This window comes from Eubalaena glacialis, chromosome 9 (genome assembly GCF_028564815.1).
Source record: "Eubalaena glacialis isolate mEubGla1 chromosome 9, mEubGla1.1.hap2.+ XY, whole genome shotgun sequence".
Taxonomy (NCBI): domain Eukaryota; kingdom Metazoa; phylum Chordata; class Mammalia; order Artiodactyla; family Balaenidae; genus Eubalaena; species Eubalaena glacialis.
In genome coordinates, this window is record NC_083724.1 from 111,543,211 (window position 1) to 111,615,299 (window position 72,089).

The window sequence follows — 72,089 nt, forward strand, 5'->3', positions numbered from 1 at the left end:
AAGTAGAAGTTTCTGAGAACCAAGTCTTAGGAGTACAAATGAAACCAGAAACCCAAAAGCAGAAGGCTATCATTGATGTGGGATCTTCAATAAACACCTAAAGGCTTGATCACGACATGCACATGTCCCTTGTTCAAGAAGGCGCACGTGTCACTCTTAGGAGTTTCCAAGAAGGTGATAGATTGCCAAGGTATATTGACCTGACAGGAGGGAAGGACCACATAGACTAACAGGAAGCATAGCAAATTGTATTAAATGAGTCACAGTGGCTAAGGAAGAATTTCATCACTAGGCATTCAGTTCCTAATAATTTTATGTAATCCAAATCCAGAAGCTCATTGCTATCATAACTAATACAAGATACATGTTGTTTCTTTTCAAGGTCAACTTTTGTTCAGGAAAAATGGGAAAGAGTTCTCTTCCTTGACCGTATCTGATAAAGCAGAAGCCAAAGCAGATTTATACAAATGAAAATAAGGGTGAGTCAGAGCACTTTATCCCATAAATAACAAAAATGGATTAAGGCTGACTTGTCTCTAGGCAACCTATATAAACACAGTCACATAACCCTGATTTTAATATATAAGATAGATGATCAAGAGATTCACTTAGAATTATTCATGGCTGTCTCTTCACTGTTTTAATAGATTTATAAAGCTGCTTCCTTGCCAGCCATTCATTGTAAGCCTTCCCTGATGAAGACTGGGGGACCAAGCTATTTCTTCTGCCGAGATTCAAATGCGTATTATTAGATCTCTCAAAGTAGATTTAGTTTCAAGAGTTTCACATCTACAAAAAATTGTGAACACCTATGATTAAAAGATTTTCTTTTTAATTTAAGTGAGTATAAATATATAGATATATTAGCAAATGAATGATATGATAAATCAATGTATAGTACAAATTAAAGCCTCCTAAAAACTAAACCAAAAGTGCATGTAAACTTGAATGATAGATACCAGTTAAATTAATGGATAAATGATTAAGGATACTATCTATATTAAGGAACTGGAATGAATGAGTTAGATGTCCTTCAAATTACATAGAAAATTAATTTAGGATAAAGAAAAAAAAACAAAGACAAGCAATTCAAAGTTTTCATTTTTAATATTTTTAATAGTCACAAACCAAGAAATAATGTTACCTGAAAAAATATTAAAATGTTTCATATTTATATAAATGCAGAAAAAAGGCAGCAAAAGAATTCACAGCATATGTCCTGGATTTTTTTAAATATGATCTAACAGTTAAACAATTAGCTTTTAAATGAAATTTTTAAGACGGACTGCATGGCCTTCGAAGCAGTGTTACACCACAGTGAGGGTCATCTTCCCTCCAGAGTTGGACATTCAGAGATTCACATCTCATCCCCACCATGTCCTAGCTGTGTGTGGTACTTAGCCTCTCTGTGCCTGCATGCTCAATTGCATTTTCCTACAAAATGGGGATAATAATGGTGCCACCTCAAAGGGTTTTTGTGATGGTTAAAAAATTCAGTAAAATCTTGGCACAGTGCTGGGCACCTAGTAAGCACTTAATTAATACCAGTTATTGTTACTAATATTACTAATATCTGCCTACCTTTATTTTTTTTTTCATGCTGGTGGAGACAGGATTTGATGCCCTACTAAAGGAATTTTTTTTATGTTAGCAGTACTATCAGAAGATCTGAGTTCTGGTATTGGCTCCACCACTTACCAGATACGTGGCCTTGGACAAATCTCTTCATCAATTTTACCAACTCTAAAATGGAAATAATAATTTGTGTTCTACCCGCTCTACCCCTGGTACTCAGGCCAGATGAGATAACAGAGTTATGTTTTGCTTCTTTGATGTAACGTGTTATTCACACGTAAAACCTCATGATGGTGATGATGATGGCTTTGGGATTCAGGGTACCATTAAGTGTAAAGGAATACAGTATTCAGGCCTGACGAGGCCAGATTACAGTTCACCACTTCTGACTGTCACATCACCGCCTTCAACTTCACAATGACACACCTCTCAACAAACAAGAGAGAGAGAGGCAGTCAGAGAGAGAAAGAAATTAATACTCAGACCTAATTAGACTTTCCTGATCTATTATTATTACTCTTATATTATTGTTATTATTATGTTATCATTCTTGATCTAAAGGGCCCTTAAAAATCCTTTTTTAAAGAGGAAAATGAAAGTCAGTCTTTGGCTGGAACCCAGGTCTCATGGCGTACAGAACCACATTCCTTCCTCTAAAATAGCAAATTACATATTCAGATACATTTATTTTATAAAACGGGGTATGGAATTACATAAACAGAAAGATTCCCCTCTATTTTTAAAGTACAGAGGAAAAGCTAGAAGAAAATACTTCGATTATTGTTTCTCTGAATTTTGTAAATTTCTACAAGTATATGTGAATTGTAATCAAAAAGAAGTGAGTAAAAATATTCTAAAATATACGATGTTCTTGGCAATCTGAGTGAAAAGAGGTGGCTATGACAGGGAGCCCAATTTCTGAGGATAATGAAAGAATACTACTTTTCAGAATCACTGAGATTGTGGAGAAAGAATCCAGTCCTGGGACAATAAGACTTGTTAGGTAGGGCTTCTTTTTTGACTTTGTTTTATGTCCTGGGCTTAGCTAATCTCAGAAATTTGTTCCAAAGATAATAGATCATTGATCTGCTCTAGTTTCACAAGGCTCATTTTAATTAAGAGTTTCTAATGAAAGAATTATGCCTCTTGCTAAGTCAAGCCTTGGTAAGCTAGGGATTAAAATATGCCATAAATATTACACGGCTGCACTGGTGCAAAGTGATGTGCAATGCAGGGTTTTAAAAATTCAAGTGCATATTATCAAGATCTGCCGCTTTATAGGTAAAGCCAACATGTCCAATTAAAAACATGCTAAAAATCAATACGACAGTGCTATTTTATTAGGCATCTACCTAACTTCATTTTTAGACTCACTTTTAGCAAGGCTATCTCAAATACTTTTTAAGAATTCTAAGTCCTTCTCCTCTGGCTTTCACAGAACTGATTCCCGGCAGTGAGGTGAAGGCATTACACAGCAAAAAAAAAAAAAAAAATCAGCAAGCTATGTTAAAGCTGAAAAATAAGTCTTTCCCCCCATAAAACATGACATTTTCTGGTATAGAATTTCAAAACTGATTAAGCTTATGTTTGGAACAATATAAAGCCATAAAATGTTCTTAATTTCATAAATACTTCAATTAACTTTTCATAAAAAACAGTCACAGAACTATAAGGCAGTGTTCAACAACAACAAAAAATATTTGGCAAGGGAAACAAAGACCATTTCAGTGCTTAATATTAGAAAAAGGATCCTGTGTTTCAGAAGGACTTGTTTTAATTGAAGACAATAGGGATATATACATCCCAATTTCCTGGCAAGAAACAGCCTCTTCCTGTGAGGATATTTTTATTTTGCTTTCAACATCTCAAATCAAAAAAGACCAAAAGCCACGGCTGCTTTTAAACTTTGACATCCCGAAGCTCAAGTAGAAATAAGTATTACAGTTTTCATTTTCTTATGTTCCCATTCCAGGAGGCTCAGTCCCGAGCTTCCTACATCGACAATCCCTTAAAAAATCAGCAAAGGACAATTTATTTAAAAATTACTTATCATGAGTTCTAGAATATCTGATCCCAGGCAAAAGGATCAGGTTCGAGACATCACAGCAGATTGGGACAATGTACAGATCATCAAATCTGGGAGAGATTCAGCCCACCAATTTGACAGTGGTGTCTTCCATATGGAGCAGTTTGCTTGCTGCCCAATTCTCACATCCTCCTTGCATTTTTGTGTATCAAAAAAGTATTCTTTAAAATGGAAGGAAATATGGAAAGGAGGAAGGAAATGCCCAGCTCATTTTTCTAAACTTACTTTGACGCAAAGAATAAACCCCTTACGCAAAGAATACTTTCCCATTATCATTAGATAAGACCTCACAATAGCTATCTCTTAACTACAAAGTTCATGTTTGCACTTCACCTACTGAAGGAACACACAGTATGCTGTGTATTTCCCTATGGAAATAAATCGATTCAAACCACACTGTAGCTTATGGTACAACACCCAGGGATAATTTCATTTAAAATGTCTTTCATTTAAATCATGTGTAACTTCCTTATTTAGAATAAATTATAAAAGTATCATAGTCAGACTCAACAGTGTTGCAAATTCAGATAAATCCTCATACTTATTTTCTCTCTTGGTAATATTGTTGGAAGATTCCGTAGCCTTAGTGTCATTAAGGTAAAAAATGCAAAAGCTTACATTTCTTTCTATGTAAAATATTAGGGTAGTAAGTGTTCTTCAAAAATATGAGACAAAGAGGGAAAAAAAGAATGTTATAACTTTTTTAAAAAGTTTGTATACTAAATTCACTGACCAGCATAACCTTCAAGTCACCTTCAGAAAGAGTGATTAAAGTGAAAAGTCTAATGTAAAATAAAATATTTTACTAAATGTGGAGCTGGATCAGTCTTTTTTTTATTTTTAATTAATTTATTTTTTATTGAAGTATGGTTGATTTACAATGTTGTGTTAGTTTCAGGTGTACAGCAAAGTGATTCAGTTATACATACATATAGATCTATTTTTTTTCAGATTCTTTTCCCTTACAGGTTATTACAAAATATTGAGTATAGTTTCCTGTGCTACACAGTAGGTCCTTGGAGCAATCATTTTTTAAGCCATGAGAACTTTTTTCCTTGATAAGGTGACAGTTATAATTCTCTGCATTATCTTGTTGTGGCCGGAATGAACAATACTTCATGCGACATTGAAGTTATAATTTTAAGCTGTAGGCAACTAACTGGATTTAGCCTGAGAAGTTAGCCATTATTTCATTTGTCCGCAATGCTTTCTTCCTTCTGTAACCAGTTGAAAGCTGAACAATTTCTAAACCAGCTTAGATACAAGGCAAAACTGATTGTGAAGTTGGACATGTGATTCCTTGTAAATGTCTCTCTGCAGAGTCATCTCATTTTCAAAGCCCTGAAAAAAGCGAACAGCAGCAGCCTTCTCCTTAGCCATTTGCTCTCACTGGCAGAAAGTGCTTCCAGCGCACGTGCAACAGGAAACTGACAAGGGTTTGTATATTTTTTAATAAAAGCAGAAAGTACTAAGTAACTAAGGCATAATTACTGCATAATTAGCACTGGGCCTTATCTGATGATATCTTTCACAGTCCAACCTGGAGACCGGTAGTACTTAACAGAAGAACAGGGGATTTTCTTCTTTTCTTTTTTTTTAAATTTATCCCTCTGAAACCAGAAAATCCCATTTTTGCAATATTCACAAGTTAATCCCCTCACTCTGTCTGTCACCTGTCTCTCCCAACAGCTTGAGACATGGACTCTCCTTGCCTGAAATATAACCTGTCTCTTAGCAAACTGGAACTTCCTTTCCCCACAGAGCCTGCAATGCTGCATTTTCACATTAATAAGCCAAAAGGAACTCCCTAAATTAACCCGTTTTGTTTTAAAGTACAAAAGGGCCAAGAGATTTTATAAAAATAAAAATAAATACCTCTAGAAACCAAGCCTTTTCTGATTACTTACTGATTGATAGGACCTCGTCATTTAATAAAACAAGGAGAAAGCTGTGAAGAAAAAAAGTCTGAGGTCTCTACTTTTCACAAGCAATCGTTTGTTCTCAGCCATAACAAGCATTTTGCATGCAATCACTTGTGCCTGTGGTCCTAGCAAACATGGTCATTAGTTGGCATTCTACTCTTCACTTTTGTCTTGCAGTATTCTGAACTTTTTTACCCTGAATTACCCCCAAAGCACAATGCAAAATAAAGGGACATTTTAACAGTTAGCAGTGCACCAGACAGCAGGAAGTCTGTGTAGGTTCCTTATTTAAATAAACATGTTTACATATATAGAAAATCTATTCCAAATCAGTCATTAAAATCTAAGTGGAAGAAAAAAAAATCTGGTTTTATTCAAAGTTATGGTGAATAACTTGGCAACTTTTAAATTAATTTGAAATTCATTCAGGTGCTTTTCAGTCATCGCAGTCACAAACAGGGAGTACTGAACAGAAAGATGACAAGGCAATTGTTTTTGTTCAGACTTATCATAAACTATATTTCCCTGGACTTTTCATCTCTGCAGATTTCGAATTCCCCTTTCCAAGGAATATTTGACCTTCAGATTTCAGGCCCTGTATCTCTTGATTTCCTGCATCCATCATATGTTAGAAAACTGAAACTGGGCTACAAGTATATTATCTCTGTTACCTGACTTTAATTAATTTTATTTGTTTTCAAAATCTGCATCGTGCCAACCCTGCATTGCAGAGGAATCTTAGCATGAGATCCCAGCTTGGCTCCTTCAGAGTCACTACAAACTGGCTTTAATTGTATTTACTCGGGTAGAAGGGGGGAAGGAAACCCCCCGCCAACCTAACCAGACAAGCAATGCTGGGCGACAAGCCCCCAGGGCGGCTGAATCTTCCAGCAAACCAGCCTGGGCGCTGTCCTTGGTGCTGCCGGCGCCATAGCGAGCACAAGCGCCTTACCTTCTGCCCCTGCGGAAACTGCGGACGTCCCCCAAACGTTAAGCAGAAAGCAGCGACATATCCCACTTTTAATACAAATAAATACCCCGGCCCAGCCTCTCTGTCCCCTTCTCGAAGACTTCAGGCTGACCGTTCTTCAAAGTCTTTTTGTTTTTTTCTTCTAGGCCCAACTCGGGGCCTGCGCTCATCTCGGGCTGCTTTAAGCCCGGGAGTGGGGGGAGGGGAGGAAGGCAAGGGGAGATGAGGATGGGGGAGGGGCGGGAGGAAGGGGGAGGGGAGGAAGGAGAAAGAGAAAAGACAAGACTGGGAAGAAAAAGGTCCAGGAGAAAGGGGCTCAGAGAGAAGGGAGGAGTGAGTGGGACTGGAGAAGTTTTAAAGTGGGAAGGCGAAGAGATGCCAAATAGAGGGGGAAGTGATTAAGCACAGAAGATGGGTAAAGAAAAAAGTAATGGAGAAAGGGCAAAAGAAGAGAAAAACGTGAAGATAAGAGTGCAGAGGGTTTACAAACACACACACACACACACACAAAAATAATTAGAAAACAAAACAAAAGAACAAGAACAAAGTGGCTAGGGGGTCGCTAGAAAAGCGGCCCGAACGGTGGGAGAGTGACTGAACAAAGAAAGGGCGTTGGGTGAATACTCCCACTGGGGGTGTAAAATGCAATCCGAAGGTGAAGAGAAATGGAGAGGGGGGGCTTGGGAGGGGACAGGTGGTCTGGCACCGAAAGAAGAGCTGGGGGGGAGGGCTCGGGGCCAAGGTAGCAAAGTCCGGGGTCCGATGCGGCGCGGGCCCACGTGGAGCGGGCGCTGAATCACTGCTGGGCTGTCTTCACCCCCCCCCCCCATCCCCACGGCCCGGTACCCGCAGTCCCCGCCTCCTCGGCCGCCGCCTCCACTGGGCGGGGCCCTGGCCCAGGACCAGCCGCCGCGGCTATAAAGGGGCTGCGGCGAGGGCAGCAGAACGCTGTGCCAGCCACACGCCCCGAAGCCTCCAAGATGAGCTACACGCTGGACTCGCTGGGCAACCCGTCCGCCTACCGGCGGGTAACCGACACCCGCTCGAGCTTCAGCCGCGTCAGCGGCTCCCCGTCCAGCGGCTTCCGCTCGCAGTCATGGTCCCGCGGCTCGCCCAGCACCGTGTCCTCCTCCTACAAGCGCAGCGCGCTCGCCCCGCGCCTCGCCTACAGCTCGGCCATGCTCAGCTCCGCCGAGAGCAGCCTCGACTTCAGCCAGTCCTCGTCCCTGCTTAACGGCGGCTCTGGGCCGGGCGGCGACTACAAGCTGTCCCGCTCCAATGAGAAGGAGCAGCTGCAGGGGCTGAACGACCGCTTCGCGGGCTACATCGAGAAAGTGCACTACCTAGAACAGCAGAACAAGGAGATCGAGGTGGAGATCCAGGCGCTACGGCAGAAGCAGGCCTCGCACGCCCAGCTGGGCGACGCGTACCACCAGGAGATCCGCGAGCTGCGCGCCACGCTGGAGCTGGTGAACCACGAGAAGGCTCAGGTGCAGCTGGACTCGGACCACCTGGAAGAGGACATCCACAGGCTCAAGGAGCGCTTCGAGGAGGAGGCACGGCTGCGCGACGACACCGAGGCGGCCATCCGCGCGCTGCGCAAAGACATCGAAGAGTCGTCGCTGGTCAAGGTGGAGCTGGACAAAAAGGTGCAGTCGCTGCAGGATGAGGTGGCCTTCCTGCGGAGCAATCACGAGGAGGAGGTGGCCGACCTGCTGGGCCAGATCCAGGCGTCCCACGTCACCGTGGAGCGCAAAGACTACCTGAAGACAGACATCTCGTCGGCGCTGAAGGAGATCCGCTCCCAGCTCGAATGCCACTCGGACCAGAACATGCACCAGGCCGAAGAATGGTTTAAGTGCCGCTACGCCAAGCTCACCGAGGCAGCCGAGCAGAACAAGGAGGCCATCCGTTCCGCCAAGGAAGAGATCGCCGAGTACCGGCGCCAACTGCAGTCCAAGAGCATCGAGCTCGAGTCGGTGCGCGGCACCAAGGAATCCCTGGAGCGGCAGCTCAGCGACATCGAGGAGCGGCACAACCACGACCTGAGCAGCTACCAGGTAGGAACAGCGGCTGCGCGGCCAGCCTGCGCCAGCGCCAGCGCCGCGCGCCCCCGGCACTCAGGCCCGCGCCCCGCCGCGCTCTCAGCCGCGCTCCCTAGCGGCCGCTGGCCAGTGCGCGCGCGCGCGCGACGCAGACCCAAGTTGGAGGCTCAAAGCGTCCTCGTCCTTCCCCATCCCCTCCACACGCCTCCCCCACGCACCATCCCCCGCTCGAAGACCCCTGACCGTTTTCAAAACGTGCTTCTTTTCCTTAGGAGTTCTAGTTTTGCACGCTTGCGCGTTTAAAGTAGGAGGTATACATTCGGGTAGTTGGTAAAGCAGCAACTTGAGGATAGCTGTGCAGAAACTCATGTATTCTCAACTTTTCCAGCCGTGATCGGAAGAACTCCCAAAACTGGCTTCAGCCCAAAGGGCTCAGATGGGAAGGGCCAGGTCAGCCGTGGGGTTTCCCCATGCATGTGTGTTTCCTGCTGAGACCTGTGCTAGATCCGCTGGTCCCAGTGCGTGGTGTGCCCAGGAAATGTCTACTTGTCTTATTGATTCTGTTTGTTCGTTTGTTTGTGAATTCCTTAGATTTTTACTTTAAGGGGGCAGGGGGTCTGGGAGCGGTACCCGAGGTTTGCAAAGCTGGAGGGAGTCGAAGGAGAGGAGGAAGAAGGAGGAGGTAGCAAGTGCTTCGCGAAAGAAGTGGCTGTTTGGAAGGATAAGTCTGTGGCTGTGTCTCTTTCAGGACACCATCCAGCAGTTGGAAAATGAGCTTCGGGGCACAAAGTGGGAAATGGCTCGTCATCTGAGAGAATACCAGGATCTCCTCAACGTCAAGATGGCTCTAGATATCGAGATTGCTGCATACAGGTACCGTGCTCGCGGCGGACGTGGCCGAAATAGCCGCACTGTAGAGGCCGTTTAGGCAGGAACCTTCACCACTTAAGTTAAAGCAAGCAGGTTGCAGGAGTCTTAAATCAGTGCCTGGTTTTCTTTCTTAATTAAAAAGTAATTAAAGAATTGCAACTTTTTATGCAGCTTTAAAAGAGTAAACAGTAGTTTAAAATGTTTGAATAAAGTGTTTAGAGGAAGAGGGCCGATTAATTTCAGTGCTTATGCTTAAACTTTTTTATTTTAGCGAAACAATTGTTTTCAAATATTTGAAACAAAAACAGAATTTTAGTTTTTAATATTTCATCTAGTGCTTTCAGCTTTTCAACTGTATAATGTCAAGGACAAACACCAGGACGGTCCATTTCTCGCTCAGTTACAGCTTACTATTGCCATCATCTGGCTGAGAATAAATATGATTGATAGAATATATATTTTTTTATTTAGATTTATGTTTATAGATCTAGGTATATATCCAGAGAAAGAGAAGAGATTATAAATATATTAACTGATGTCACCTTGCTCTTGACTAAGTTCATAGGTGAAAATCCTTGACTAATAGTTTTTTGGGGGGGGGAGGGGTTGTTTTTCTTTTTGTTTTTTTACCAGTAAGATCATTCATATTACAAGAATAAATTGCACTCAGCTCAGAGCCATCTGTCTTTTCAGGAAAGCTGAATAGTTATATAAAATAGACACTTTATGATTAAAATCGCAGACCAGTTTATAACTTGATACGCACATATTAGCACCTAGCTATGATATATATAGCTTGAATTCTAATATATTCTAAATAGTTTTGTAGAATTTTTGAATGTTTGCTAAAAGACATTTAGTATACATCTTGAAAGTCCAAATGCTCAAGAACGTCACTTAAGGCCTTTTTGGCCTCTAGGGAGCTTTTCAGCGTATTCATGTTGCACCAAATGGATTGCAGCAGAGCTGAGATTTGGTAGCTGGGTGTAGTGAGTGGACTGTTGGGCGTGGTTAGTTACTGCATCGGGTGACTGGCTGATTGTCCCTGAGAATCTGTTTCTGTCATTGAATATGACACAATATACTAGTGAAATGATAGCAAGCATTACTTCAAGTGATTCTATTTATTCACAGGTATCTACCACGTTACACATACTGTAATGAAGTTCAGAAGGCCCAATGAGATTTTAATTACGTCTTGCCTTCTTTGATTCTCTCCTTAGGAAACTCCTGGAGGGTGAAGAGACCAGATTTAGCACATTTGCAGGAAGCATCACTGGGCCGCTGTATACACACCGACAGCCCTCCATCACAATATCCAGTAAGTTTCAGAAAACCAAGGTAGAGGCTCCCAAGCTTAAGGTCCAACACAAATTTGTCGAGGAGATCATAGAGGAGACCAAGGTGGAAGATGAGAAATCAGAAATGGAAGAAGCCCTGACGGCCATTGCAGAGGAATTGACAGTTTCCATGAAAGAAGAGGGCAAGGAAGAAGAGGCTGAAGAAAAGAAAGAGAAAAAAGAAGCCGAAGAAGAAGTTGTAGCTGCCAAAAAGTCTCCAGTGAAAGCTATTGCACCTGAACTTAAAGGAGAGGAGGAAGAGGGCAGAGAGGAAGAGGAGGAAGAGGAGGGCGCTAAATCAGACCAAGCTGAGGAAGGAGGCTCTGAGAAGGAAGTTTCTAGTGGAAAAGAGGAAGGTGAGCAGGAAGAGGAAGGAGAAACAGAGCCTGAGGGTGAAGGAGAGGAAGCCGCCGAAGCTAAGGAGGAAAAGAAAATGGAGGAAAAGGGTGAAGAAGTGGCTCCCAAGGAGGAGCTGGTGGCAGAAGCCAAGGTGGAGAAGCCAGAGCAAGCCAAGTCCCCGGTGCCAAAGTCACCCGTGGAAGAGGTGAAGCCCAAAGCAGAAGCTGGAGCCGAGAAAGGAGAACAGAAAGAGGAGGAAGGGAAAGTGGAGGAAGAAAAGAAGGAAGAAGCAAAGGAAGCTCCCAAGGAAGAGAAGGGAGAGAAAAAGGAGGAGAAGCCAAAGGATGTGCCAGAGAAGAAGAAGGCTGAATCCCCAGTGAAGGAGGAAGTCGTGGAGGAGGCGGTCGCCAAATCAGTAAAGGTGAGCTTGGAGAAGGATGCCAAAGAGGAGGAAAAGCCACAGCAGCAGGAGAAGGAGAAAGAGAAGGAGAAGGAGAAAGAGAAGGAGAAGGAGAAAGAGAAGGAGAAGGAGAAAGAGAAGGAGAAGGAGAAAGCGGAAGAGGTGGGGAAGAAGGAGGAGGGAGGTTTGAAGGATTCCAGGAAGGAAGACATAGCCATCAATGGGGAGGTGGAAGGAAAAGAGGAGCACGTGCAGGAAGCTAAGGAGAAGGGCAGTGGGGGAGAAGAGAAGAAAGGGGTTGTCACCAACGGGCTAGACTTTAGCCCAGCAGATGAAAAGAAGGGTGGTGATAGAGGTGAGGAGAAAGTGGTGGTCACCAAAATGGTAGACAAAACCACCAGTGAGGGGGGAGATGGTGCTACCAAGTATATCACCAAATCTGTAACCGTCACTCAAAAGGTCGAAGAGCATGAAGAGACCTTTGAGGAGAAATTAGTGTCTACCAAAAAGGTTGAGAAGGTCACTTCACACGCCGTAGTAAAGGAAGTCACCCAGAGTGACTAATAGATGAGTCCATCGCAAAAGGTTAAGCCATATGACAATTTCAAAATGCATGTGATTGACAGCTTCAAAACAGAACGGGTTCTCCCATGGGGGCTCCAGGCATTGTATTTTACTTTGTGCAATATGAGGGACCTGCATGCAAGCCCAGGGTGCTCCCTCCCCAGTGTTTGGGCGATTCGAATGCATGATACTGTATGTACCTGGGGAAGTGGCCAATTTCCTAAGCTGTTGGAAGGGGGCGCTTGGGGGGATGTCTTGAGGTATATTATGCAAAGAACCAACTGAGCCAAAAATAATAAATGAAACACAGAACTCTCTTAGCCTTACGAAAGCTATATTATGAATAATTATGTTTACCTCACTGGTGCATTTAAAAAGGACTTTTGTTCATGGGAGAACCTCGTTGACATGCAGTTTGCAACTTTTCGTTGATTGATGTTAAACGTCACAGCAGTAGTTGCTCAATAAAGGTCATATTGGAAACATAGTCAGTTGCTTGGTGTCATGTCATTTCAAAGTGAATTCTCCACCTCTTGACCCTTTCTTTCCCCAGAGCAGATTATTTGGGGGATTATAAGCAACTTGCATTTCTTATCACTATTTCCCTGAGAGCGGTTACTGGGAAAACATAATTGACAAAAACATTTTCAGGTGTCAAAATCTTTACTTAGCCCAACCTTCATCCCCAAATTTTTAAATTATATTTTTGAAATAAAAATAAAAGCATCTGATAAAAAGGTAACATTTGGGGGGGGGGTGTGGAAGTCTTCAACCTCCAGGTGTTTAGATCCCAAACCGGAACTCAGAGAACCTCAAGGTGAGAGGGGCCTTAACTTGCTCCTCTGGGGTTGGGACACAAAGGACCTCGTGGCATTTATATCAATGTGTCCAGAAGAAGCAGGACTGGAATCTCTAACATTCTTAACAAGAAACCTCCAGCCTCAGATGCATGGTTCTGGTATACACACACACATACACACACACACACATGCACACAGGCTTATCTGCAGCACTGGAATCTTGATTTGGTTGATGGAGGTTTATACTTTCAGTGTTTTACTAATTGGGGGAAATAATGTTAAAAATAAACAAAATATTCCACTTAGAAAAAGAAAAACAGGATTCTGTGATATAAGCAGTAAGTGTTTTTAGATTTTTTTTTTAAAGGCCTGGAAAAAAATTTTTTAATTTTTTTAAATTTTTAAATTTTTTTTTAAATTTAAAATTAAAAAAAAATTTTAAAGGCCTGATCTTGACCAAGGAAATAATACAATGCCCTTTTCAAAATGTATCTGTTCTAAACCTTTAAAACCACTAATAGTATATTTGTTCCAAGTCTGTATTTCTTTTATCAATAAGGATCATCCCAATAATACAATCCTGGATTCTCTTTTTAATGGCTTTTCAAGATATTCCAATTTTAATCCCTAAATATGTCCAGGAAGCTTGGTGCTAATGTCAATAATTGTAATGATGTTTCCCTATCATTAGCCCTTTGCTAATCCTCACAATTTTTGCTAGATCTGCATAACAAACTCTTGGTTACATTTTTTTCTTTAAAACAACCATGTTTTATGTTACTACAATGATTTTTCTGAAGCAATAATATCCATAACATCCAAAGTGAAACAAAATTTTTAAATATAATCAGCAAAAACTTACTCTAGTTATGTAGGATTTAAAAATCTGAAAAGAGCATATTGGAAAGATACAGCATAAATTCTAGGATGGAGGGATCAGCCAAAGAGGCACTGGTGGGAAAGACAGTCCCGGGATCAAAGAAAACAGAAATCCTCATGCAGTCACAGGGCTGATTGAATTTGAAACTTTGTATCACTTCACTGAAAGTTCAGAAAAAGAGCATACATTTGCCTCACCCCTTAGCCCTCAGACGAAGAAGCACTTTGATTGACAGTCCCACCAAGACTGATAACCACTGATACAGCAGCATTTCCCCAAAGAAAAGTCTGGGAGCTATTGCCTGAAGTAGGAATAGAGGCTGGATCTATAGGATAGGCTACTTGAATTTTAAAATACCTACTAAATATATAGCCATTACTATAAAAATACTCACCTGTCTATACCTAAAACTCATGATCAGTGCTGGCTCCTGAGTGTAGAAACCCCTTTTTTGTAGCATACAGTGTCTAAAAATGACAGGATCTATCAGCAACCACCCCGACCCCCAAAGGCCAGCACTAGAGACTCATCCCTTCAGCTCCTAACTTTATTTTCAATCATCTCATTTTCTTTCCTGAGAAGGAAAGAATTTAATAATATTTCTAAATATTCCAAAAGACAGACCATTGTTTTGCCCTCTGTAAAAATAATAGAACAACATGCCTTTGATAAGCCAAGCAGACATTTCTAAATATCAAATTGCTTGATTAGTTCATAAACTTAAGAAATATTTACTGTGAACTATGGCTTGGGTATACAAGGATCTTCCCTTCCAGAATTCACTAATTCTATTGTCAAGGCCAATTATTGCACTACTATTTAAAGAGAGAGCAATTTGAAGTTCATGTTCCCAAATATGTTGACAGGGAGAGACTAGGCACAAACCTCCAGTGTTTAGGAAATTAGAATACCTTTTCTCTGCCTACAGTCAGCCACAGGCTGCCGTGACGTTAAGCCATTGAAAAATAGTATTTCTACTTTTCCAGTAAATTGTCTTAAAGATACTATTTTGTTTTAAATCTTGTAAGAAGTACTAAAGCTAATTAGTTCTCACTCTTCAAACATAAGGAAACTGAGGCACAGAATTTTTTTTTTAACTTTCTCTAGGTCACACAGCTAGTAGATAAAACCCACATAGTCCAGCTCCAGAGCACATATTCTTAACCCCCTGCGCTACATTGCCCCTCAAATCCATCCGTCATTGGCACCTCAATTTATAAGGAGGTTCTGCTGCATTCACCTTTTTTCTTTCCAGATTGAAAGAAAGAAAATAGATCTATGCCATGCATCTTTCATTTAATATGCTTACAAATCTCCTCACATTAAAAAAAAAAAAAAATGATGCAATGGCAGTTTGCATCATGAGAAGAATAAAACATCCAGATACAACATAAGTGGTGGTTCCTTCTACCACGACAGCTTGCAGTGTACAAAAATGTGGCAACCACTTTCCCGTGGTAACTTTAATATTCAATGGAAAAGGAAAGTGTTATTTCTAGCACCGCCTTCTATTGCCAGTCAGTGCAGAGACAGTATTCAAACATTGGGATATTCATTTCCACAACAAATAGGTTGGTCGTTCCAGTTTGGAGCAAGTTATTTTTTCTTGGTGGTTTATGTAATTTGCCCAAAGGAAAAGAGGAGCTATTTTTAAGTGAATTATTTTACCGAGTCTACACAACATTCATCTACTTCCAGGGCTCCTCTGCCCTTAGAAGTGTAAAGCTTTGGCAAAAGCACTGAATCTGAGTTCAAATCCCAGGTCTATAGACAGTAAAATTGTGTTGTGGGTTCATTATATGTAGCTTCTGCTACAGACTGAAGTTTGTATCCTTTAACTTTGTATGTTGAATCTTAATGCCCAATGTGATGTTATTTGGATGTGGGGCCTTTATGAGATGATTAGATCATGAGAGTGGGGCCCTCATGAATGGGATTAGTGCCCTTGTAAAAGAGACCCCAGAGAGCTCCCTTGCCCCTTCCACCACATGGGAACATCGAGAAGACAGCCATCTATGAACCAGGATGCGGGCTTTCACCAGACACAGAATCATGGTACATTGATCTTGGACTTCCCAGCCTCCAGAGCTGTGAGAAATAAATTTCTGTTGTTTGTAAGCCACCCAGTCTATGACATTTTGTTACAGCAGCCCAAACTGACTAAGACAGCCTCCACTTCCTTATCTGTAAAATACAGGTGCTAACATATTCTTCAAAAGGCTGCTAAGGTCATTAAATGAGATAACATCTGTGGAAAGTGCCTAGCACTGTAACATGTATGTAGTAGCTGATCAAAATCATTTGCTGAATGAATTGAAAAAGGTACAGAATTTACTTAATTTGAAGATATTAATTAGGACATTAGTTTCCTTATACATTATTTCAATACAGAATGCATTGCAATGAGTTTACAAAAATAAGTATACAATATAAATAGATATGTATACATATCTATAATATGTGTATACATTGTACAATACTCTGTAATATATTCATTGTTCATATAGAGAATTTGGGTGGAAAATAATTGCATTTTGCACTGAAATAAGCTATTGAAATTACTTAGACATCCACTAATACACCTACATAATCATGGGGCTTAAATTTTTCTTAATGCAAATTATTTAAAACAATATTGAGAATAGGAGAGAGAAGAAGTTTTGCACTAGGCCTAGGAAGACAACTTTCTTTTTTTTTTGGCTGCACATCATGTGGGATCTTAGTTCCCCAACCAGGGATCGAACCCACACCCCCTGCACTGGAATTGTGGAGACTTAACCACTGGACCGCCAGGGAAGTCCCTAGGAAGACAACTTTAAATCCCCAAATCCATATTGATTGTGGTCAACACCATCATGCAAGGCTCCCAGAGTTGTCTTCAATTTCTTATCTCAGGTAGTTTGAACACCATCACATCATACCTTCAATAAGTTATTGAGGACTTCCCTGGTGGCACAGTGGTTAAGAATCTGCCTGCCAATGCAAGGGACATGGGTTTGAGCCCAGGTCCAGGAAGATCCCACATGATGAGGAGCAACTAAGCCTGTGCGCCACAACTACTGAGCCTGCGCTCTAGAGCCTGCGAGCCACAACTACTGAGCCCTCGTGCCACAACTACTGAAGCCTGCGCGCCTAGAGCCCATGCTCTGCAACAAGAGAAGCCACCGCAGTGAGAAGCCTGCGCACCACAATGAAGAGTAGCCCCCGCTCGCCGCAACTGGAGAAAGCCTGTGTGCAGCAATGGAGACCCAACACAGCCAAAAATAAATAAATAAATCTTTTTTTTTTTTTTAAGTTACTGAGTCATTTCTGTAAGTCTAGTTAGCTTTCTTGTCTTAGAAGAAAGCATAGTTTTCAAAAATTAACAGGTGACTTGATCAAAAGCCTTTTTTGGGGGGCTTAAGGGTAGGGTAATTGTTCTAATGACCTAAATAGGAAGTTAGACAACTTATATAGGTCTCCACGCCTATAGCCTGGTTTGGGGGTGTGTTGTGGGGAGATCGGGAAGGGGGGCGGGCGGGTGGAATGGACAAGAGCACAGAATCAGGGTCCAAGAACTTGAGTGACAATATTATCTCCAGAAGGCAGACACAGGAGATTCCTGATTCTAAATTAAGATCATAGGATCACAAGTCAAAGGCCAAATGCAAATATCCTAGGTGCTATCTTCTGGCATTCTCACATTCATAAGAGAGCAGGCCGTGACAGCTAAAAGAAATGAAATTATCCGCTTAGTCTAGTTGTTTCTCATTTCGTAAAGGAATTTTGGTGAGAAGAGTGAAATACCAGTTCACATTAGGGCTTCTGAATATTCTTTTTTTTTTTGGCCACGCAACTTGTGGGATCTTAGTTCCCCTGACCAGGACTGAACCCAGGCCACAGCAGTGAAAGCTCCAGAGGCCTCACCACTGGACCACTAGGGAACTCCCTGAATATTCTTTTTTTTTTTTTTTTTTTTAATTTTATTTATTTATTTATTTATGGCTGTGTTGGGTTTTCGTTTCTGTGCGAGGGCTTTCCCCAGTTGCGGCAAGCGGGGGCCACTCTTCATCGCGGGGCGCGGGCCTCTCGCTATCGCGGCCTCTCTTGTTGCGGAGCACAGGCTCCAGACGCGCAGGCTCAGTAGTTGTGGCTCACGGGCCCAGCCGCTCCACGGCATGTGGGATCTTCCCAGACCAGGGCTCGAACCCGTGTCCCCTGCATTGGCAGGCAGACTCCCAACCACTGCGCCACCAGGGAAGCCCCCCTGAATATTCTTAATTTTAATTATTTATAATCACGGCCAGAAAACCACAGATGGGTTGGAAACAGAGTAGTATAGCAGGAAGAGGTTTCTTTGCCCTTAGACTTGGGACGCTTGGACCTCAGTGTAAGTCACAATACCCCATACACCTCCCATTTTAACATGGAAAACTCGAGAATGGTTTGAATCCTAAGACAATGCTTTTAAATATTTCTCAATTTAGACATCCAAAATTTACCTGTAACCAGAAAGAATATTTCAGCTAAATGAAACTTTGCACTTGAAATATCATGTGCTAATAATTAGAAGAATAAAAACTTACAAGTTAGTAAGTTACATCCACGTAAATATGTGAATATTCAAAAGAAAAAGAGGCAGCTGTCCTCCCTTTTCTCCAGATTTCATTCTGATCAAGGCTGCCTAGTTGTTTCTGGACTGGCTTTCTGAATGGCCTAAATAAAATTACAAATGTAAGATGGTATAACAATGTCTGGCAAATATTAGGTGCCTAGTGAATGATTAGTTCTCCTTGCCATTATTATTATTATTAAATAATAATTATAAATAAATATCTTAAAATATATTAATTTAAATGCAGTGTATATCAAATTATTGTGTCTATAAGAGAAACACACAAAATTCAATCTATAGCAAAACTTCAAGAGGTAGAAGAGTTAGATACACTTATACAACTTTACTTAATATTTGTTATTTAGAATCATAGAATCTTGAAGTTTGCATTAGCTTCTGATATTGAACTCCCCTTTTTCATGCCTGAAAAGTAGTTGCCTATCCTAGAACTGAACATCTACAGTGACAGGAAAGTTACTTTGTTTTGACGCATCTATCAGGAAACTTTGACTGTTGGCAAAGCCTTCTTTTCACTGTTCCAATATCTGACCCCCTACAATTTTACCCACTGGTGCAAATTCTGAGAAGTTTTAGGAATCACTATTCCCTTTTCCCCAGAACAGACATTTAGAGAGGTGAAGGCCCGTGTCCGAATCCAAATAGTTCATCACAGTAATAACAATTGTTGAGTTTATTACATATCAGGCCCTTTGCCTATAATAAATCATTGAATCCTTGTAACAAACATATATGCAGGAATTATTTTTATTGCCATTTCTTGCAGAAGTTTGGGCATAAAGATTAGAACTCAGGCCTTTCTCTTATCAGACCCACATTTTTTCCACTTCATACTTTTATAGAAAAGATAGCAAATACTATATATTCTATATTTACTTATCCCTGGAATGAGCCTTCTACCTATGAGGACTCGCCTGCCCTAAGCAGTACCTGTTATCAATAGTTTAGCTTATGGGGAAATTAACTAACCTCTGGGAGTGTTACCTGAAAACTCACTGGTAATTGGTAGGGACATCACATTCATCATCACTTCCCTTGGGTTATAATCTGGGTTCCATTAGTCTGTGCCTGATTATGTAACTTTATTTTGTGGAATCATCTTCACTAAATAAAATATGTTAATATTTTATTGATGCGTGGGGCACTTCATCTCTCTAGTTTTCCATTTCTCAGACTTTTAAGGAGGCAATGAACAAACAAAATGAATGTTTCTTCTATGAGTTAATCACCTACAGCATAGAACTGGTTCTGCAGGGTACAGCAACGTGTATCTGCCTATCATCTTTGACCAACAATTTGTTCCTCAGTGATAGCAACAAGGAAAATATTTCAATTGGATTAAAGTGATTAAATACCAAGTGAAATTATTTCTGTGCATCAGCAGTTAGTTCTGTACATTTTTAATAAAGCATGCCTTGTACATAACATGTTAGAAATTTGGACAAATTTGGACATATCACTTCCACATCCCACCCACTATAATCTGTTACTATCATAGCTTGAGATGAAATTTCCTTTGCTGGGCATTATTGCCCAGCTTAATAATCACCATGCCCCTGTGAAAGCAGTTAATCATGTCCACCCACTGAGTTCGTTCCCTTGGCCTGTTAGAATGAGCATTATAACTAGAAGCAAATCATGTGTCCATGACATTTGGAGAGCTGATGCCCATCTTTATTCTTTATCAGCCACCCATGAAATAGCCACCAGTGTTTCTAAAGTTATCACTTTCTCATTAGCAATTAGCAATTAGGTCATATTCTTAGTGAGAGATTTGCTTACAGTTCTCAGGGAGAAACGTGGCTCTTAATATCCTCATTAAGAGATGCAACATACAAGGCCCATGGAGGAAAAGTGAAAGAGCTTCCAAAGTATCTATCTACTCCTCCAATTTAGTAGAAAAAAGTAAACTCTTAAGAGGAAAAGGAGGGGGCTTCCCTGGTGGCGCAGTGGTTGAGAATCTGCCTGCTAGTGCAGGGGACACGGGTTCGAGCCCTGGTCTGGGAGGATCCCACATGCCGCGGAGCAACTAGGCCCGTGAGCCACAACTGCTGAGCCTGCGCGTCTGGAGCCTGTGCTCCGCAACGGGAGAGGCCCGCGCACCGCGATGAAGAGTGGCCCCCGCTCGCCGCAACTGGAGAAAGCCCTCGCACAGAAACGAAGACCCAACACAGCCAAAAATAAATAAATTAATTAATTAATTAAAAAATATATATATATTAAAAAAAACTCACATTTAGGCTCCAAAAACTTGAAGCTTTTTCCCATTTCCATTGTTTTTGGAGACACTGGCTCACAGAACCTTGGCTTCATGTTATTTATTTGGCTTTTCCCCCAGATCTCTGCAGACAACCAAAACAATATATGAAGTACAACACAACTTTTGAGAACACAGTTTTTGGTGTCTGTTCGGACCTTAGCTGGAATCTCAGTTCTGAACTTCTAGCTGAGTGAGTCAGGGGCCAGCCAGAACAAAAGTACAAAAATATACGAAGGGTTTCAAACAGAATGGAATTTAATGCAGGAAATGGCACCACAAAGTTAAAGAAAAGTTGAGGAGCCAGAATGTGATATATTAGTCAGCTTGTTTATTAGATATAACAAAATAGCATAGACTGGTAGCTTCAAAAACAGAAATTTATTTTCTCACAGTTCTAGAGGCTAGAAATCCAAGATCAGGGTGCCAGCGTGGTCAGGTTCTGGTAAGAGCTCCCTTGCTGGCTTCCTTACAGACAGACACTTTCTCACTGTGTCCTTACATGGCAGGGAGAGAGAGAGCTAGTTCTTTCCAGTCTCTTCTTTTTTTTTTTTTTTTTTTAACAGCTTTATTGGGGTATAATTGCTTTACAGTGGTGTGTTAGTTTCTGCTTCATAACAAAGTGAATCAGCTATACATATACATATATCCCCATATCCCCTCCCTCTTGCGTTTCCCTCCCATCCTCCCTATCCCACCCCTCTAGATGGTCACAAAGCACCGAGCTGATCTCCCTGTGCTATGCGGCTGCTTCCCACTAGCTATCTATTTTACATTTGGTAGAGTATATACGTCCATGCCACTCTCTCACTTCGTCCCAGCTTACCCTTCCCCCTCCCTGTGTCCTCAAGTCCATTCTCTACATCTGTGTCTTTATTCCTGTCCTCCCCCTAGGTTCTTCAGAACCTTTTTTTTTTTTTTGATTCCATATATATGTGTTATAAGGACTCTAATTCTACCAGATCAGGGCCCCACTCTTACAGCCTTAATTACTTACATAAACCCCTCTCTCCAAATGCAATCACATTGAGGGGTTAGGGCCTCAACATATGAATTTGGAGGTGACACAATTTGGTCCACAGTGGAGACAACGAGGCAACCCAGAAATTAGCAACAGAAAGAAACCATTATCACCTCTGGGATTGGAGGGACACCAGAAGCAAATATTGTTACAGGAGTCCAGAAGGCAGGGCCATCCAGTAGGAGCTAGAACCATGGCAGCAGAGGCAGCCTGGTAAGAACTGAGACCCTGGAGGGAGGAGCAGTCCAAGGAAGATAGATTCAAGAAGGAGATGCAGCCACCTGCAGGGCCAGGATGGTAGGGAGAACTTCTCTGATTCTCCCCTCCCCTCATGCTCCACTTTTTCACTAGTACCTCCTATTGGCCAATGCTACCTGGAATCTAGTCATCAAGGGAGCCTGGGACATGTACTTTCCTGCCATACAGAATAGAGGGGACAGATATGGAGCTGAGAACAAATTGACACAGGAATGGCACACTCACTGTGTGACCTTGGGCAACTCACTTTTCTGAACATCAGTTTTCTCATCTGTAAAATGGGGCCAATAATAAGACAGTTATTTTGAGGATTGAGGAATATAATTCTTGTGAAGTATTTAGGACAGTATAAATTCTCCATGATAAGAGCTCAATAAATGCTGCTTATCATTAGTCAGGGGACGTTTATTTTAGCTCTTGTGTTAACAATGACTCTGACCAATCAGGAAGCTATGGTCAATAGAACAGGATCAATAAACCAGGAAGATCCAAAAGTTGGTTTGAACCAAGCCATTTGTAAAGCAAAACTTCTAGGAAGGTGAAAGCATCTGCAAAGTGTCCTTCCCAGCTTCCCTTCTTCCCTTCTTTTCTCCTTCTTATACACGTGCATTTGATGCCCCTGTCTTCCTCTTCCCTTCTTGTCCAAAGGCTGCACGATTGTGAACATGTGTGCCCGTGTGTGACTGTCAAGATCATTCATTGCTGGATCAATGGATCATTCATCTATTCAGATTTTTCCCCACTTCCAGTCTCAGACGAAGAGAATGCATAGGCTCTCTATGTAGATAATCTTCTTTATGAAATGGCTCACCTAACTCAGGAATGAGGGCTTAGCAGATGTCCTTTGGTGATGAAGGACAAATAATGGACATTAGGAGCTACTCAGCATATGCCCCGTCAGCATGCACTGCTTGTCAAGGGGAAGGTCATGTCATTCTGCCAAGGTCACATCCCTCCCTACAAGGAAGAGACAGTGCAGCAAAGATGGCAAATGTAACGGACCTTAAGTAGTTTGTGTCTCACTCTCTGGACAATTCTCAGACCGAAAGAGGCCCAAGGCAGAATGCCACCAGCCAAGCAGAGGCTCCCAGGGTAGGCACAGGCTATTCCCCACATGAATCAAGGTGAGGGCATCTGATCAGCTTTGGAACTAGAACAATGGTAGGAACTGGATGCAAATGCAGTAAGTAATCAGGACACAGCAGGATCGTCAGGCACAGAAGGTCCCTAGTTAACAGATTAAAAATTCAGTTTTTACCTACTTGAAAGTGATGCTCAAGCACGAATCCTTTCAGGACTTCCATTCCAGGAAAACCAGAATCTTGTTGAAACCAATAGTGTTTTCTGACTCCAGGCCTTCCTTTTTCACATGAGCACATGTAGTGTGGTCACCCAAGAGGCAAATGAGGCCTGAGTATTTCTGCCCCCAAAAAACACAGAAGGTCAGAAGGTATTTTGGGGAAGAGCCACACCAAAGATAGCTGTTCACGTGCATCCCTACAGCAAGGCCAATAATTAAATCACCTAAAATGCATACATTTCTCTACAGTTTAGAAAGCAGTTTCAGATACATCACCCTGCTTAAGCCTCACAGTATGTAGAACAGATGTTGTGGTTTCTCTGCAATTTGCAGAAAACAGAAGTTCAGAGAAATGATTTATCTCCATGAGAGAAAAAGCCATGCAGGGCATTTTTTAATGAAAAGATATTTTAATTTTTAAATTCTAAGTGTAACAAATAGTCCTTGTAGAATAGTCACCCGTCTTCTTGCCATCTTAGATAACTGTTTTATTTCAATGTATTTCCAACTTTTTCTATGCACAAATTTGATATGGCTGTGATCATTCTGAAAATACCATTTAGCAACCCACATTTTCAGTAACAATATGTTATAAATGTTTTCCCATTTTAAGTTCATCATCATGACAAGGTATTGCATGGACCCCTGGCATTCATCATATCCCCCCATCCTTCTGCAAACACCTCCCCCCCGTCTATGGCCACTGTAACCCATTTATTCCAGTTAATTCAATAGTCTCAAAACCATAACACTACAGCCCCAAAATATTCAGATTACGAAAATAAACATGTTCGGTTGACAATAATCATCTTTATTATGATACTTATTGTTACACTTGACGCTTTCTTGAAGACCAAGCCACCAGTGTATAATCAACAGGTGTTTACTGAGCATCCAGTCTATGCAGGAGACGTAATCAGCTCTAGGAGTGAATGAGTTGATATTCGATTCATCCCACTTAACTATGAGTCAGTGTAAAGCAATCTGCGGCGAGATTGTTTTCTGTTTACAAATTGACATTAGGCAAAATAAATACAAGCAGCAAAGTCGCAATGTAGGCAAGATGGGTTTGAGAACAAAAATTCAAAATAGAGAGGAATCCGACAGACCAAAGGAGCATCAGGAGAGGCAGGAATCATCCCACAACTAAAGAAGGAGTCCTGAAGGGAAGAAACTGACACTGTAGTTTGGTGGGAAAAGCATGACCCAACTAGAGTCAAGGAATACATTCATCGCTTGGGTGGCCTTGGGCAGGTCCCTTCACAGCTTCTCAGAATCCCAAGGCTAGAAGAGACATTATCATCATCATAGATTACATTTGCTATGCATTTATTAAGTGTCAGGAACCAGGTCAACCAGGCTACTTGCTTTACATAGATTATTTTGTTTAGTTTCATCATCATAACCACCTTATGAGAAAGAAAGTATAAAATCCCTCCTAAGAGATAAGGGATTGAGGTTAGGGGAAGTTAAATAAATCATCCAATGTCACAGACCCAGTAAATATCAGGGAAAAGACTCAAACCAGTCCTCTCTGACACACACTCTCTACTCTACACTCTATGATTTCCATGAAGGACATCTAATTTGGTCAAACTCCTGTGATCATCATTCCAGTTTATATCAAACTGCCAATATGGGAAATCCTCCAGGGATGGGGTCTACTGGTTACCAAGGCAGCCCATTCCATCTTTGAATACCTCTGAACTCATTAACTCATTCATTCATTCAACAAGTATTTGTAAGCACAAATATTTTACGGGACAGGCATAGCTCCAGGCCCAGGCAATAGAGGAGCAAATAAACTAAGTCCCTGCCTTCATGGAGTTTGTATCCCTGTAGGAGAAAGAAGGGAAAAAACAAAAAGAAAATATAAAGGGTTTAGAGGGTGATAATTGCTTTGGAAAAAAATTAAGAAGAGTAAGGAGGTTAGGGAGTGCTGAGTGGGGAGAAAGAGGCTGTTATTTCATACAGCGAAGTTAAGGAAGGCCTCTCTAATAAATGCATGAGGTATTTATGAGGTGATATGCACCTATCTATGAGAGATATGCCAATATATATGAGAGAATCCATTCCCGGCAGAAGAAAAACAGCAAGTGCAAAGGCTCTAAGGCCAAACCCTATTTGGCATACAGTAAATTCCCTACACACGAACCTTCAAGTTGTGAACTTTCAAAGATGCGAAACTGCGTTCCATCAACATCAGGCATGAGTGAAATTGCAGCTTGCCCTCCGTCTCCTATTGCTGACCATCCTTCAGCTCTACCATCTCCCACCTCCTCTCCCTCCTCCAGTCAGTACTCTTCTTGCCTGTTCACTCAATGCCAGCCCCTGTATGCCAGCTGTTGTACTGTACTACTGTACTTTCCAAGGTACTGTGCTGTATGATTAAAAATGTTTTCTTTATTTTTGTGTTTGTTTTTTATGTATTATTTGTGTGAAAAGTATTACAAACCTATTACAGTACAGTACTATATAGCCGACTATGTTAGTTGGGTACCTAGGCTAACTTGGTTGGACTTAGGAAGAAACTGGACTTACAAATGCACTCTCAGAACAGAACTCGTTCGTATGTAGGGGACTTACTGTATTTGCAGAATAATAAAGAGTCAGGGTGGTGGAAACAGAATGGGTAAGAGGGAAGCAGGGGTCAGGGAGAGGTGGGACCTGATCAATGAGGCCCTTGTAGCCACAGTCAGTGCGAAGCTTTGGAAGGTTTTTAGCAAAGAAGTGACACAGGTACATGTAGAAAGAATCACTCTGGCTACTATGTTGAGTATAGATTGGGGAACGGGTGGAGTAGAGGACAAAGGGCCAGTTAGGAATCTATTACAATAATCTAGGCAAGAGATTTTGGTACCTAGAATCCAAAAGTAGCATGGTGATGGTGAGAAGTGCCAGGTCACTGGCCATATTTTGAAGGTAAATTCCATGGGATTTGCTGATGGAGAATTAGAGAGAGTAGGAGAAAAGAGAAATCAAAGATGATGCCAGGGTGTTTGGCCTGGGAAATGGGAAGGATGGAGTTTCCATCTATTGATGTGGGAATGACTGGGGAAGACTTTAGAAAAGCGCAGGGGAGTTAAGGAAGAGGAGGGGAAATGGGACTTTGGCTGTGTCATGGGAAGTTGACTGCTGTGATACATTAAAGTGCAGATGGCAGCTCATGGGAAACCAATTGCTATAAACCCTGTGCTCTTATTTTACCTGTAAAATGTGTGGAATACACGTCCTCCCAGTTCTCAGTGTTAGGAGAAAAGGTGTGAGTGCTTTCGAAAGTAAAGCACATGATCAAACCAAAACTTGATACTGATGATAATTTTTTATAATCACTGAAATTAAAATCTCAACAGTGAAGAATGAAAGGAATGCACAGAAGGGGAATTTGTCCCCATGTGGGTAGTAGGATGAGAACAGAGGAGAAACAAGCCTGATCGCGGGTAGATGTAAAATGAATGTGTTGGCTTTAATGGTGTGATGTGGCCTTGGAGATGATGACATGCTTGGGCTGCGTGCAATCTCCAAGTGATTAGTTAAGTCTTTCAAAGCCATTTTGTTATTCTAGGGCTTCATGATCAAGTAATTCGTGGCAAAAAAGATCTGCTTTTATTCCTCAGGAATTGTGATCATCTATTTGATTGCTCTAAAAGGAAATGGCTGGCTTTATTTCATGGTCCTTTCATGGACCTTATTTCATGGTCCACGGAGCCTCATGCTCCAACTCCACGTCCCACATGCCTTGTGAGAAAGGGACTCTCACAGCAGACAGAGCTCCAGACTCCATGTTGCTAGAGTGACAGCTACGTCCTTCCAAGGTGACAGCATTGCGTGGGTATCACCACCTCGCTCTCCACGCTGGAATGCCGGCTTCCCCTCTCTAGGGAAAAGAGCACAAAGTGAATTCTCAGTGTGTAAGTTCTGATTTACTCAACTAGTTAAGTGAATTGAAAACTAGGCAGTTAAATTCAGCTTGTTTATTTCAAAGGCAAGTATCGGTTAAAAAGAAGAAAAATTCAAGTGGTTTCTCAAACTGTGCATTTTTTTTTTTTACATGAACTGTTCATTGTTGATCTGAAGAGCAAAAGAAGACAGATGAAGTTCACAACACTTGGAGCTGGCCTGATTTTTTTTTTTTTTTTTTTTTTTGGCTGCACCGTGCGGCTTGTGGGATCTTAGTTCCCCGACCAGGGATTGAACCTGGGCCCTCGGCAGTGAGAGCGTGGAGTCCTAACCACTGGACGGCCAGGGAATTCCGAGAGCTGGCCTGATTTATACACTTACTTCCATTTGAATCAAGGTGACCTCTGATAGAACCATCTTATGCATTAGCTATTAAATAATCAGTAATAAAGCCAAAAATCCCAAAAAGAGAGGAAGAAGAAAGAAAAGAATCCCAGAAAGAGAAGGAGGAAGAAAATTCCATGTTAAAATGGTACTGATCTGTCCATTGTTATACCGGTGTTGCTGTAACCAAACAAGACTATTTTTCACTAAGCTACACAGTCTACTAAAATCTGGGCCATCAAAAAGAGCAGGAATAATAATAGTAACATTATTTCTGAGGATGCAGCACTGTACAGGGCAGGGAAAATACACTGGGATCTTAGAATCTAGTTCCGGCTCTGCTAAAATCAATATCATGTTTGGCAAGTGAATTTACCCCCCTGAATCTCAGTTTCCTTGTATTTAAAATAAGAAATGATTTCTTAGGTAGCTTCTCACTTTGGAGTTCTATCATCCTATGATATTTTGCACTCATGGAGATCTTTGTTATACAGGCTTAGAGTATTGAAGGGGAAACTTCAAAACATTGGCAAGATTTGTATCTCAAGCACTGAACTTCAGACACACATATCTGACCCTAAGCCTAACCCTCACCCTCAAACACAGCATGGCAAAACTGACCCTTGGTGTTGCCCCTCATCCAGAACCTGTTGCATCTTCAATCTCCCCCCACCTCCATTTCATTAAGTGAAAACTCCATTCTCCCAGTTTCTCAGATTAAAAACTTTAGAGTCATCCTTGACTCCACTCTCATCTTCCCACACTCAGTCTTCCAGCAAATTCTTTTGGCTCTACCTTCCAAATATATGCAGAATTCTACCCTGACTCACCACCTCCAGCACAATCACCCAAGAACAAACCACCATCATGACTCACCTACCTTATGTCAATAACCTCCACACTTGCCCCTGACAATTACCTTCAGCAAAACAGCCAGAGTGATTCTTTTATTTATTTATTTTTAATGTTTATTTATTTATTTAATTTTTTTTTGGCCATGCCGTGCGACATGCAGGATCTTAGTTCCCCAACTAGGGATCGAACCCATGCCCCCTGCAGTTGAAGTGTGGAGTCCTAACCCAGAGTGATTCTTTTAAAACACAAGTCACACCACATCACTGCTCTGCCGGAAACCCTCCAGAGGCTCCTCATGGCTTTCCATTTCCCACACGGTAAAACTGCTAAGTCCTCCCCAGGTCTGCAAGGCCCCACCTCGCCTACCCACTACCTTTCTGCCCTCATCTCCCAACAATTCCCAACTTGTCCACTTTCTTCTGGCTGCACCGGCCTCTTTATTCTTATTCCAACCCACTGAACATGCTTCCACCTCAGGGCCCCTGGATCGTTTTACCATTTACCTGTAAGGCTTTTTCCCTTGCTGGTTTCAGGTCTCTGCCCAAATGCCACGTTCCTTGATCCACCAAGATAAAATCACACCCTCCTGTCAAACTCTGTCTCACTTACCCTACTTCATTTATCATGATAAACTCATCACTTGACACAGCATATACTTAAAAAAAATCATCTGCCTTTGTGAAAACAGGACATTTTTATTGTAAATGCTGCACCTTTAAAGGACCTAAGCAAAGTGTCTGGCCCATAATAGGTACTTAGAAAGTATTTGTTGAGTGAATGAGTGAATGAATGGTCTAAACTTCCTGAAACCCTCACTAGCAGATCTGGCCCTACAATGAGCCCCTACAACTGGCATCCAGCTCCAGCACGAAGACTGGCCCAGCATGTGGGCTCTGAGGCCTGGAACCCTCTAGGGCCCCTTGCCTTTGTCCTCACATTGGGCCTCCCATACACCAGGGCTGCCAAGTCTGCCTGGCTCCCAGCCAGGCTAAAGCTCTCCCTGGGGCAGACATGGGGGCCAGGGTGTTAAAAAAAAAAAAATTCAACTGAGTAAACTTTAAATATCTTATTGGCTTTATAGAACGCTTCATGAATCAGGCAGCATTCCATCCAGCTGACAGAGAGGAGCTCTGAGAAGCTGTACAAAAATGAAAGGTTTTTATAGGCAGAAGGGATCAGGAACACGGAAGGTATACTAGCAAAAAGCAGATCAGCTGTGACAAGGTCACTTTCCTTTAGGGTATGGTAGGTGTCCATCAGGCAGATGACCTCACTTGCAGACCAGACGATTCCTGATTGACTGATTTAAGATCCCATTTCTGGGAGAGGCCAAAACTATAATTGTCTCAGTTTGGTGACATGGGACTTAGCATAAGTGACTCAATTTGGGGGCCTGTTGTCTTGTTTTTAACAAGAGAAATTTCCTGTGCATTTTCTAACCACCACTCTCCCCCATCCCCCAATTCTGGAGAGAGGGCAAGAGAACACTCTACTGGTAACTTTTATTTGGGTTCCCCTCTGAGTTCACATCTCTCCTCCACAGGGGCCTGGGCAGCCTTTACCAGTCAGGGTAGGAAGGCTCCAGAACATCACAAAGGGAGGTACCAAATGGCCTTGACTCAGCAGGCCTTCAGGTGGTAGTGCATGCTGGCCCTCAATATTCCACACTGGCTCTTCTGCCTAAAGTCTGTCTGGGGTAGTGAGTGGATGTTTAGAAGACCAGGACAGGACTGAGATGTATCTCTTGCCCTCGCCCAGTACTTCGCTTGTTATAAGCAAAGGAAGAACTCTGACCCTCTCCTTGCTTTTGTTATGCAGCAGCGACCTAACTATCTTCTCCGCCTCCCCTCTCCACACCCACGTGCATGTGGCGGCGGGGAGGGGGTGGGGGTGAGCTGCAGACCTAAACTCTTTTCCTTTCTAGAGCTTCTCACCACCCGCTCCTGAATCACTTGAGTATCTGGTTGAAATGTAGATTCTAGTTCAGCAGGCCTGGCGCGGGGCTAAGACTCTGCCTTTCTCACAAGCATCCAAGCGCTGCAAACGCAGCTGGTCCACGCTCTGCTAAGGAGTCGGGACCACGCGGCTCCAGGCGCGCCTGTGCTGCCGTACCTTCTGCGTGGTACCCTCTCTCCAGCTTCCACGCCTACTGCAGCATGGCCACCGCCTCAGAGTCCGGCTGCTTTACTTTAAAATCGGATTGCAGAACGCCTTGAGCTCCAGGCCAGGCCTCAGTGGGGAGGGGCCACTGCTTAGAAGGACCGCGAGTGCCCCCTTCCTTGTTCGCGCCTGGGCTTCCGGAGACCCCCGCCTCCCACGATCTCTCCGCTCGCAGAGAAGAACCAGCGATAGAAGCTTCCCGAAAGAACCGCCCCCCACTCCACCCAGCCCCGCGCCCCTCCTTGCCGGGGCCGGAGCCCGGAGGCGCGCGCTGAGTTTCTGACGATGCTCCGGGTCGCGCCCGCCCGGGGACGCAGTGGGCGCGGTGCCGCAGCGGACCTTTCTGCCGCGTCCTCCGGGCGGGGCGACCTGGAGAAAGATCTAGCAAAAAAGAGGATTCCGGGCGCCTCCCCCCTTCTTTTCCCCGCTCCATCCCCAAATGACTAGGCTTCCTGATGAAAAAAAAAAAAATGTGTCACCCAGTGTGCTGTAAAGTATTTTAAGTCTCCGAACCTTACTATTTACCGGGGTGGAGTGGAGGTGAGGGTCTTAATTGCGAAAGACTTGGCCGCCCCGGCTTTTTGCACTTTTGCAGAGATCGCGTTCAGCAGGGTGATGCAGGCTGCCCGCAGGGCAAAGTTTCACGCAGAAAGAGCATCCTTGGGCTCCGCCTATTTACAAGGCGGTCGAAGCAGCTTTTCAGGCCTTTCCCCTACAGCTCCCCCGCCTCTAGCCCGGCCGGGAAGAAACTGGACCAGCGGCGTCCGGAGGCTGCGGTGGCTCCAAGGCAGAACTGAATGTGCAGAAACCCGAGGAAAATCGCTGCCGTTAAAAAAAAAGAAAAAAGTGATAGCAGAACGTTTTGGTTTTTCAAAGCCCTTCAACTCAGCTCATTAGATTCTCACAGGCTAGGGAGGTTTGTTGTTAAGTTATAAAAATGTTTTAATGTTACATATTTCCAGTATGATCCTAAAACACCATCAGATGCTCTCAGTCCTGTCTGGAAACACCCCCAGCTCCCCACAGAGGGGGCCCCAACTTGGGCTGGCAGGAGTCCCTGGGAAGGAAGAAATGCGGGCCGATCCTGGAGGCCTTTCTTCTTCCCACCACACCGTGGGCGGGAGTGGGAGTGTCAGTGCATCTTGCTGCCAAGGGGGGTCCGTCCTGGGACGATGAGAAAGATACCTTAATCTACAAAAAGACCTCCATCTCCTCAGGAAATTGTTTTGCCAGTGGGTTAAAGGAAACACTCGTCTACTCATTTTGTTTAAATTATCCCTGAGTTTGAGCAGTGTTGTTTTACAGGTGGGCAGGGGAGGGGTGCAGGGCTGCAAGGCTTCTGAGTGCAACAGCAAGATGTCTGTTTTGCCCCTCTCAGAATAACAAGCTGAGGATACCAGGTCCAAATAATATCCACCCCCCCCTCAATAAAAATGGCCTAGTGATGGCTTTGCCTGAGGAGGGGCCATTTGTTGAAGGGCTGTGCCCCCCAGCCGTGCCCCCCCACCCCCAGAAGTGCCCCATGGATGCTGTGGAAGCTGAAATCAGCTGACTCCCCATCCTCTGGAGACTTCGGAGAGTTCTCGGTGGTTAAAACACTTTCAGAAGTCATACTTCCCGGTTTCTGCTATTCAGGTGGGGTTGGGAGGAATTGAGGGCAGGACAGAAGGGAAACAGAACAAGCTGAATCTCTGGCTCCTTTATCCTTCCTTACCAGGTGCTCTAAGTCACCGACGTGGCCCTGGTTCACTTCTCAGGTCCCTCCCGTGGGCATAGGACATCAAGTGCAGTGTTACCAGGGCTCTTGGTCTTCAGAACCCGGCCAACCCTGGAGGCCAGCTGACAAACACCGAGCGTCTGTGTCCTGAGAAGGCGGTGCATTGTACTCTCATCTCAGAATCGCCCTCTGATTTCACACTTCTGACACCAATTTTTCTGTCTTAAACTGAGAATGATTTGTGACTTACAGTTGAGATTCTCTCTCACACATAGTCTCTTGTGTGTGTGTCTAGGTGGGGAGGAGAAAAAAAGGAGGTGGGGGGGCAATCTCTCTCCTGTGTTTTTTAACCTCTGAAGTAAAAAGGTGAGATTCTCCAGTGAATAAATGACTTGAAACAAACCAACGAGTCAGAATGAACAGATTATTCCTTCTTCTCAAGCCATGATTAGGTAAGATGCAGTTAGAGTTTTTAATGTAGGGTTTCTGTCTTTACTAGTGCACTAGATATAGAGCAAAAAGGGAATATTCATTGTGCTGCATCAAAGCAGCCTGCTAGTTGTTTTTTTTTAATAGTCATATCAGGAAATGGTCTATACTCCACATGAAATTAATATGGATGTGGGGCGGTTATAGACTGAAAGAATAACACTTAGCTAAAAGCAAAGGGATTAATGGCCATCAATACACAAATAAAAATGTCTTTATTAGCTACCAGAAACCTGAGCCTCATGTACAGCATTTCAGTTTTTTTATAAAGGCATTTCGTATTTAAGACTACTTGTAATCCATATAACCTTTGTTTATTAGACGTGTCCAGTTTAAACTCATGTGTGTCTTAGAAACTAAGGTATTCAAAAAAATCTAAGGTGCCAACTTGGATGGGTTTGACTATCTGACAAAACAAAAAACACTTTTATTTTTCTATCATAACTTACCTTAAGTCATATATTAGCTGCCACAATATTTATCCCAATTAACTAGAATAATATAATACATATTTCAAATGAATTAATGCGGGAAAGTTAAGGCCTTGAAGTATACTATGAAGCTTTACAGAAAAAAAATGTGGGGATACATATCAGGAACTATTAAAATGTACATAATACCCTTTGAACATATAATTCCACTCGGGGAATTACTAAAGAAATCCTTCATTAGAAGGACAAACCGAAGGTATCCATTAACAAAGATATTCATTGCCAGGCTGTCTATAATTTTCACAAACATATTTTTAAACTTAAATTGGGACACATGATCAAATAAGAATGAGTACACAGATGAGAACAATGGGGAAGATATTTGAAGCTGAAATGGTTTCAGAATCTTTTGAGTGGATTATTGCTGTTCATAAAAGAAATAATCACATGCCCATGATCTTATGGTAGCCTCCAGTGATCTTCATACTTGATGCTCATGTCCCTGTGTAGTTCCCTCCCACGAAGAATCAGACAGACTGGTCTCTATGACAAGTAGAATACAGTGATACTGATGGTGTGGGTCTTTCTAGACTAGGTCATCAGAGACATTGCAACTTCTGCCTTGCTTTCTTAGATGCCTCGCTCCAGGGGAGGCCAGCTGCCATGTTGTAAGGATCCTCAAGCAGCTCCATGGAAAGACCCACATGGAGAAGAAATTACCAGTCCAATGGGTGAGCCACCTTGAGGTAGTTTCTGCAGGCCTAACCAAGCCTTCGGATAACAGTAACCTCACACAGCATCTGACTGCAACCCCATTAGAGACCCAGAGCCAGAACATCCCAACCAAGCCACCCCCAAATTCCTGATCTGCAGAAACTAAGAAATAAGTGATTGGGATTGTTTTAAGCCACTAAGCTTTGGAGTTATTTGTTATGCAGCACTAGGTAACTAACACATACTGCATGTTAATTTCATGAAGTTATGTAGTTATCAAGAAAAAAATACTGTTTACACCTTCCTCCCTCCATGCATTCATTCTGTCAGTAAAAAAAATACCTCAAAAATTTTCTAAATCATCCCGCATCATGCCGTCTCTACTGCTACTGCTCTAAGTCATCACACCATCTTCTCTTATTGGGACTAAAACAGCCTTTAAGTTAGTCTCTCTACTCTGATTCTTGCTTCTCTAAAGTCCATTCTCTGCACAGGAGCCAGAGTGGTCTTTATAAAACAGAAATCAGATCATGTCACCATCTGCTGCTTAACCCTTTCAAATTGCACAAGGAACAGAACCTAAACTCTTTGATCTATAAACCCCTGCATAATATGTCCTTTGCCTGACTTTCTCAGTTCTATCTCCTACTCTATCATTCTTAATGCTCACCAATGAGCTTAAGGCATTTTTCTGGGTTCAAACAAGCCAAGCTTCCACACTTGCTGTTCCGTCTACCTGGAGCGCTCTTTCCCCAGATCATTGCATGTCTGGTTCAGAGCTAATGTCACTTATGTATTTGTTTATTTGTTCATTGCCTGTTCACACACACACACACACACACACACACACACACACACCACTTTAGTCCCTGAAAGCTGGGATATTGTCTGCCTTATTATTTGTGCCTAGAACAGTGCCTGGCACATAGTACATGATTAACGCATGTGGAATGAATGGACAAGCTATGTCAAATATACATAAATAGAAATAAAGTCTAAAGAAGAACATATAAATGAAAATAATGATGATTGAATGGAGAAAATATGATTTTTTTCCTTTTAAAATTTGTTTTTAATGTTGACGTTTTATTATTTTTTTAAAACCCTCCATATACAAATAATTATCTATGTTGAAGTAGAATTAAAAGGCTACCAATAGTCACTTTCTGGGGCTGCTGAAAATTTTTTACTTCTCATGATGCTTTACCTTTTATCTTTTTAGCTCTCATATAAGATTCTTCACTGGGAATTTTCTAGGGGATCTTAAACTGAAAATGCCAGTTCTGATGAACATTTTCCCAAGAGGAAAACATCCTGAATTCTGCACTGGAAGACCTTTCAAATATGAATCATGGCTGGAGCAATTCTGATCATTTACACCCCAGGGAGAAAGAATAGATTGTTCATCCTGGCTATGTGCATGGAAAGTTCTCACAAAAATTAAACCTTTGCCATTCTTGAAATATTTATTAAGATTCCCACTAAATGCAAGGCACTTTGCTAGGTATGGTGGGAGGAAACAAAGACACTTATTTGTTTAGTCACTCTTTACTCCCTTCCCAAAATGACTTGAAATATCTTACAACAAGAAGATATGCAAGGAGTAGGAGGAGAAGGAAGGAGGAGGAAGAAAAGGAAAAGGAGAAGAAGAAACCATTGAGGACCAGTTAAATGTGAACACAACTAGAAAATTGTAACCAGGTAGAAGAATAACACCATGAGGACTGTTACCAAACCAAACTTGGGTCTGCTCGCCCAAGTTTTGCAGTGAAGCCAATCTACTCACACCAGGTTGTGGTGAAGGAAAATATAGCATTTATTGCAGGGCCAAGCAAGGAGAATGGGCGGCTAATGTTCAAAAGACCTGAACTCCCCAGTGGCTTTCAGGAAATGGTTTTTAAAGACAGTGTGAGGGAGACGGTTATAGGATGCATGATCCGCTCGTGGACCTTCTTTTGATTGGGTGCTGGTGAGGTAACAGGGTGATGTTTTGGGAACCTCAATCATCAACCTGCTGGTTCCAGCTGATCTGGGGTCTGCGTGCTGGTGGTCAGCAGTTAACTTCTTCCACGTGGTGGGGGTTTTAGTGTCTGCAAAACAACCTAAGGATATGGCTCAGGATATTATCTGTTTTCCTTGAGGAGGTACCTAAGGTCTTTGACTTTGTTTTATGGCTAAACTATTATTATTTTGTCTTGTTTGACTGCTTTCCTTTATTTCTGCATTTTCTCACTTCTCTGATTAAATTTGTTCTTTGGAGCTCAGGGGAGACCAAGGAAGCTAAAGCTTTTCTGCAAACAAGAGGTGGGGGGCAAGGGGCTGTGTCCCCCAGGAAGGCCCCGCAGGGTCCTGCACAGTTTGAGAAGCACATTCTGAAAGTTGGTGATCCTTGAAGATAAATTTCAAATACATCTCTGTTTAAAATTTTTGCAGAGGAATTTATAGGGACATAAATAATCAAAGGAACTAAAGAAGAACTTAAGCATTCTAAGTAACTTCAATGGAACACTGTGAATGTAGAGGTGCCCTTGAATTGTACAAAGACTGTAAGAATTCCAATAATTGTGTGAAAACCCCCAGGCTGCTGTCACAACACAAGCCTGTGAAAATATGCTCTGATTCCATGAGGATGCCTCCCAAGCTGGACTGCAAAGGAGAGTCAATGCAATATTTGGTTAAGAGCATGGACTTTAGAGCCATCCATCCTGGGAGGTTTGAATCTCAGCCTGCCACAAACTAGCTATGTGACCTTGGTCAGGTCACCTAAAAATTCCTCATCCGTAAAATGGGAATGATAATCATACTGGACTGATAACATTGTCATAAGTAAGAAATTGATGAGATAATACGTATAATGCACTTAGATTAGTGCCTGGGACACAGCAACTATTCTGACAGCACTAGAATCTCCATGTAGGGAAAAAAGCAATCAAATTAATTTCTTATCAATTTAATGCTAGGAATGAAACTTTACACGAAGTTTAGCAATTCCCTTTAAGTGATGGACTTTAGTGTGGACATAATAGTGATATGCATGTTTCCTATTCAGCCATTTAGCCTGATCTTCTAAAAGTTTTTCAGGAAATTTTGAATCATGAATCTAGAGTGGATTTGAGAAATCAAGTGCTAAAGCCTTATGTAGCTAAGAAGATTGAAGCCAGAATGGGGATGGAGGTGGGGATGGCCAGCCCTCCATAACAAACAACACTAGAATCCAGAATAGAAACTTGATTATTGGTTCTCTGCCCTTTCCACAAAGTGTTGACTAGACCAGGACTGATTATTGAACACTCTTGGCTTTCTAGTCATCCCGAAGGCATTTTAGTCTATCAAGAAGTTATTCATTCAATCGACATTTATTGTGCTCTACCATGGTAGGAACAATGCTAGATGCTGGGGAGTAGGAGGTCTGACTGCCATGCTTCTGAGGATCACTCTACAGCAGGGGACACAGACACCAAATGATCATGGAAATAGATGCCGATTCTGACTGTGTAAAGGTCTACATGTTCTTATAAACACATTTAATAAAGGAATTTGGCTCAGTCAGGGAAGGCTTCCCCAAGGGAATGACAACTGAGCTGAAATCTGAGCAAGTTTGAGGGAAAGATAGAAAAAATGAGTGCTCCAGACAGAGAAATCAGCCAAAACCTTGTGGCAGGTGGGAGAACAGAGGGCCAGGGTGGCTGAAACACCAGAAGTGAGGGAGGGGCAAGGGGATATGCATAGGATGAGGTTCGAGAAGTAGTTTGGGGTCAGGTCGCTCCAGGCCTGGAAGATCACCTTAAAGATTTTGGTTTTTATATTAAAAGAAATGGGACACTATTGGAGGGGCATGATGAAAATGCACTTTTCTAAAGATTAGCTTACTCTAGTGTGCTGACTGAAGGAGGACAAGACATTGGGAGGTTCCTTAGGGTGGTGGCAGTGTAAACAGGAAAATGTGGATGGATTCAAGATACGTAGGCAGTAAAATCAATAGGACTTGGTGATAGATTAAACCAGAGGGATTGGGGAGAGGAAATGGGAGATATGACGTCATGCCCAGTCTCTGGTCTGCAGAATTGGATGGCTGAGGAGTGGCGTCATTAGCTAGGGGAGAGAATACAGAACGAGAACTAGAGTTTGGGGAGAGCAGGAGGGAAAGGGAGACTGACCAAGGTACCACATTTGAGGAAATTGTTTTTAAAGACTTCAAATCCATTTAGTTTAGATTTTTCAGTATTTTATTATGGCACACAGGATAGAGTATGGTACAGTGTTCTTACTTCAAGAAATTCTCAAACCAACCATCTCTTTCCATTTGGCTACTTTTTTTACATGTAATTTGCATCTATCTGAGCTTTACCATGTGCAGCATCCCATGTTTAATGAACATAAATGTGAAAAGCTTGGTTTCTGAGGCAACTCCTAGTCTTTACAGAAGTAAATGTACTGAGAATCTTCGTAATTCAAATCCATAGCATCATGGTAGATAAAGAAATATTTTACCTATTTGCTTTGGTGAAATATATTTAACTAGAAATACATAGTGTGATGTCATCAGGTAACTTTAAATGGAAACCACTTTGCTTTCAGATTAAATTCATGACCTTTAAGAGTAGTCTAAACAACAAATATTGAAAAAAATTAGCTGACAAAGCAATTGTGTAAGAACAGGAGCAGAACAGCGGATAATCAGTAATTTCCTCAACATTCCACATCAAATGCAAGAGCAAGAGCTTTCATAACTTTACAGTGAACAGGGAGGATGGATGGGGTGTGTATTTGATGCAATGTCCAACCAGTTAGAGCTATCATTGAAATCCGAATATTTCCCAATAAAGACATGCAGAGCGATGGCAATGCAACATACAAGTATATAATCCCCCCTTTAGTGACTGATCACAATTTCATTATCTGTATCTGTAGTGCTTAAAAAGTTTAAAATAGGTGGCATAAAGGCTATTTACTTGAGGCAATACAATTAAGCTAACAACACACTCAATCATAAGCTCAGGATTGCAGGCAACATGTTTGCAATGGCAAATAAACTTTGATATTCTTACTCCATCCAAAATTATACAGAGATAATAAATTATTCCTTCTGATTGTATCATTTGCTTGGGTTTCAACTGCTGCTCATGACAATATATTTTAAATGTGGATATAGTGCTAGGTGGGTTAGGGTTATGGGATTCATATTCTATCCATACTGCATTTATTATAATATACTAGTGTTAAAGTTACCTGTTTACCATAGAGGGTATATTTATCACATAATTTCAGAATGGCCTCCAAGAAAGCCATTCCCAACATTATATAGGACACTTACGGGGCAAAGTATATAGCTATTTATCAAAGAAAACCCCAGAGATTCTCATTTACTCGAGCTTATTATCAGTAAAATTTTTGAGGGGAGAGATTTCATGAATGGTCATGACCTAATTGCATCCTCAGAATTACCAATTAAGGGGGGGAAATGCATTGTAATTGTTAAAATTTTGACTTAAAAAAATTTGGAGGTCAATCGCCCACTTCTATGTGTCTTATATTGGTGCTTTCTTTAAGATACTCGAATTAAGTCAACAACCACAGCAAGGAATGTCATTCAGTGTAACTTTATTTACTATTTATAGCACATAATTCAAGGTCTTTAATTTCTAACCACCAAAGGTTCGAAGGACTATTTTTTTCCATGTAGTTTAACATTAACATTAGTGAATTCATTTATTCAGGGTTTTTTTTTTTATTGTAAACATCTGAATTATTCACATTGCCATAGATCCTGAACTCATAAGCATGGACCATGCACAGGCTGGCAGCAAGCCAGGAAGCCACTCTGCAAGCAAACAGATACTCTGCGGAAGGAGAAAAGTCATAGCACAACATTTAACACCCAACCTGAGTCATCTCAGAATTATACATATATTGACTTCTTAATTCATATAGTATCTGCAACTCAACTGGTTGGTTGGTGATGGGGTTGACCTGATTTCAGGAGAATTATTCCTGGAATAATTAAGGAAAGGGGGTTCAATCTTTCTTCTTAGTGGCTTGCTCCTCCCCAGCACCTTCATCTTTTTTCTCCTCCTCCTCAGCTTCTTTGGTTTCTTCTGCTTCTTTGCCTTCACCTCCTTCTTCTTCCTCCTTTGCCTCCTCAGATTCTTCCTTGGCAGCTTTAACATAAAAAAGCAAATGTACAAACTCTAAATGCAGCGTGAGTCCAATCAAAACATTTCTGCTAAGGTTTTGTGGAGAAACGCAAATGTCAAAATACTTCCCCCAAACCTCTCAGCTCCTTTCTCCCAAAATGCATGCAACTGACAATGCTTGCCGGGAATAATTTGCCACTGAACACATATTTAAATAGAATGAGATTATGTCTAGGGACTGGATGCTCTGCTCTTCTCCAGGACCTTGGTTTTCTTTTATTGTGTGTTTGGTGTTCATAGTTGTTCTTTAGGACACCAAATGACTGAGTTAAATGAATGGATTTTAGAATGTTTAGTTAGGAATAAAAAGACAGCAGGAGGAGGATTTTTTTTTTTTTTAAGTTCTTTTCAAAAAAGTACCAAGCTAATTAGAGATGTGTGTCTCTGGGAGGACAGCCAATTTGAGAAATGAGGTGCTTATTACTAAAGGTCTGTTGAAGCAATAGATAAATGTATTATTTAAGATTCTAAACTCATGTATGAATAAAACTTCCTTGGCATAAGCAAGGCTTCATTTATCTTATCAATCTCCTAACAAATATTCATGCCCCGGCTGAACCTGGAGTTGCAGGGTGGGTTTTGTTTTGTTTTGTTTTCATCCTACCTTCTTCCTCTTGGGCTCCCTCCTCTTCCTCAGCCTCAGCCTCAGCCTCAGCCTCTTCCTTCTTCTCCTCCTCCTCAGCTTCTCCTTCAGAGGGGGGTTGGTCCTTGGCTTCCTCAGCTTTCGCAGGCTCGATGGTCTCCTCCACCTCGATCTGCTCCTCCTGGACGTGGCTGGTGTAGTAAGATGGGAAGGAGCGGGCGGACATCAAGTAGGAGCTGGTCTGTAAACCACCATAGGCAGATCGGCCAAAGACCTGGGAGCTCTGGGAGTAGCCGCTGGTTATGCTGCCCACGCTGGTGAAACTGAGCCGGGTCTCCTCACCTTCCAAGAGTTTCCTGGGGGAGGCAGGGAGAGGGTAGGGTTAACAATCATGAACACAGAAAGTGTGCTGAGCCCACCACCCAACACCCTCCCCAGTGCCACCCTGAAAGCCAAAGGCAGGGTTGGAAATGATCAGAACTTAATAACTGGGGATGTTGTGACTGAGACCAGGAAAAAAAACAAAAACAAAAAAAACACCTTAAAATAACCCTGTCTGTTAGACTTTAAATGTAATAGGAAGCTAAGAACAGGTCTCATTATTACAGGATAAATTCTTCTTGGAAAAGGCCAAAAGGTGAACACAATTATTTCAAAGGACTATTTTTGAAGATTTCTGATTCAACAGAAAGGAAGTCTGATTTCCTTCCTAAGGTTGAAGGGCTGCTACCTTTGCCCCTCCATTTTTACCTGTAAGCTGCAATCTCAATGTCCAAAGCCATCTTCACATTGAGGAGGTCTTGGTATTCCTTGAGGTATCTTGCCATTTCACCCTTTGTGGTTCTCAATTCATTTTCCAATTTGTTGATTGTGTCCTGTTGGAAGACAAAAAAAAAAATACAAGCATAAATCCTTACTGCTATTACTTTACTATAGCTGCAAGGGCATAGGTTTAATTAAAATCAAAGTGCACACCTTAGATAAAACCTCCCCTGAAACAACTGCCTTTTCTCTTTTTAAACCTTTCTTTGCTTGCCTAAAAAAATCCAGTTTCATAAAGCATGAGATGAAAGCAAAAAATTATTAAAAAAAAAACTAATAGAAGAAATTTTTTTTGTTTTTGTTAATTACTACAGTCTAATGATCATCATAAAATGCCTGCAAGGAACTAAACAGATTTTTTTTTTGGAAAACTTTGTTTCTCATTCACTGACTAACTTTATCCAGGTTACATACAAGAAATCCACTTCTTTATAGGAGAAGGAAGTAGATAAATTTAATTTTTTTAATTTTCTCTAAAATATTTTCTATGTATCTATATTATTTTCTCTTCTCTCCAGAAGATGGAGAAAAAGAAACGTTTTACTATGACCAGCATTACCTACTACAATTTTGACTGTATTCCTGGCTACCTGCTACGGGAAGGGAGCGGTTGGTAAAATTAGTCTGAAATCATGCTGGTCACAGTTATCCTTCAGAACTAACGGGAGTTCGTCGCTGTGTTTATTAATCAGACGGTCCAATCTGTGCAGCAAAGCAACTTGTGGTGAATTCAGGACAGCAGAGAGGCAGGCCAGAGGCAACGCCCTGCTTGCATCCCTTCTCCCACCCCACCCAACCCCCTGCAGGGCTGGGCAGCTTTAATGCGCAACAGAGATTCAACTGCACCCTGCACGTCTTCGCAGACTGCAGTGGCGCCCGCACCCCGCCCTCCAACTGCCCCACCCGCTCCCACACAGCCTCCAAGGAGCCAAGTTCTACCCCCTAACAGCTGCATGCAGATGCCTCATTTCCAATCTCCACTTTCTAGGCGCGCCCTCCACTCTCCCCCCACCCCCCGCCCATCCTAACTCGACTCTGCAGCCCCCTCCCCGCCTCCACAGTGTTTCGCCCGGTGCCACACCTGCATAGCACTAATGTCGGCGTTCTGCTTGTCCTCCAGCTCTTGCAGCTGCTTCTCCAGCGCTTCGTTCATGCCCCGGCATGCTTCGATCTCCAGGGTCTTGGCCTTTAGCAGGCGGCGGCTCTCGGACACCTCGTCCTTGGCGGCGCGCACCGCATCGGTGTTCTTGGCGGCGCTCTCGGTCAGCACGGTGAAGCGGCTCTTGAACCACTCTTCGGCATTCTGCATGTTCTTGGCGGCCAGCTTCTCGTACTGGGCGCGGATGTCCTTGAGCGCGGCGGAGAGGTCGGGCTTGGAGGACACGTCCATCTCCACGGAGATCTGCGCGTACTGGATCTGCGCCTGCAGCTCGGCGATCTCCTCTTCGTGCACTTTCTTCAGAAAAGCGATTTCGTCCATCAGGCTGTCGATGCGCTTTTCGAGCTCGGCGCGGGCGAGAGCCGCCTCGTCGGCCCCTTTGCGCGCTTCCATGAGCCGGCCCTCTGCGTCCTCACGGCTCAGCACCTCCTCTTCGTAGCGCGCCTGCAGGTTGCGCAGAGTCTCCTCCAGCCCTTCGCGCTCGCCCTGCAGCGCCTGCTTCTCGTTGGTGGCGTCTTCCGCCGCCAGGCGCAGGTCGCGGATCTCCTGCTCGTACAGCACCCGGAAGCGGGACGGCTCGGAGTGCTTCTGGCGCAGCACCAGCAGCTCGGCTTCCAGGACCTTGTTCTGTTGCTCCAGCTCGTGCACGCGCTCGATGAAGCTAGCGAAGCGGTCGTTGAGGTCCTGCAGCTGCGCCTTCTCCTGGGTGCGGATCGACTTGAGGTCGTTGCTGATGGCGGCTACCTGGCTCAGGTCGAGGTTCTCGAGACTGGGCAACAAGGAGCCGGAGCTGGAGGAGTAGCTGCGGCGCACGGACAGCGAGGAGGAGACGGGCGCCGAGTAGCTGGAGTAAGCGGAGCGCGCGGTGCTGTAGCCGCTGCGCACGCTGGAGATGTGCACCCGGGGCGTCTCCACATAGCGCCGTTTGTAGGAAGTCGAGTAGTACGGCTCAAAGCTGAAGGAACTCATGGTGGCGGTCGGTGCCCCTCTGGCCGGCGGCGGAGATGGGGGCCTAGAGAGAAGAACGGGGGAGAGAGGGAGAGGGGAGGATGGATGGCTGTGTGCAGCTCGGCGCTGTCCTGCCACCCCTATTTATACTCGGAGAGGATTCTGACGCAGCCTTAGATCGATCACGGCGCGCCGGGCCAGAGGGGGCAGCGCGCTGCTGCAGCCGAGGGGAGGATTCTGCGCAAAAGGAAGGCGGGGGCGAGCCACAGGCCACGAGGATGCTGCGGCTTCGTCCTCCGCACTTTTCTCTGAAGGCTTCTGTTTTCTGCGAGACCCCGTACCCCCTCACTCATTTCCTTTCCCTACCCCCACCCCATCCTACTTATTCCTTGATCCCTGTATCACTCGGGTTCGATCGTGACCCCAATAACAAGTTCTCATTCCCTACTGACACCTTAGTTTTCCATATGCCGGAACCTCGGAGACACCCTCCCCCTCCCCGTCGCTCCTTCCCCACCAGGGGTCATCATCCCCCTGGTGTTTACGGTGACATTGCAGTGCCTCCAGGGCATTGGAGATACAAAAGATTGTCCAAGGTTGCATGTATGCGGCATACATGGAGGAAAGTTTTATATTTCTTTGTAGCTGTTTCTGGCACTATCTGTAATTTGTGTTCCTTTCTCCTGGTTATTTTTCTTTTTCTTTAGTGCGCTCCTTCACACACACACACACACACACATGCACACACACACGTGGAACTGGGGCACTGCAGGTGTTGATTTTAGCATTTCTAAACCCTTGGAGCAGTTCATATCAGCCTTGTAGTGTTACTAGATTTTCTCATGTCTTTCCGGGGAACGAAGCCTCGCATACTTTGGGCGTGTTGAAGCGTGTAGGTGGAGGAGTTTGAACTAGCCGGGGAGACAACCGATTTGCAAAAAGACAGCAGCCAGCACTGCAGCGGGGAACTTCAGACTGTCACACGTTGCCTGTATCTTCTTCATCAAGCTAAATTCCTGCTCGACACCGACAACTCCATCACATTAGAAGCCCCTTTGCCTCTTTTTACACCCGTGTAGCTCCCAACCTGATGATTTCAACAAGCCACGCAGGTGGCTGATTTTCAGAGGGAAGCTGCTGCTGCCGCCCAGAGCGCGGAGCGCGTCTCCAGGGAGCAGAAGTCGGTCCAGAGACGTCTCGTTCTGGGGCGGGCAGGAAATAGCCGTGTGGTTCTTCCCCCCGAGTCACTCTGATAAACACATAACGGGCACAGTCCGAAATCCATGGATTTCTTTTAGGGAATACCCAGGTAGCTGAAGCAGTGTGCACGCCGTAATGCACATTGATACAGCCCTGCGGTTTACAGAGCGTTTTCACGCCCATTCTGTTAGGGAGTCCTCCGGTTGCAGGGAGGGATTGCAGAGATATACACCTAAGATTTTTCTAAGCAAGCATTTAATTTTTGTTTTCTTTGGGTAAGAGTAGCCTTTGAGGTGCAGCGTACTGATATTTTTTTTAAAGAGGCAAACGAAGGGGAGACATGAGAGTTTTTAAACAGAGAAGCTGGCATCGCTTTCCCTGTGATGCTGAGAGGGCGAAGGACTTGGAGCGGATACCACAGATGCTCCCGGAGCAACTGCAATCCCCTCCCCGCGACAGGAGGGTGGGAGTGGGATGAGGCTTAACCCCTGAGGTCCTTTGTACCTAAAAAACCTTTCCTTCTTCGTGGTAGAGGAAAAGACTGCAGCAGAGAACTTGCATGGGATGGGGTTTCCAAAGAATCTTTAAGGTCTCAAATAATGAGACTTTAGAAACATTAACATTGGTAGTTTAAGTCTATCAAGAGGTCCATCCACACTCAATCATTCTAGGATTTCAAGCTGAGGCTGTCCTGCATTTTGCTTGGCCCTGGCAGCACTCATTCTGATGACTTTTTACAGTCCGTACATCTTTGGTCTTCGCATTGATCAGGGATTCAGCAGAGGGAAAGGCTTCTCGGGGTGGTGGGAAGAACCTAAGTAAGCCATATTTTTGTCTGCTCCCAATTACCCATATGTGGATGACAAGTGGCAGAATGGATTTTTTTTTTTAACCTGCCCCATTAAAACCACATTGTTTCACACTCGCTCTGTGTGAGTCCACCTACACCACACTCTTAGGTATTCGCGAGTTCATTTCCTTTGTGCCAGCTCCCTTCCCTCGGTTTCAGGTCACCCTCAGAGATCTTAAGTTCATCAGTGTTTTTGCCAAGGCTCCTGGCTGAAGACTTTGACTGCAGAGGAGGCTGCTCAGAAACAGGGAGGTGGCTGATAGATGCTGCAGGGGCCGTGAGATGCTGCAGAAAGAAGAAACCTGTGGGCCTCTGCTGCTGTCCTTCGGGCAGCTAAAAAGAAAGGCACCCTGGAGTGTGAACGAACGGTAGGAATGGGAGGGCAGGGACCCTCGCCTTTGTTGAACCTGGTGAACAGGGGGTGGGGAAAGGGGCAGACCTACTGTCTTTATGAATATAGACCTCTGGTCTTTTTCAATAGCTCCACTACAGCCTTGCTTTAGAGGAGCTCCCGGACCCAGCCCGGGTCTGAGTGTTGGTGACCCTACCTTCAGCCTTCCTCTGCTAGGTACCTGCTTCTTTTTAAAATATTCTGCCCAGTCATCCTTCTTTTTAACTCTTTGCTCTGAATACCCATGTGGCATTGGCTCTATGTGTCAAAGCAAAGGTAAAATGAACAACTTTAGAAAATCTGCTTAAAAAAAGAATCTTGACTTTCCTTCCCTTACCACAAATGTTTCTGCATTAGTGTTTTTCGCAGGGGTGTCGTTATTTCTTCAGAAGGCTTCGGGGTCTTGTTACACACTTGTGCATTTGTTCCACTTTAAACACATTCTCCACCAACATGAAATTGGTTGAGGGCTGCCAACAAAACACTCCTAGGAAATAAAAATTATTTTAAAAATAAATAGGCAAGTATGTTGATGAAACTCATTCATTGAATTTCTACTACTCTGGTTATCCTTAATAGCTCTGTAATTCCCCTAAATGACTGTTTGAAGCAGTTTAGTTTAAAAGTAAAATGTATTAACATTACCACAGAGCTCATAAAATATAACTCTTAGAACCACCGAAAAAATCTTCCTCCTCTAGTGCCAAGAGAGTCAGAAGCTTCAGATGGATAGGACCTGATGACTTTCATTTCATTATTCTAAAACACTTTGGCACACAGGAAGTTCTCTATTGGCATTTGTTTTGAAAAGCTGAGCTCTAGGCTGAAATTCTTACGAGGCAGGTCTCGTGAGAACATCAGTCCTTGGGTCAAGAGAGCAAAGTTCTCCTGCCACCAGTGAGCTGTGGGAATAGTCCTCATCCAGAACAGCAGATGGGTCTCCATACTCTTCCCCATCGGGTAGATACATCATTGTCAGCAGAGTCGGCAGGTTTGTCCGTGCAAGGAGGGATGAAAGAAAGAAACACGTGCAGGATGCCTACCCTATGACAGGCATTTGATATCTATTATTTAATAACCCCCAGATCCCCATGAAATGGGTTATTGTTTATTCTGAGCAAATAGCTGAGGCCCAGAGAGGTTAAGTAATGTGCCAACTCACACAGTTACTCCACACCTAAGCTCAATTTGCTTCCAGCCTGAGTAGGGCTCTACTCATTACACATGCTGCAGCCACTGGCATTTGCTGCTTCCATGTGTTTCTGTGGAATTTGATAATTGTATGCTGCAGTCTCTGTGCATGTGGTAAACCACTCATGTTGGGAAGAGACAAATGTGAACTGATTTATACCACAAAGAAATTGTTAATGAGCGTGTTTTATTTGGACAGCTAGTGGTGGCAATAAACTGTAAAATTATTGTAGGTTTCTTAAGAGTTCCAATGTAAAATAAAATGGAAGCTACCAGTAGAATGTGACACATAACTGGTGATGTGACTCTTTAGACACGCCTCTAAACATCAGTTTACAAAACACCCTTTCTGGAATGAATGACCTAAATGCAACCTTAGCTGATTTAAACTCTTTAGAATAACTATATTATGACATCCACCTTTTTACTAATTAAAATACCGTCATATTCCACTCCTGTAAAAAGGTTCTCTTTAGCAAAATGACCTTAAAAATTGCTCTAAAGAATAAAAGAACAAATGCTGGCACCCAACATCTCATTATTGGAGTTTATCATGCTTTCTCCAAATCTTTACCTTTTTAGAAAGAAATATGAGTCAAATCAACAGAAAATGTATAGTGTGTGGAAACCACAAATATATTTCCTCTCTGCTTTTTATAACCAGTTTATTTCTTTATATATTATGCTCACCATAGGAGTCATAATACATGAATCTCCCCATCTCTTGGGAAATATATTTGAAAGAGAACTTTCCCCTTGTAATATAAAATATGACTAATTCTACAGCATCACATTTTGAAGTAATGCATCGTAAAGTGTGCTATGCAGCTATATAAAATGTAGAAGGCAACGGGAACGAGAATGTCATTTGAATAAATTAAAAATGAAAAGCACATTTATATTTAGAACACGTGCAATATTAGAAATGACAGGAAGTTGCTGCTGTCCAGCAGAAATGATGGTGATAGGTTTAAATTCCTAAATGCTTGCTGCACGGAACTGGCCAAGGTAATGTATGTTCTCCCCAGAGGCCTGTTCCACAGTGCCTTGCCCTTAATCACAGTCACGAGCCACAGAGGTAAGAGGGTATGGTGGAGACCTTAAAGGGCTTCATTTGCGGTCATTTCAGACAGGTCACAGCCCTATCGGTCTGAACCAATAGTACTAACCCTGTTTGTTGAGTTGTGCTTTCCTGACTGCGAGGAAATACATGCTGCTTCTGCAATTTGGGTACCAACTAGCCACAAAAACACGCCATGTGGCACCTGGATTTCTTTGCTGACCTTTACAGTGGTTTAATAAATCAGTCGGAGGAATGTGAGGTTTACTGTTTGCAAAGACAGTGTATAAGCATTTCCATCTGCAAGAGACAAAGGCCCGAGGTCGGCTCTTTCACAGCCAGGCTAGAGCTCAGCCAGAGCAGCGGTTCACTTCACTGCTGCAGGAATGCAGCAAATGCTGCTGCAGAGCTGCTCGCGGGCGGATCCCTGGGTTCCTCCAGTACAGCAGACAGGCTGCTGGCACCAGGATATATAATGTTTGGTGTCTGGTAAGTTGAACATATAAGAGACTGTCTGGATTAGAAAAACAAAACTGGATTGTGTCTAAATGGCTTATTGATTGATTAAATAACTCTTCTGTGTGTTCATCCATTGAGCCACCGAGTGCCGTTGGAACACTTGTAATGTGCATAAGTCTGTCTAAGTGCCAGGTGAGGTGGGGGAGTGTAGGGAGTTATAGCAGAGTCCTGTCTCCAAGGGCTTGAAAAATACCTGAGCACAATAAAAAGACCAGCTACTGATACACACAACATGGACGAATCTCAAAACCAGTATACTGATACTGAGTGAAAGAAGTCTTAGACAAAGGATACATCGTGTATAATTCCATTTATATGAAATTCTAGAACAGAGGAACTAATCTATGATGGAAAAAATTCAGAACAGTGGTTGCTTCAATGAGTGTAAGGTGAGGAATGACTGAGAGGAGGCACGAAGGAACTTTCTAGGGTGATGGAATTGTTTTAGGTCTCGAGATGTTTGGGTCGTACAGGTGTACGCATTTGTCAAAACTCAGAATATCGTAGGATTTGTGCATTTCATTGAATGTAAGTTTTACATCAAGAGAGAAAAATGTAAACGATATATATGTATATACATATATAATTGTAAAAATAAACAATATAACATAAATTTACAAATAAAAATATATAACAGGGCTTCCCTGGTGGCGCAGTGGTTGAGAATCTGCCTGCCAATGCAGGGGACACGGGTTCGAGCCCTGGGCTGGGAAGATCCTACATGCCGCGGAGCGGCTGGGCCCGTGAGCCACAATTACTGAGCCTGCGCATCTGGAGCCTGTGCCCCACAACAAGAGAGGCCGCGATAATGAGAGGCCCGCGCACCACGATGAAGAGTGGCCCCCGCTTGCCACAACTAGAGAAAGCCCTCGCACAGAAACGAAGACCCAACACAGCCATAAATAAATAAATATTTTTTAAAAAAAAAAATATATATATATATAACAAATCACTTTTAAAATAACTAAGCAGACAAAGCCCATGCATGTGAAATTTCAAAGAACTATGCAAAAGTTATTAAGAAAAGGCAAAATTCTAGGTGATATCTCAGGGAAAGGAAGGAAGGTAGAAGCAATGATTGCCATGATCTTAGAGAAAAGAGAGGTCACATGAATGAAATGAACCAACATTCTGAGGCTGGTTACTATGCCAGATGCTTTGCACAGGTATCAGATTTAAGCTTCACAGCAGCTCGATGAAATGGATGTTCTTATCGTTGTTCTAAAGATGCATAGGTATTGTATTTCTATTAGTCTGTCCCAACATTGCATTCAAAATTTTTAACCATCTTACATTGCTGCCTCATATTGAATTTGCGTCGCCTTTTTAAAAAAAAAAAAAAAGACTTTGAAAGCTAAGGCTATTCATTTATACTGCAGCTTTTATAAAAGGCTAAAAATACAACTTTTATTTAAAACCTAATCTTTCATATAAATGCTTTGGATCCATTGTTCAAATCTGCTGTAATAGTTTTAAAACCTTCCAACTTTATGTCAAATTCAATTATGAGTGAATTTCCCAATTTTTTAAATTAATACCATTAGAAATGTGGTTTTCTGTGCTGTGCTTCGTAGACTCTTGGGATTGGGAAGTAATTTAAATGTTTTCCACTCAAGTCCTCCACCGGCTTCTTCATCTTCAGCAGCTCTTAACCTTTCCTTTGCTTATTCCTTTTTGCAGAATGAATTAACCCCTCTTACTCCCCCTCCCCACCGTACCCATTGAACATTACATCTAAACAGAGCAGAAATTTCTAGGGAGGCAGTGGCATTAGTGCCCCAAAATGAGCTTTGGTTTTTCACTTTCTGTTTCTCACTATTCTCAAATTTCTTTTCCACATGATTCTTAAGGCAGCCTCACATAACAGAGATGACAGCAGTGATGTTTACATGGAGAGCGGAGATCTCCCAAGCATTTTTGCATGATATCACTGGATCCCTGCAGCAATCCTGTGAGGCAGAAAGAGATCTACAGGTGTTACCGTCCTCACTTTCTAAATAAGGATGCTGAGAGAGCTGCAGAGGTAAAGGATTTACCCCCAAATCATATCTCCTGTAACAATGGAGCCAGGGCTATCACTCAGGTTACCTTTCATCAAATTCACTGGGAATTGTTCCTCTAAATCTTACAGTTTCATATGTACCAGGCCTATCCTTTTCCAGATCCCCTTGTGGTACCCTTCCAGAAAGACAGGGAAGCCCCAGTTGTCTCTTGCTTTCAGATTAGATTCTTGATACATAACTACTCAAATCAAAGCTTCAACTCTTTAGCTTGAACGCCTGTTAAAATGCCAATATCAATAGAAGACGAAAGAGTTAAAGCTGATATTAGTCCTTTATACCTAAGATTGAATATGAGTTAATAATTCCTTTTGAAATAAAAGAGTGAAAACTTGAGAACTTTGAGCAGTGAGGAAATGGAAAAAGACAATCAGTGCCAGTGGGAATAGGAGACTGATCAGAGAATAAGCCAGAAGGTTGGCAGGGCTGGAAGCAAAATATCCCCCATAGACTCTGAGTTCATGCCCAAAGCAAAGGCTTCTACCTTCCTGGTATGATTTGACTGGAATATAATTCATATTAGTCACAACCAATTAATTCTGAGATGACCTGGATGTGTTTAAGTCAGGGAAGAGCCCCAAATCTTCATTCTGAGATGTCTTCTCTCACCTGAACTTTGGCTAAAGAAATTCTTGCATTGTCTGAGCTTCTTCGCTCTTACATACTTCAAGAAGGTGCCAACCAACTAGGAAAAGGCCAAACGGAGTAGGAGATGGAAAGAGAAGACGCGAAATAGCATAATAACGCACATACCAGGTACTCAAACCTGAGCAAGGAAAGGAAATCATAATCCTATAATTTAAAAGGATAAGGAAAAAGGAAATTTTGCATTTATTAAGCATAATTGCGTGCAGTAATATTAATAAAAGCTTTATGTCAGGCCCTGTGTTAAGTTGTTTCATTGGATAATTTCATTTAATCATCACAAAATCCCATGAGTTGGCTATTTAAATCATCCTCATTTTAAAGCTGTGGAATCTAAGGTTTAGACTAGAGCCTACACCGTATGCCTGAAGAACTCAGGTATGTCATTGATCTCTAATGAGTTAAGTATTATTTTTACTCCATAAGGAGGAAAATGGGGTTCAGAGAGTTTAAGAATATTGGTCAAGGTCACACAGCTGGGTCAAGGTTTGTCTGAATTCTCACACTTCCTGTTCTGACCAAAGTGCAAGAATGTTCTTTAGAGGTGCTAGGCAAATAGAATCTCTCACTCTTTTTTTCCTCTGCAGTTTAAATTTGTAGACTGCTACAAGAAAATGCTTCAATAGAGTTGAGGAGGCTCAAATCATGAGCAAGTAAAGTAATCCATATAATGGTCATTTAGACAGAGCACCACAGACACACACCAAATACGTCAACACTTGGCTTCATTAGCAGGTTCTAAAAATAGCCATCCATCACTACAATCATTTATAAGAACCAAACTCATTGGAGCTTCTCTCTCCAGATACAGGCTCCCTGCCTTATTGCTAGCTAGCAATTTCTTTTATTATATTATCTGGAAGAGAAAGAAGCACACTGAAAAAGATTCCCTGCAGTATCAGGGAAGGATCACTTTATCAGTATCACTTTATCCTACAAATTTAATAAACCACACTACCAGATGCCATTACAACAACAGATATGCTTTGGAATAGGCCTGAGATATTTCAATTTGCAAAGTGCTTTCTTTTTCTTATGCCAAAAAAGTTTTTGTCCATTACACTGATTAATACTTATTTTAGAAGTTATCCAGATTAAAATTTTCTTCCAAATGAATTCCCCAATTTAGAAAGATCACTTAAGTGTGACACACAGCTGTGTCTTAACAATTAAATGTATTTAAATGTACAGATGGGTGCAAGGCTCGGTGGAAGAGATTGCTCCCCACACAAAGTAACAGCAGTTCAGAAGGGAAACACTCCATCTCTGAGCTGGCCTTGACCCTAGATGCTATCTTGGGTCCTCTGACAACCTGAGAGTCTCTGATTCAAAAGTATCGAAAAGGCCAAAAGCGTTGGATAAGCTAGGACCAAGGAGAACTCATATTTTAAGTGACCATAAATGAGAGTTCAAAAGCACACAGCGTTACTCCAAAAACGGAGACTTGCTAGTATCTTAGTTCAAACATGAGCCAAAGACAGAATATAAGCAAATGCCGATAGAATGAGATTTTTGAGGGAAGAAAGAAAGCATTACTAATTGAAATTTTCAGGGAATATGTATTTGCTTATTTGCATTAAACTCATCTTTCCTACAGAAGAGCTAATAATAAGCAGCTGAACAGCTGTCAATATTTTATCAGTTGAATTGGTTCCCATTCACCTAAGACAATAGAATTCATTTTCTCTCTTCTGATGTTCACCTAACACAATAGAATTCATTTTCTCTCTCCTGATTTTTTCTTTTCATGGGTTGATTATGAAAGAAAAGAGAGGAAAAAGCAGATGCTTCTCTTACTCTTGCTTCAAGATTAAGTGTTGAAACAGAGCATAGATTAAGGCCACTGACATTTCTCTCCTAGGACCCAAACCCCAGAATGAAGAATAGAAACAACTTCTCTCTCACTCTCTCTTCCCTTCTCCTTTTTTACGTCTTTGGTTCTTTCTCTCCTCCTAAAATGCGTGTATTGCTGGTTTCCCTTTGAAGAAAGGAACCTAAGAATTTGAACTCAATGCCCAGGGAATAGTAGACTGTGGAGTCTGGGGTTAAAGAGAGGACAGGCAAACAATCTCTAGGTATCACTATGGTAACCATCCTAGATGGTGAGTGGAGCCTGCTGTTACTTTAAAAAAAACAAACAAACAAACCTAAATGTATCAAATATTATCTTTTCCAGATACTGTAATGAAATGTTTTGGGTGTGCTGTTACTCTGTAGATCATACTGAAAGTCCATGTAGTTTTGGGAAACAACACTAAAGAGTGGAAAAGCGCTGGATTTGAGGGGCTGAGGTGTCTGATTCTAGATCTAGCTCTGGGGGTAACCAAGCACAAATGCCTTTGAACTGGCCGCCTGTTCCCCTGAAGGGATTGGAGGACTTTCTAAGGGGTTCACAGGCATAAATAGTGCTAAGGGAATCTATTTCCAGATCCCCAATTGCCATACGTAGTCTTTTGTAAAATCTATCTTGTTGCAAACTTTTGCTGATTCTGCTTTCCCACCTTCGCTATAAATTGAACGAGCTAAATCTGCATCAATAAGTCTCTGACCAAAATGCATTTAAATCACATAGAAAATAAGATAATCTCATTTCTAACATTGTATTGATAAAGATGTATTGAAATTAAAATTATACATATTCCAACCCTTTCTAAGTTACGTAAGGTGCCTCTAAGTGAAAAATAAGCAGGTATAATTAATAGTTATTTGATAAGACTTGGTAAAGCCTCTTCTGGTATTCTTCCCAGAAATAGAGTGAGTAAATTACTTTAACCATGAAGAGATAAATCTTTATGCAAGTTAGGTGCTTTCCAATTCTTTGCTTTCAACAAAATTAAAGGAATAGTTAATTAATTAGCTGATAGATTAAAATATTTATTTTATTTTTTATTGAAGTATAGTTGATTTACAATGTTGTGTTAGTTTCAGGTGTACAGAAAATTGATTCAGTTATATATATATTCTTTTTCAGATTCTTTTTCATATAGGTTATTAAAAAATATTGAGTATAGTTCCCTGTGCTATACAGTAGGTCCTTGTTGGTTACCTATTTTATACATGGTAATGTATATATTTTAATCCCAAACTCCTAATTTATCCCTCCACAATATTTTTATAATAGGTCAATATGTGCTTTCTGGCTTCAAATTTGGAAAGATTTCAAATATTGAGTGATATTGCTAAAGCAATATAAAACAACACAAAATTTTCTATTCCTTATATATTATTACTTATATATTTATTACTTAAGACTTATATGTATACTTTTATACTTATTTAGGTAAGTTTTAGATATGTGTCTGTATATAATTTTAAAAAAGAAGGGATAAACATGGCGGGGAGGGGAAGCTGGGACGAAGTGAGAGAGTAGCATTGGCATATATACACTACCAAATGTAAAATAGCTAGTGGGAAGCAGCTGCATAGCACAGGGAGATCACTCGGTGCTTTGTGATCACCTAGAGGGGTGGGATAGAGAGGGTGGGAGGGAGGCTCAAGAGGGAGGGGATATGGGGATATATGTATACATATAGCTGATTCACTTTGTTGTACAGCAAAAACTAACACAACATTAAAAAGCAATTATACTCCAGTAAAGATGTAAAAAAATAAATAAATAAACAGTAAAAAAAAAAAAAAGAAGGGATAACATTGTTTTATTATTCATTCTAGTAATCAGTACGATTCACTCATGAATGCATGATTAAGAGATGCATTCCAGGGCTGGGCTTCCTTGGTGGCGCAGTGGTTGGGAATCCGCCTGCCCCGCCTGCCAATACAGGAGACAACGAGTTCGAGCCCTGGTCAGCGAAGATCCCACATGCAGTGGAGCAACTGTGCCTGCCAGTGAAGCTCTCGCGCCTAGAGCCCGTGCTCCGCAACAAGAGAAGCCACCGCAATGAGAAGCCCGTGCACCGCAACGAAGAGTAGCTCCCACTCTCTGCAGCTAGAGAAAGCCCGCGCGCACCTACGAAAAACCCAACGCAGCCAAAAATTAATTAATTAATTAATTATTTTAAAAAAGAGAAAAGAATCAAAATAAAATAAAATTTAAATTAAAAAAAAGAGATGCATTCCAAAGTCCATTCTTTACTTTAATGATTACTTATTAAAATTTATAAGGTAGCCATGTTTTAAGTAATTGTGTACTAATAGTACTTGTAATCATAATTCAATCCAGAAAACTTTGTAATACTTAAATGCTTGTCATTACGTGAAATAAATATTTAATTTACAATTCTTACACTTATCTTTTCTTGCAGAGAAGAACAATAGAATTATAACACAAGATTTATAAGCATAAGATATATTTTATTAGGGATACAATAATGTGAGACAGAGTAATGGAAATAAGAGTTCAAGGAGAAAAATGAAATATAAAATCGGTGAAGGGTAAAGAGGCCCTTGTGCATGCATTTTTATATAAACGATGATGGATAACATGTGGGTATTGTATTTAGAGTCCATTTGATATATTTAAAAAGTAACTTAATTTTGTTTTTAAATGTTTATACTTAGAATACTCTGGAAATTACATCTTTTGCAACTAGCAACTACTTAAACTTAAGATGATAATGTTTAGATATCAATTTAAAATCAAAAGAAGGGTTACATAGATTTCCAAAATTCTTCTAGGGACTGTGTGAGCAGAAAATGTTTGAAGAACCCTCACTTGGGCAAAAGATTTTAATAGACATTTCCCCAAAGAAGATACATGAGTAGTTGATGAGCACATGAAAAGATGTTTGACATCATAGCTCATTAGCAAAATGCAAATCAAATCCACAGCAAGACATATGATCCAGCAATCCCCCTCCGGGGCATATATCCAGACAAAACTATAATGCAAAAGGATACATGCACCTCTATGTTCGTAGCAGCACTATTCACAATAACAAGACATGGAAACAACCTAAATGTCCATCAACAGATGAACGGATAAAGAAGATGTGGTACATGTATACAATGGAATACTACTCAGCCATAAAAAATAACAAAATAATGCCATTTGCAGCAACATGGATGGACCTAGAGATTATCATACTAAGTGAAGTAAGTCAGAAAGAGAAAGACAAATACCGTATGATATCACTTATATGTGGAATCTGAAATATGACACACAAGAACCCTTCTATGAAACAGAAACAGACTCACAGATATAGAGAACAGATTTGAGGTTGCCAAAGGGGAGCTGGTGTCGGGGAGGGATGGACTTGGAGTTTGGGGTTAGTAGATGTAAACTATTACATATGAAATAGATAAACAACAAGATCTTAACTGTATAGCACAGGGAACTATATTCATTATCCTAAGATAAACCATAATGGAAAAGAATATAAAAAAAGAATGTATATATGTGTATAACTGAGTCACTTTGCTGTACAGCAGAAATTAACATTGTAAATCAGCTATACTCCAATAAAAAAATAATTTAAAAAAAACACAGTGAGATATCAAGTCACATCCATTAGAATGAACATAATAAAGAAGACAGACAATAACAAGTGTTGAAAAGGATGTAGAGAAATTGGAGCCTCAAACATTGCTGGTGGGAAAGTTAAATAGTGCAGCTACCTTGGAAAAGTTTGGCAGTTTCTCAAAATATTAAAAACAGTTGCCATATGATCCAGCAATTCTAATCTTAGGAATCTACCCAAAAGAAATGAAAACCTATGTCCACACAAAGATTTGCACATAATATTCATAGCAGCATTATTCATAATGGCCAAAACAACCCAAATGTCCATCAGCTGGATAAATAAAATATGATTTAGTGATGGAATATTATTTGGCATTAAAAAGGAAGTACCAATACATGCTGCAGTGTGGATGAACCTTGAAAACATTATGAAACATTATGTGAAAGAAGCCAGTCACAAAAAACACAGTCTATGATCCGTTTATATGATTTTTGTATGAGAGGATGAGATTTGAGGTAAGCAGCCTTATACCACTACCACCAAATGGTTAAATGTGGAAGACTTTATTCTGAGGCACTAATACCTCACTTCCATAGTTCTCCCTACACAATTTGGTCAATTTCTTCAGAAAACTCTGTCCCTTTCCCATAGCACTGTACTTATGTGTTGCTATGGGGCTGGGGGAGCAGAAGTGGTCCAAGTGACTGAATGCAGTCCTGCTTGGGGCTGGTAACGGGGAGTTAGGGGAAGAGAGTGGGTGATCTCCATTCCATAAGACCACCCATCAATCTCTGTGCCCCTCTCCACCCTGCTCCTCTGTTGGTCTGCAGTCTCTGCACTGCAGCCTCTCCAGGGCTGTTCCTGAGCAGGTCAGCACCCTCCTTATTGCAGGGTCCTCCATGCAAACTGTGGGCTTTGCCTTCTTCACTTCGCTTCACAGATCAAAACCTTTTTATCTGCAACTGACTTTCAGAAATGGGTTGAACTCTTTTTTTCCCCTGTCCCGTAAGCTGTTGTGAGATTATATCTTTTTAATTTCTTAATTATCATTTAATGGTGTCTCAGAGAGGATGAATACATTCAGTTCAACATCTTGAATTAGTTTTATTATTCTATTATTGCATCTCATATATTAAAAAAATTTTTACAAAGTGTTTTTTTGTTGTTTTTGTTTTGGGGGATTTTTTTGGTTTTTGTTTGTTTATTTGTTTGTTTTTGTTTTTGGGGGGTTTTTTTGGCCATGTTGTGTGGTTTGTGGGATCTTAGTTCCCCAGCCAGGGATTGAACCCAGGCCCTCAGCAGTGAGAGCACAGAGTCCTAACCCCTGGACTGCCAGGGAATTCCCTACAAAGTGTTTAAATCAACTCTACCCACATTTTCACCAGCCCGATCCAATGATTAGTGTCAAATAAGCTGATAATCAAAATCGGTAAGAAAGGATAAAGAAGATGTGGCACATATATACAATGGAATATTACTCAGCCATAAAAAGAAACAAAATTGAGTTATTTGTAGTGAGGTGGATGGACCTAGAGTCTGTCATACAGAGTGAAGTAAGTCAGAAAGAGAAAAACAAATACCGTATGCTAACACATATATATATGGAATCTAAAAAAAAAAATGGTTATGAAGAACCTAGGGGCAGGACGGGAATAAAGACGCAGACCTACTAGAGAATGGACTTGAGGACACGGGGAGGGGGAAGGGTAAGCTGGGACAAAGTGAGAGAGTGGCATGGACATATATACACTACCAAATGTAAAATAGATAGCTAGTGGGAAGCAGCCACATAGCACAGGGAGATCAGCTCGGTGCTTTGTGACCACCTAGAGGGGTGGGATAGGGAGGGTGGGAGGGAGGAAGACACAAGAGGGAGGAGATATGGTGATATATGTATATGTATAGCTGATTCACTTTGTTATACAGCAGAAACTAACACACCATTGTAAAGCAATTATACTCCAATAAAGATGTTTAAAAAAAAAATCGGTAAGAAAGAGAAAAAAATAGTAAGCACCAAAGGAACTAAATATATATATATATTTCATGGGTCATATTTCAATCTGTTTCCTTTCAGGATTAAACAATGGTAATGTACCTTTTAAAATATGAATGACAGTTTTTTATTGAAAAACTTCTAGGTAGGCATGACCAGCCCCGGAAGGATCTTTTTTTATTACATCTCATAGAAAAATGTAAAGAACATTATAATAAACACCATATATCTCTTGCTCATCTTTAAAACCTTAACATTTTATCAGATTTACTTAGAATCTTAAAACAAAAATTATGGGTACAAAGACTCCTACATAGCTTTCCTGTATCTCTTTCCCATCTTTCTTTCCCAGAGAGAAGCAGCAGACTGAGTTTAGTATTACTCATTCCCTTGCATGCTTTTGAAATTCATATCTGTAAATAATATGGATATATCTATAATAATGTAGACATATCAGCCACTAATAAACACAATCATATGTCCTTTTCCTTTATTCTGTAAATGTGATCAATTAGATTAATAGGTTTCTAATGTTAATTCATCTTTACATTCCTGTAATTAGATAGATAAACATAGATATACATATTCATGTACATATACATACATTCATTCTTAGGTTCAGTTTGTCTATATGTATTTAAAATTTTTGCATATATATTCATAAAGTGAGGTTAACCTCTACTTTCTCCCATATTCCTTGCCTGATCTTGGCTAACCTAATTAGCTGACTTTAGTAGTTTCCTCATGTTTTATTTTTTGGAAAGATTTACATAACTTTGGGCTGTTTCTTGGATGTTTAATAGAATTTGCTTATAAAATCATCCATGTATGGTGTTTTATTTTGTATAAATTTTAACTACTGAAAAAAATCGATATCTTAATGGTTACAGAATCATTAAGGTTCTCTATTTCTTCTTGAGTAAATATTAGGACTTAATATTTTTACAGACAATTGTACATTCTAAGTTTTCAGTTATGTTAACTTAAAACTATTGGTTTTGGTGATATTCCTTTATTATTTTCATGTCTTGGGGGTTTTTTGAAGTTATAAAATTCTATAAACCCACTTTCTGGTTTGTTTTCTTTCTTGTAAAGAGAAGGAAGCAAATCTATACTTTTCTCTTTTCCTCACTTTCTAAACATACACCCTTAGCATGCTCTGTTCCCTCTGCCTGAAATGCTTCTCTCCCGACTCTTTTCATAGATGCTTATTTCTGTTCTTAGAGTCTTATTTTATCTTATGTTATTATTTTTAATGAGGTATATAGTTGACATATAAAATCATATTAGTATCAGGTGTACAACATAATGCTTCAATATCTGTGTATATTACAAAATGATCACCTCAATATTATGTCTTTGTTTTATCCATAGTTATGTCTCCTTTTTCATTACTCATATTATTTGTTTGCATCTTTTCTTTTTTTGTTGAACTATAGTTGATTTACAATATTTTGTTAGTTTCAGGTGTACAGCAAAGTGATTTGGTTATAAATATATATGTATATATCTATATTCTTTTTTTGATTCTTTTCCACTATAGTTTATTACAATATAGTTCCCTTTGCTATACAGTAAATCCTTGTTGTTTATCTATTTTATATATAGTAGCGTGTATCTGTTAATCCCATACTCCTAATTTATCCTTCCCCCTTGATAACCATAAGTTTGTTTTCTATGTCTGTGAGTCTATTTCTGTTTTGTAAATAAGTTTGTCTGTATTTTTTTAGATTCCACATATAAGTGATATCATATAATATTTGTCTTTCTCTGTCTGACTTACTTCACCTAGTATGATAACCTCCAGATCCATCCATGTTGCTGCAAATGGCATTATTTCATTCTTTTTTATGGCTGAGTCCATTATATATACACCACATCTTCTTTATCCATTCATCTGTTGTTGGACATTAGGTGGCTTCAATGTCTTGACTATTGTAAATAGTGTTGCTATGAATATTGGGGTGCATGTATCTTTCTGAATTAAAATTTTCAGCTTTTCTGGATATATGCCCAGGAGTGAAATTGCTGGGTCATATGGTAGCTCTATTTTTAGTTTTTTAAGGAACCTGCATGCTGTTTTCCACAGTGGCTGCACCAATTTACATTCCCACCAACAGTGTAAGAGGGTTCCCTTTTCTCTACACCCTCTCCAGCATTTATTATTTGTAGACTTTTTTTGCATATTCTCTTTTTTTTAAATCTAATTATAGTAAAAAAAATACATAGCATAAAATTTATGTTAACAATTTTTCAGTGTACAGTTAAGTATATTCACATTGTTTTACAACAGATCTCTACAACTTTTTTCATCTTGCAAAACTGAAACTCTATAGCCATTAAACAACAGCTCCCCATTTCTTCCTCCCCCTATGCCTTGGCAGCCACCATTCTACTTTCTGCTTCTATGACTTTGACAGCTTTAGAGACCTTATATAAGTGGAATCATACAGTATTTTTTTTCCTGACTGGCTATTTCATTTAGCATAGTGTCCTCTAGGTTCATTCATGTTATAGCATATGATGGGATTTTCTTCATTTTTAAGGCTAAATAGTATTCCATTGTATGTATTGTATTATGTAATATTCCTACTCAGACAGCTGCAAGTGGGTATGTGTGCCCAATAACATCATTGGGGAAGGGACCCTGGATTTCAAGTCCAAAGACTTGCATTCACATCTCAGTTTCACAACTTACTAACTGGAGGGTCTCGAAGAAATAACTCTTCTGAGTTTTAATTTTCTTTTCTGTACACAGAGTCAAGTATGCCTATCGATATGTTGGGAGGGTTTAATAAGATAATGTATGTAAACTATCTATTATGTTACTTGGGTAATAATTGGTGGACAATAAATATTTGGTAGCTTCTCTGTTGATTTATTGTCAACGTCTTGACCTTGAGTCCCGAAAGACTCATTAACTATACATGATTTTATGTTTTGATTCCTTTGTAGGTAAAGGTATATTGTTGTTTATTTTGTGTACTATCATTTTTTGTTGTTGTTTTGGCTACAAGATTTCAGCTAGTTTCCAAGCTGTAAACTTGCCTATCATCTTCTAAACAAAGATGACTAATTGATGCTCTCTTCTAAACTGGACTGCTAATTTCTCCAGCTTTCCTTCAGCTTGCTAAGTTTTTCTGGAGTTATATACATGTAATTGCACAAGCATTTTCCTGATGGACTAAACATTCAGGTCAATAAAGAAGCAAGAGACAGATCCATTTTACATTTCACTTATTTTTGTTGTTGTTCAACTTGGTTGCTGAAAGGAAGCAAGAAAAAAAAAATCAAAAGGCAGTCTTATTAAATGAACTGAGAATAATTTAATTCAAATAACTTAAGTGCCAGTTAGCTCATTGCAAACCCCATGCTCCTAAGTCAGAAGATCTTAGCTTCTGGGCAAACCTGCAAGGCTCAGTTTTGAAATCAGTGGCTTAGATTCTGTTAAACCCCCAGTAGGTCATCCAAGAAACTCATGCACAGAACTCTAAATGAAGATACAAGTACAGCCTTAGGAAGCACTAGACAGAAAAGTCTTGCGTTGAATCTGTTGGATAACTTTTTATACAGTTTTCTATGCTATTTATTAAGAACTAGTCAGATTAGTTGGATCTTTTTAAGAAGTTTTCTGTATCTTAAAAAGCACGCTTAACATTTTTTCTGAAGGGCAAAACAACCTTTCAACGTTATCAAAACGGCAAGACCAACCTCTAGTGGTGAAATAAGTATACTGCAGTATGAATTTAGACCTTTAAATGTTAGCAGTACTTCCAACTCTTCCAGAAAGAGGTTATGCTTTCAAAAACCAGGATACCTAGAGAGTCACCCCCAAAAGACTGTTAAAAATGTTTAAGAAGACAATATAAGTGATTCAAACTTTATTTAACACATCATGAAGCAGACATTCTCTGATCAGAGAACTGCAAAATGGGATGAAGACAGGAAACTTTTATAGGATAAAGAATAAAGAACAAGGAAGAGAAAAATAGAAATAGAAAGCATAGAAAACATGTTGGCTGAGGCCTTGATTAGGCTAAGAAGGAACAGGAGATAAGTATAGAGCCCATAGTTGGCTTGGTGTTTGGAGATTGGCTGACTGGATATACTGCATTTCTGGTCAAGTGGAGGAGTATTTACAGGGACGCCAAAGATACCTAAGTTTTGGTTTGCTGACGTAGCACCCTGAGCAGGAGTGACTCCATCTTGGGCCTAGAAATCTATTTCAACAAGACTAAATCGTTAGTGATAGAATTCCAGGTAATTGACTGTTAAACAGGGGAGATCTTTGGGGAAAAGATAAGGGTGGTCTTTTAGTGCTACTTTATATTATAAAGGCAAATGATTATCTAACTTATTTTTAAGAGCTCTCCAAGCTGCAAGTTGCTGTACCAAATTTTAGAGGAATTGTATATCCAGTGTCGATGATGTAGTTTGAATATCATTTATAATTATTACTGACGTTCCTAGCATACAGTAGAATCATTACTACTTTAAATAAATTTCTAACGTAAAAGTTAGCTTCTTATCAAGTAGTTAATTACTTTATACATTATTTTTACAACTAGGCTGCCTCAGCAAATAAATGTTTCTCCTGAATCCGTAAAGCTCATTAGGAGCACTTGTGCAGTGTGCTCTTTATAATTTGCATCTCAGGATCATTATTCTGATGCATGAAATTTTCCCATGGGGGCCATGGAAGGTAAAGCCTAAGACAATCACTCTGAGACCATCAGAAGAGCCTTAGTCATGCCAGCACGTTCTCAGTGATCCCTGCCTACCTACTCACTCCTCTTTCACCCTGGATCTTTTAGAATGCTTCTCCTTGCTGAGCTACTTGAGGGCCCATTCTCTGTTGGCCATAAATACAGACAAAAGCCATCAGAGCCAAACTAGCCATGATCCCGAGCCAGCTTAAGTAGCTGTGGGATGTTACAACAACTCTTCTTGGCTTCAAAACACAAATGCAAACCTCATCTTCCAGCTGGCCAGCTCTGACTGGTTTCCTGTGAAGAAAGCATCCCTTTTGTTTCTTTTAAATATTTATTTATTTGGTTGCACCGGGTCTTAGTTGCGGCAGGCAGGCTCCTTAGCTGCAGCTCATGGGCTCCTTAGTTGCAGCTTACGGGCTACTTAGTTGCGGCTTACGGGCTACTTAGTTGTGGCACGCAAACTCTTAGTTGTGGCATGCATGTGGGATCTAGTTCCCTGACCAGGGATCAAACCTGGGCCCCCTGCATTGGGAGCGCGGAGTCTTAACCACTGTGCCACCAGGGAAGTCCCAAGAAAGCATCCCTTCATCCAGATGTCTATCTCTACCCATCCTTCCCATGAACAGATTGAGAGGTCCACTAAGTAGACTCAGTGGGGTTCTAGGCACTGGTCCTGTTGTTGCTTCTGACCTGAGCAGGGTGTGAAGGCTGGCTCACCTCCATTACCCCATCTTTTTTTTTTTTTCATTACCCCATCTTGAATTGCCCTTCTCAACCTCACAGGAATGAGACTGTGACGGTGCTTCATAAACGATGCTGGGTAATGTTTAAGGGTTGCCGTTTAACAAATCCTCTTCAGCTTCATTACGTGTGCTTTGTTTAGCCTCCACATCAAGAAAGAAAGGGCTGGGGGTATTGTAAACAAATGGCTCTTTTCATCAGGTTAGTGTTATTTACTGGCTTGGTGTCTCTTGCTTTGATGACTCACCCAGACTGAGCTTTGTGCTCTGACTTCAGCCATCGTATGAATTTTCATCCCTTTAATAATTTTCTGTATCTGGATTTTGATGCTAAAATTAGCACCAGGATCCAGGACAATTCAACAGAAGAACCGATGGCTCCATAACTGAGTACAAAACACTTAAGAGAGAAGAGGCTCCCAGGGTCCTTGATTTTTGAAGCAACACACTCACCCAAAGTTCCCTCTGCCTCAGTCTCCCCCCAGCCTCAGTCCATACACCCACTGTGGCCGAAGGTCCCCCTGGAGGGCAGATCTGATATTGTCATCAGCCCCTGATCAGCATCGTCGTTGGCTCGTCATTGCCTGCTCTCACCCCTTCCATGAGCTGCCCCAAACCTCCCCTTGCCGTCACTTATACGGTGCCCTTTCACTGCACTGCTTTTTCCCCACCCTTCAAGGTTGAATTCAGATGTCTGCTCCTTTCTCTCCTCTGAACTGCAGTAACTCAGCTCCCACAGACTTCTATTTTGTCTTCGAATATTTCCTTATTCACCTCATTTTCCTTTTATATAGCTATTTGCTTGGGAGCTTGTATAGTTTATCTTTCTCACTTCTGAACTCCCCAAGTCTGGTGCTTACTAGGAGTTAAACAAATGTTGACTCAATGAGCAAAACATCTTTTAAAAAGTGCAGAAGTCCAGTGACTTTAATTTTGGGAGCCTCTTACTCAGCGTATGTCCACTTTGAATCCCTGGCTGCAGTATGAAAGCAAAACAGAGGGCTTCATCCTCTTTATTGCAGAAAGTTGGATGTCTTATTCTCCCACATCCTTGACAAATGATTCCCACCCTCCGCTCCCTCTCCGAGTAAAACGTAGCAATAAGAGCTGAGCTGGAGATATGTTGGAGAAACCATCAGCGACTGGGATAAATTAAATTGTTGGGATGTGAAAGATACCGCAGTGCACCCGGACAGCACCCTTGTACCAGTGAACTAGGCAGTATACAGATGAGAGTGGGGAGACAGTGGAGAGTGACAGAGACTGTCCTTTTCTTTCTCCACAGCAAAGTGCTCTGGTGTGCGGGACAGGACCAGCACCCACTCACAGGCTCGTCTGGCTCTCTGAGATTGGCTGTTTGGGGATTACGATGCAGTCTGTGGGATTCGGCATCTGTATGGTAATGAGGGACTTCAATTGCATTCTCATAATGATGGCCACCATGGACTGCACTCTCACGAGGCACTGGGCCTGGGCTGTGCTCTGAAATAGGCGCGGCCGTTACCAGCATTTAAGGACTAGGAAACGGTTGATTGGGGCATAAAAATAACTTGTCCCAGGTCACAGCTGGTGAGAAGGAGAGGCAGATTTTGCGATCAGGTCTGGCTACTTCCAAAGCCCATGCTCTTAATCTGTGTGCTCCTCAGCCTTCCCTGAAGGAGCACCAGACGAAGAGTCAGGGCACCTGCAATTCAGCCCAAACTCTGTCGCTCATTTGCTGTTGATCCTAGAAAGCTCATTTCATTTGCTCCTCTGCTATAAAATATGGTTTTCTGCCATGCCTATCTCATGTGATGCCCAAATGAGATCATGGTAAGTAAAAGGTAATACATAAAGGCATAAAGGAACTATAAGAGGTCAATCATCCCTTTACTTATTAAATGCCTAGTATATATTAGCTACTGTACCAGGCATTTGAAATGAAGAATTTAAGCTCATGGTCCCTGTCTTGGACGAGTTTTCAGTCTAAAAAAGGAGAAAAACAATCTGACAATAACCAGTACAGTAAATGCTATGCTGGAGCTGGCACACAGGCAACTGGATCATAAATAAGAGGCGGCTTCTTTAGGCTGAGGGTGGGAAAGGAAGTGGCAGGGAGGACATCCCAGCTGACAACAGTCGAAGAAGCCAACATTCACCAAGTGCCTAGCTGTGTTCTCCTAATTATGGTAAAGGTTCGCATGAATTATTTTATCTCAGCAGCTGCCCTATGTTGAAGGTTCTCTTCTTGTACCCATTTAACAGATGGGAACATGGATGCTTCTTGAGGTTAGGGTGCTTGTTCAAAGTCACAGAGGCAGGACATTGAGTGAGGTCTGTCTGATATGGAAGTCAGCGTGCTCAGCTGCCGCACTACTGCAGCTCCGCCTTCCTCCAGAAACCAGGAACAACCTGAGTCCGACAGACTCATATCCAATGGCCAGACCAATAACCAAAGGTATTTTGGATAGAAGGAACGGCATGTAGATGACAGCAGGGAGAGTTTGAGGCTCAGTTTGCTGGAGCGTAGGATGCATTTGGGAGAAGCAGCCAGGGTGGGGGAGTGGAGATTAAGCAGATGCCTGGTTGTGAAAGACCTCACATATTCCTCTTTAAAGCTATCAACCTTGGCCTTTCTGATGGCCCATTGAGAGTGTCCCAGTTTCTCAGAAAGAAATGAGATTAATTAGATGACTCTAGTACTGTTGATAGATAAGTCAAAAGACTTTGCTAAAAAAAAAAAAAAAAAAAGACACTGTGTTCCCAGAACAGAAGAGAATTAGCAAGACTCCTGGTGTCTCTCTCTCCTTGAGTGCCTAACAACATAAAAGCAGTCACTAGAACTAATTAAGGTGTGAAGAAAGATCCACTGGAGCCAAACATACCATTTGCAAAAATTGCATGTAGAATCATAAAATAAAATACTGGATCCCTGAAGCATTCGTTTTGGGAGCAGAACTTTTGACACGTTTCTCTGTTAATGCACTTTTCCACTCCCTGACCAGCCTGGGAGACGCCAGTGGCCCAACCCTCAGTCTAGGGCTTTATGTGAGCGGGGGTGCAGCATGCTGATGGGTAGGGAGCCTGGGCTTGGAGGCAGCCAGGCTAGCTCATAGTCAGCCTTTCCCACTTGCCCTTGCTGTGACCCAGACCAGCTCACTTAACTGCTGTAAGCCTTTGTTTCCAGGTCTGTAGTTGGAGCTAACAGTCCTGCCTCCCCCCCGAGGGTGGTTGGGGAAGCTAGCAGTGCACAGATGCCCAGAGCAGTACCTAGCACGCTGTTAGGCCTCCATTAATGACAAACATTATGATAATGAACCATGAGGCCTCAGTTACAATGCGGATTCCCAAACCCCACCGAACGCATCATGAGCGTCAAGTGATGCTCCATAGAGAAGGAGTCCAAAAACTGGTCCCATCCCCAAACCTGCATCACAGGGCACTTCTCCTTGGAGAAGGGCAGGGACTGCACTACTGTCACTCCCCCACCCCTAGCTGTAATCAGACTCATATATGCTGAGTTCATAGCTGAAAAGTGTGCTGTCGATCTGCACTGCAGCTACTTTCCATTGCACCAATCATTCTATTTTTCCTAGTCATGGACATAATTGTTCCAATGTATCTCAAGTTCAGCTCTTACTGCTCTCATTTTAAGCCAACAGTGGTGGTATTTGGGGGGGGGATAGGGGCAGGAATCAGTCCTGATGGGAGAATGCCAACAAAGTAAAATTATGAAGCATTCTGTTTTTTTTTTTAATATACATGCAGCTAAGGATTTAAATTGAACATATATCCTACAAGTGACTCCAGAAATGAATCACTGGATATTACATATTCTGTTCAACATTCCCTCAGCGTCCATCAGCACCTACCATGTGCCTGGGTCTCTGAAAAACAGATATTAATAAGATACTAAAAATAAATAAATAAATAAATAAATAAAAAATAAGATACTGACATAGCCAGTTTGGGCTGCTATAATGGAATATCATAGACTGAGTGGCTTAAACAACAAACGTTTATTTCACCATGCTTTTTGCACTTCAGGAGGCTGGGAAGTCTAAGATCAAGGTGCCAACATATTTGGTGTCTAGCAAGAGCCCACTTCCTGGTCTTCTTGCTGTGTCCTTACATGACAGAGAGAGAGAGAAATGGCTTATCTCTCTCACGTCTCTTCTTATTAGGGCACTAATCCCATTCAAGGGGGCTCCACCTTCATGACCTAATTACCTCTCAAAGGCCCACCTCCAAATATCATCACAATAGGAATTAGAGTTTCAACGTAAGAATTAGGAGAGGACACAAGCAGTCAGTCCAAAGCAGATATCCACACCATCCACCAGCAACTTCATCTATAGAGGACTTACGGCATGTAAGTAAATTATCAAGTCAAATAGAAAACTGTCAATACTGTAGGAGAGATAGAACCACCTTAAAGGAGTTCACAGGATTGAGAAAGAGATTGTTTCTTGTTGGGGACTCTGAAAATGTGCCCCAAAAGAACCAACATTTGTGTTAGGCTTTGAAGAAAGGAAGGAGGACTGTCTGGGAAAAGGGAACACTGCGTGGAAACACAGAACTGGAAAACCCAGGAGCAACAGTTTGGTTGAGGCACAGGGAAGGTTTGGAGCAGCTCATGGAAGCTTCATCAAGAGCCAAGGACTACTTTTGAGTAGGTGTCCAAGCTGTGCTCCAGGAAGAGATTTTCGGCACCAAAGGATGGGTTGAACTGGAATTGGTTGGAGAGGAAACTGAGGCAGAGAGACCATTGGGAGAGTGTGCTGCCTCAAGAATTGAAAGACCACAGATTACCCAAGCTTTCAAAAGTGTTTTGTACTCATTTGTGGAATCAGGTTCCTGTCTTCTATCATTGGTTCTTGTGATGCATCATCTAGGACTCTTGTGTTAATAAGAACACCATCATCCAAATAATGAAATCAGTGGGAGGAGAAATGGAGAGCCAATCTGAGAACTCTCCAAAGTCACAGCCCTCTGCCCTTGAGTGATTAAAAAAGAGATATGAACCAGTTAAATGGCATACAACAAAATGAAAGGAGCCATTTGTTTAAAATGTCCCCTATTTCATTCTTGAAGAAAGGGCTTGATATAACAGTATGTCTCAAAGACTGAAATGACGTTACTAAACAGCAACCCTCAATATTGCTCAGCACTGCCCTTTTAAGGGACTTGAAACACTGGCTACAGAGGTGATGGCAGACTATAAAATAACATGGAACAACTACTGCTGAGAATGATGTGGGAACTTCTTGGAAACTAATTTAACTTGATTTTTTTATGTCTCTTAAGTCGCTCTCTTTTAAATTTGGTAAAGCATACATTAAAAATTTACCATTTTAATCATTTTTAAATGTACAGTGGCATTAAGTATATTCACATGGAGGTACCACCATCACCACTATGATGGTTCCATCTCCAGAATTTTTCATCTTCCGAAACTGAAACACCATACCCATTAAACAATAATTCCCCACTTACCACCCACCCCACCCCCAGTCCCTGCTAACTACCATTCTACTTTCTGTCTCTATGAATTTTCCTATTCTGGATACTCATAGAAGTGGAGTTATACAGTATTTGTCCTCTTGTGACTGACTTATTTCACACAGCATAATGCCCTCAAAGTTCATCCTTGTTATAGCACATATCAGAATTTCCTTCCTTTTTAAGATTGAATAACCCTTTTTATGTACATACCACTTTTGTTTATCCATTCATCTGTTGATGGGCTTTTGGGTTATTTCTACCTTTTGGCTATTGTGAATAATGATGCAATGAAAATTGGTTCACAAATACCTGTGTGAGTCCCTGCTTTCAGTTCTTTGGGGTATATACCCAGAAGTAGAAGTTCTGGATCATCTGGTGATTCTGTATTTAATTTTTTGAGGAACCACCATATTATTTTCCACAGCAGCTGTACCATTTTACATCCCCACCAACAGGTCACAAGGGTTCTAAATTTTTCACATCCTCACCAACACTTGTTATTTCATGGTTTTGTTTTTTGTTGTTGTTGTTGTTGTTTAGGTTTTTTTTAATAATAACCATCCTGATTGGTATGAAGTGAAAACTTGATTTTAAAGTGGGGTGCAAGTGCCAGTTCTTCATGAGGAAGTGATCCGATCTGAGAAGTAGATTCAACCTTATAAATGCTTTCTAAAATCCACTTCCCCTGCCATTTGGCCCCTCAAGACATGTTTGCTTATAGACTTACAAATGCCTTGGAGCAGTTTCCTACAAGGTATGTTGTGTGGGGTGAGAAAGATCCTGCCTTCTTTTGTCTCAGGATGTGGCACTTAGGATAGTCAGTGTGGGGGGATGGGCAGGCTGGGAGAGCACCACACAGGAAACAGGGGTGCCACTCACTTGCTGCATAACCCTGGGGAAGTCACTGCTGCTCTCTGCACCTACAGAGACCACATCTGAATATGAGGGAGATGGACTTCATGTGGAAGAATCTCCTCTGGGGCTAAGGATCTTTCATCCAACTTGAGTTGGTTTTTGTGTGTGGTGTAAGATAGGGATGCAGTTTTATTCTTTTGCATGTGGCTGTCCAGTTTTCCCAGCACCATTTATTGAAGAGACTATCCTTTCCCCATTGTATATTCTTGGCTCTTTTGTCACAAATTAATTGACCATATATGCATGAATTTATTTCTGGGCTCTCTGATTCATTGTCTGTTTTTATGCCAATACCATACTGTTTTGATTACTATAGCTTTGCAATACAGTTTGAAATCAGAACATGCGATGCCTTCAGCTGTTTTCTTCAGTTTGTTGTTTGCCTTTCAATTTTACTTAAGAGGGTTTTTTACTATAACAGTTTAAAATATTTTCTGTATTCAAACACTTAATTCTCCTCTTCCTTCTAATCTTTGTCTTTTTAAAATTAATTTATTTTATTTTTGGCTGCACTGGGTCTTTGTTACTGTGCGCCGGTTTTTTCCTCTAGTCGCGGCAAGCAGGGGCTGCTCTTCTTCGCAGTGCGCGGGCTTCTCATTGTGGTGGCTTCTCTTGTTGTGGAGCATGGGCTCTAGGCACACGGGCTTCAGTAGTGTGGCTCGCGGGCTCTAGAGCACAGGCTCAGTAGTTGTGACGCACAGGCTTAGTTGCTCTGCAGCATGTGGGATCTTCCTGGACCAGGGCTTGAACCCGTGTCCCCTGCATTGGCAGGCGGATTCCTAACCACTGCACCACCAGGGAAGTCCTCAACATCATTTATTAAATAAACCATTTTTTCTTGAACTGACACAAACTACCATTGTTTTTTATCTTATACTGAAACATTGTATACACTAGAGTCTATATATGTACTTTTATTCTCTTTCATCTCTCTGCTGTGGTATCTGGTATGATAAGTCCCCATCATTATTTTCCTTTTCCAAAATATTTTTAGTCATTCTCAAATGTTTATTCTTCTAGATGAACTTTAGATGCATTTTGTCAAGTTAAAAATGTTTTGATTGGTATATGATAGGAGTGTACTACATTTACAATTTATTCCTGGTAGAATAAACACATTTCAATATTAATAACACCATCAAGGAGTGCTCTACACAGTGTGTCACAATGAAAGGGCAAGACAGACATGCGTACTTGACCCGTCTGAGCTTCCGTTCCCTCAGCCTCCCAGATCCTGGCATTAGGCTGAGCATCTGTGCTAGTTTTGGAGATGGTACATTTTCACCTATTAAGTGAATGAATATTTTTAGT

The 72,089-nt window shown here is 41.6% G+C and overlaps 2 protein-coding genes across 2 annotated transcripts; one reads left to right on the forward strand and one right to left on the reverse strand.

Moving 5' to 3' along the window:
- The first annotated feature begins 7,533 nt into the window (after positions 1–7,533).
- On the forward strand, positions 7,534–12,184 carry NEFM (neurofilament medium chain). Its single transcript, XM_061199420.1, has 3 exons — positions 7,534–8,613; positions 9,347–9,471; positions 10,692–12,184. The coding sequence occupies exons 1-3, from the start codon at positions 7,534–7,536 to the stop codon at positions 12,109–12,111; spliced, it is 2,625 nt and encodes an 874-aa protein (XP_061055403.1). The 3' UTR covers positions 12,112–12,184.
- A 27,720-nt stretch (positions 12,185–39,904) lies between these two features.
- On the reverse strand, positions 39,905–43,616 carry NEFL (neurofilament light chain). Its single transcript, XM_061199421.1, has 4 exons — positions 42,570–43,616; positions 41,417–41,541; positions 40,688–41,022; positions 39,905–40,047 (listed from the first exon to the last, which is right to left on the reverse strand). The coding sequence occupies exons 1-4, from the start codon at positions 43,614–43,616 to the stop codon at positions 39,905–39,907; spliced, it is 1,650 nt and encodes a 549-aa protein (XP_061055404.1).
- Between the last annotated feature and the right edge of the window lie 28,473 nt (positions 43,617–72,089).

Coding starts and splice junctions, on each gene's coding strand:
- NEFM (XM_061199420.1), top strand. CDS start 7,534: ATGAGCTACACGCTGGACTCGCTGGGCAACCCGTCCGCCTACCGGCGG. Junction 8,614..9,346: donor ACGACCTGAGCAGCTACCAG/GTAGGAACAGCG, acceptor TGTCTCTTTCAG/GACACCATCCAGCAGTTGGA. Junction 9,472..10,691: donor ATCGAGATTGCTGCATACAG/GTACCGTGCTCG, acceptor TTCTCTCCTTAG/GAAACTCCTGGAGGGTGAAG.
- NEFL (XM_061199421.1), bottom strand. CDS start 43,616: ATGAGTTCCTTCAGCTTTGAGCCGTACTACTCGACTTCCTACAAACGG. Junction 41,542..42,569: donor CCGACATTAGTGCTATGCAG/GTGTGGCACCGG, acceptor GTCTTCCAACAG/GACACAATCAACAAATTGGA. Junction 40,048..40,687: donor GGGAGCCCAAGAGGAAGAAG/GTAGGATGAAAA, acceptor TTTATGTTAAAG/CTGCCAAGGAAGAATCTGAG.